Source organism: Mytilus californianus, unplaced genomic scaffold (genome assembly GCF_021869535.1).
Source record: "Mytilus californianus isolate M0D057914Y unplaced genomic scaffold, xbMytCali1.0.p SCAF_5, whole genome shotgun sequence".
NCBI classification, from domain to species: Eukaryota; Metazoa; Mollusca; class Bivalvia; order Mytilida; family Mytilidae; genus Mytilus; species Mytilus californianus.
The window spans coordinates 26,038,457-26,110,545 of NW_026262701.1; the positions used below are offsets into that span (position 1 = coordinate 26,038,457).

The window sequence follows — 72,089 nt, forward strand, 5'->3', positions numbered from 1 at the left end:
GGGTCACTAGTGGAGCAGGAACTGCGGATCATAAAGGTGCACATGAATTCACACCTAATTTTTTGGTGGGTCCGTGTTGGTCAATCTTTAGTGCTTGTGAAGTGCTTTGTGTCCATAGATAGCAACGCAAGTCTAAGATAGCAATTCATAATGTTCAGCATTTTTTCTCGCATGTTGGGTTACTTTTGTCGTTTTGTTTTTGGTAACAGGAACGCACGTTAGCGATATATATCACCATATCAAGTTCTATCCTGTCGCCTTTTTGTCTATCCAGTTACAAAAATAAAGATGTTTCAGTCAAATATTGTTGCTGTTACATTTACTGTAACCATAGTAACAGGACAGACAAGTTTCTTCATTTATGAATGCTGTTGTGAAAAAACTACTCCCTTTGATGTAGTGATAATGTTTTTTTCTGCTGTGATTTTGGTTTCCCGATTTTAATTGCACTTTTTACAAGTATAATATTGTTGTAATAATAAATTTGTTGGTAACATAATAGACAGGATAAAAGGGTACCCACTAATTTTTTTTCACAAAATGTCTTGAATTTTCTTTTCTTTACTCTTTTATGTAAGAAACGTGCAGTGTTAAATGTTTTAGAATGCTTGGGGCTTTTGGAATCATTACTGGATATTTCCATGTTCATAGGGAGAAACAATTTAATGGTTTACCTGGTATCAGTAACAGGATAGACATGCATTTCATTTTCTCCTATTGAATTTAGTTTGTAGAAAAAATGTAGCATATACTAATAAATAAAAAAGCTGTGATTTTTCGTTAGAGTTATCATTAACATTCTAAAATAGTTCCTTTTGCAGATATCAAGGTAACCAGAAAAAAGGGGAAAACAATCATTTGAAATGTGTTACCTTGACACTGTTCGCACATAAATTACACAACAATCGGACATAAACATATCTTAGTCTTATCGAAAAAGATATAAATCGTGTTTATTATTGATGTTCCGACTCATAAGTCCTACAAACTTTCATTTAAACACATACAACAGCATTTTCCGTTAAAATTTAAAAAAATTGCATAGATGTACATAAAGTTCGACATGTTTTTAAGTTGACCTGTATTTTCTCCCTCTTTTTACTCATTTGAAACAGAAATCAATATTCCGGGAACTAGCTTCATATTCAGGTCAGGGTACACAATAAAAAGAAACACAGTACTGAGAAAACCAATATGAATAAGAGTATAAAGTATGGTAAGGTAACTAATTGGCCCCTTGAATTCAAATAATGCATTTAAGATTTCCAGAAGACATTAGTCTGTCTGATAACATAATCTAAATTTTTGAATTGTGTTGAACATATTTTTGTTAAGACTTCAAACTTGGCAAAACTGAAATAAAACGCCAAAAATAGTATAATTTTGAGATTTTTCTGATGAACCAAGGCGTTTCCAAATATATTTATTGATGTTTGATGTCTTATACTAATACGTAAATGCGAGTAAAATATCTGTTTTTAGTAATCCCTTGGCTAATACCAACACGTTCTTTTATGAAAGAAATGTTTATATTGCAATTTTAGTTAATACATGTACCTCAGATCTTTACATATATTTGATGTCATAGTGACATCACAACAGACATTTCGGAACTATAAACTTCCCTAGTTTATGTCACCATATATGCAATATCAATAGAACGAACTCAACTTCGGAAACTGGTAGCTGCAACACCTTATTGTTGCAATGACAAAGTTGATGATATTCAATTTAGCTCCCCACACCCGCCCCGGCAGCACGATTAATGTGGTAAATATTTTCAAATCTGCTCCTTTACTTTTAGGCAGCCATGGTCATTATCCTTAATCATCCCCTATACTTTGTTGATACATTTATTATTGACCCTTTTCTATTTATATAGAAGCCGTAAAGTCACCCATCGAATATATATATATCACATTTAATCGAATTACAACCGTCATCTTTCAAAACTTCATTCCTTGTACAAGACTGTTTGGAAACATCTGTTACGCATGCCCATTCTAGTCAATACAAACTTACAGTTATCTTCTTTGATATTGCCCATCACTGACCTTTCAAACCGGTTGTCATTGGAAAAGATGTAACGGATAATTTCTATGAATTTCCTTCACCCAGCAAAGATATTGATGCCATCACTTTAGGCAATATTCTTCGTCATAGATCTGTCCAATCGAGAATAACTCCCTTCTTTAAAGACCAGTCTGTTCCAATCATCTTTTATGCATTCTTTTATGCCTATACCACACATATTGCGACTAAAATTTTCAACTACTAACTCGTTTTGCTGGAACTCAATATTGAAGACTTCAAAAGACTAAACCTCCTGATTTCACTTAATTGTTAAAGTTTCTAATTCATATACAACCCGACTAACCACGTTATAACTGGTGAGCAATACAAATCTACGAAATGTGTTTCCCAATTGCTCGAAATATCTTGAGCCTAAATCCATAAACTGAAAACACAACTTTAAAATACTAATAAATTCTGTCGAGGATTATGCCAGACAAGGGATAAAAAGTGAATAAACAAAGACGTTGATACTCTTTTTGAATGTGTTAAAGTTGTGACGTCATTGAAGAAAATAAGAATCAACAACATCGGTATACGAATATTCATGCAACTTGTAACTCCCTCAGGCAAAGTTGACCTTTTATGGATTTGGCTGGTTTTTTTTAGGTTCTTTTTGGTTGTATAGCTCTTCAACTGTTTCGGTTCTTATACATCCTTAGTTTTCAAATATTTGGCATTGAGCGTTCCTGATAAAGGTAAATCCAGAAAAGCAATTCGGACGCATAAAATTTATAACGTGTTGTTTTCATTTTTTAATGACCAAAATTGTGCTAGACAGTTGTCCTACCTCCATGATGAATATGTTGCTGTCCTCGCATACAAAGCCCAGAATAATATCATTTTTGCTTGTAATTCACACTTTAAATGCCAATCTGCCTAAGAATCAGGCAGTGGTGAAAACAAGACAAACAAAAACCCACTCAAGTTTACATTAATTTAAGTTCAAATTGTATAATGGTGCATGAATATAACATTCGTTTCCTTTGCCTGTTCTGGTAATTCAAGATATAATTTGGTTGAAATGCACTAGAAATTAAAAATTAAAGGGAGCTAACTCCGTAATTTGCTATCATTCTAACCAAAAGTTATCTAGAGATTTCTCGAAATACCAGACACGCAGAAATGAAAGACCTACCAGTTCTAACTCGGGATGAAGGTAACTTCAAGACAGGATGGTTTTGAAATTTTTCTAAATTGCCTGATTCTTACAAAGACTGGCACTTTAAAATAATTCTATATAAAGGTATTAACAATTCACTTGGAAACTCAACATATTCACTCACGACACTCACTAAGGAGGAAAAACTGGAATTTCATACCCAAATTACAAAACTGTTTACTCTTTTGAAATTGCTATGTGAATATGATGTTGATAACTTAAAAATCCAATGATCTGAGTACAATGTACATACAATCTACGTTTATAGACTTCTTGATTGACAACATATTTGTTACGTTTGTAGGACGTATTTTTAGCTCACCTGGCCGAATTTTACCATTTTTGCGTTTCTGATTAGTATCTTACAAAATCTTCTCCTCTGAAACTACTGGGCCGAATTTAACCAACCTTGGCCATAATCATGATAAGGGTATATAGTTTTTTAAAATATGTCCGATGACCCCGTCCGCAAAAAAACATGACCGATATGGTTAAAAATTGAACATAGGGGTAAAATGCAAGTTTTTTCTATTATCTTGAAAAAGTTAAATATAAAAAATACCGAACTCCAAGGAAAATTCAAAACGGAAACTGTTATGAAAATCTGACAGGGGTAGAAATGTTCAAAATATTAAGATCTATCTGCTGTCAGACGACTTCTTTTATGAGTTATTGCCATTAAATGTAAAATTTTACCATTTTTTTTTTCATTTTTGCTGATTATTTTGAAAACTATAATATATAGAAAGAATATTTAGAAAGAAATTGTGTTCAGCAAGAAAAGATTTACAAATAAGACAATATGGCTGAAATCGGCAGGCGACTCCTTATTGTAGTTATTGCTAAATAATCATTTTTTCAATTTATTTGCGTTTTTTGTGTAAGATCTGTAATACTGTGGATTCATTTATTTTCGTGTGTACCAGTTTTCATGGATTGAGGAAAACTTGCACTTTCGTGGATATTTGATTTCGTGGTTTTCCAAAAGTCTGCATATATTCATAAGGCAAATTTGTAATTCGTTGAATATTTCAATTCGTGGTTTCGCTGTACCCACGAAATCAACGAAAATTGGTATCCAACGAATAATAATGAATCCACAGCAAAAATTATCAACAGGACAAGATCTACAAAACGTCAATATGACAAAAATTGTCAGTTAACTCTTTATAAGAGTTATTTCCCTTTCATGATGATTTTTATCCAAAAAAATTGCCATTGTTGAAGATGGAGGTGAGCGATACAGACTCTTTAGAGACTATAGTTCAACAAACAAATGACATTCCTGACGGTGTTGCTCTTCTTGCCAACTTTTTACTTTATTCGTGCAAAAACTATTATCCTTAAACTTCAAGTTTCTGTATATAGATTTGATTTTGATTTCAAACGTATATTTTATTCATTAATATATCAAAAGGATTGAGCAACAGGCACAGCCTATAAAACATCTCTCCATATCACATGTACAAGGTATAAATCAAATATTATCAACTGTATTTGAAATAATATAACTATATGAGGAAATGCATGCTACTTATGAGCACACACAAACAAATACATATTTACAGTGTTAATTACTAAATGTATATTATATTTAAGTGTGTAGGTAATTGATCATAATCAATTCAAGTATTCACCTTATGTATTATGGACATGTATATATCATTTATAAGTCATTAGAAATATATATATATATATATATATATATATAAGATTTGGAAGAGACACTAAGCTTACTTAGTGGAATAAATGAAATAATGTGGGGGGTGGGGGATGGGAGGAAAGAAATTAAAAAATAATATTAATATCATACGAAGAAAAAATCTATAACTTTATGTATTTTCTAACCATGACAAGAATATTAAAATGGAATTGTGTTTGTAATGATGTTAATATTTGTATTATCTAACCATGTCGGTTTTTCTTATAAATCAAAACGGTGTATAAACAAAAAAATCCTGTGCATATAGTAGCTTTAAACTTAACATTATAAAAATGAAATAGCTGATTTATTATCTTAACTTTTACATACATATAGAAAATGAAAATAAAATAACAGTACAATAAGGCAAGATGATGTAAGACCAAACAGTAAACACACTTGAAAACAAATAACATAAAACAAAAACACTGTAGACGAACCACGTGTAACTCGACTATACTGACAAACAAGACATATGTGATATGTACCGAAAATACAGAATTTATACCACAAACGATAAGACATAACACAATATCTAACCAGACTTACAGAAAACATCATAACTAAATACATGAATGTTGGATGTATAAATACCAAGACCCGTCGTATATATAGCAATGCGAATTCACACTCGGCAAAACAGTCATATTCCGTAATAGGTCACGTTCGGTACTTAGCAGACCAGACGTAGATGGTTAACCACAATCTAAGACGTGTTAAAATGTCGTTAGTTAGTTTAGACACAGACACATCGTATAAATCAACCAATTCGTGATGGTGTCCATAAAATTTACGGAGTTTTATTTTTAATCTTTCCTCCTCATAACTCTGTCGGAGCACTTTTTGCGTAAGGAGCACACTCCTGTATATGAAGTCAGTAAAGTGTGAAAATGCACGAGCATAAATTATCAGTTGAGATATGTAAACACCATACGATGGAACAGAGGGTATGTTACTGCTGAGAAATGGGAAATTGATAATAGGGAAGTTGAAATCATCCCGTTTGTCATAGATTTTTGTGTAAAGTCGTCCATCTGTGTCAATATTGAGGAAAAGATCAAGGTATGAAGCAGTCCTTCTAGTATCAGTAGTATCCTTAATTTCAAATTCACTGGGATATATGAGATGCAAGTACTGACTGAAATATGGGTTATTCAGTGATAGGACATCATCGATATATCTGAAAGTAAAATTAAAGAATTTCGCAAGGTGCTTTTTCTTTTTATCAATGACTGATATTATATCTCCTTATGTCATAATTAAAAGGTTTGAATAGCTCATCAGTCCTATAAAAAAATTGTCGAGTCCACTTCTGAATAAACATTTGTGGCTGGACTAACTCCTATAAGTATGGAGGTGTCATCCCATTTAATATTTTATAAAACAGATTAGGCTTATATTTATTTCGTCTATTCTCCAGAGTTTCTAATCCTAATTCAATATAAAGTTTATGTCTTAAGGAATTACGTCACAGCCTAGTAATAATTCTTGCAGCTTCTATTTGAATATTTTCAAGAAGTTCGGACTCGTACTGAGAGCAGTTGCCCCAAACAACATCACCATACTTTTAATATAGGTCTAATAAAAGCATATTTAATACGTATAAGTGAATTCATGTATAATAAATGTTTAACTGTTCTATCAATACAATAAGAAACAAAGTTTGATGACTATGATGAACGCATCTATTATCCGAACTTGAAATAAATGATGCCACATATACAGCTAAGTCTGCTTCCTATCTTGACTTATTAGTAAATCATATACTTTGACAATGAGGGTCGATTGAGAACTTAAAACACGAAGTGTAAGACTTTAGTGTTTCTTTCTAGTTACTTCCCATTTCAAGTATAAATTATATACAAATCTTGTCTTGTACTGCATGTTACATGTAGATCTAACAAATTTTGATATCAATTTTTATAAATTATCTTAAAAGGTAACTTGTTGTTACTGACACTTTCTTACACACACAAACACCTGTACTATTTTAAATATAAATTTATCAATGATTAATCGCATCATTGATTATATGGGTAGGCTACTAAGTCATATACCTTTTAAATGAAAAACCTGTGACCTTACCTTTATATTGAACATTTGGATGATACATGTATCATCAACGGATTTTAATGATTAAACGTAAGTACAAAGTATATAAAGTGAACCACATATTTTATTCAAGTTAATGTATTATAGTTAAATTGCCATTTTACGCACTTATTTCAAACATTCCATTTATTCCAAATTAAACAGATAAACATGTTCCTGGTTCATAAAGTAAAGACAAACGGCAAATGATCGTATGCTTAAGTTCGTAGCAAAATTCAACTACACCAATAACGAAACAACACACAAAACACATGCTAACATATATAAGCAGTTTTGACTAATTTAAAAAAGTAGACATTTTAAAAGTTCAAATATTTTGCTGTTTGTTAACTTTGATCATACGTCATGAAATTCAAGCCAAAAAATCGCTTTGTCATACATACGTTTTTATCTATTTTCTTACCAAATTTTCGAAAAACTAGGTGAGATGGTGTTTTGACTCCTTCATGTCCTCAGTGCGTAGTGTACATTAATCAGTAGCGCTGCATGGTATGCACATGTTCCACACGTTGAGAATATGCACGGAATATTTGCCACTGAGCGTTAAGCAAACAACAAAAAATAGATCAATCATTTGTAGTAAAATTTATACTTTCCCCACTGAATACTCTAAAGAAGGGATAAAATGAATATCATGAATTAGTCAAAATATTTACTAAATATTTATCAATTAAACATTATATTTTTGTTATGAGATCAGTGCATTTTGTATTTTTATATAATTTAGTTTTGGATGTAACGCGTCCTCCGATTGGCTGACGTTGTTTTGTTTATCAGCTCATAGACATAATTTTGTCATGTGACCTTGACGTCATCAACGTTTTTTCATGATTTACTCAGGTTTAAAATGGAATTAGGATTGAATTATAAGAAATGACTGTAATATTTTTTTCTGTCTATTCGAAATAACATAAAAAATGTGGTGCACACTATAAATAACCAGTATAATATTCAGTGTGCACCACATTTTTGATGTTATTTCTTCATAGACAGAAAAAATATTACAGTCATTCCTTAAGAGGATGCCATTGAGGGAATTCGAACTTAGTTCAGACTTTTCTTTATCCGTCTTGTAGTTTCATTCATGTCTTTAGAAAAACAGAAAAGACCGAAGATGCACATAACGGATTTCTTATTACTAAATACCTTATTTGGTAGAATAAAGCATCTGCGAAAACGTATTATCAAATTTCATACCACGAAATTCACAAATGATCATCCCAAATTAATGAGAATTCGTTGTTACAGATTTAAGAAATCCGTGATAAATTTTTTTTATAATCGTTATAATGATTTTTACAACGATTTTTGAATTCGTTATGTCAAATTAAATTCGTAAAAGCAAATTGTAAAAACTGTATTTACGAATTCATTAAATCCATTCCAATATAGAATGACCAGTGTTATAAGAGACAGAAGATAACAATAAAAATCTTTAGTCGAAGAAAAACCGACAAAAAACGAAAAACAACGAAAGACAATCAACAGTCCGGAAGTGTAAGCAGATCTGATCTGCATATGGTATTCGTGGTGATGCTCGTCGTAATGCGCAAATCGTAATAACGAATAGGTCTAAAAAGGGCTCCGTTCCGCATGTTTCAATAATTTAAAAAAACGACCATTTAACCATATTGATAAACAATGCAAAAATGACAGCAGTGCATTTGACTAGATAAAAAACACCTTTTGGAGTTCATACGATTCTCTAGGCTTTTGTTTGTTACCTTGATTTGTCTCTACCAAATCGATTTACGAGATTTGACCATCGGTAAACTACTTTCGTCTTAATTTATTCAACTTTTACATGGAACTGAAACTCGGGTAAAATATATCATTGCGTATACAAATAGGATATAGATACCAGTATCTAGTAAACATTTACAAAATCAATGATAAATATGTAATCAAATGGTCGATGAAATTGACTTAATTCAATCCGTATTTTATACATACTCTAGTAAGATGCAGTTCAAGTATCATACTGAATATACAAATGTACCTAGTAAAAGATGCAATCCCAGAAGAGTCTAAATCAGAATGTAAACATTATATAGTGACATATGCATTTTTTGATTTTAGAGGACTGCAGTAAATAATGGCTGATAAGTACGAAGATGAGATGCCATATGCTGAAGTGGGATCACCGACTCGTCAACTTTATATTAATATTCCTGCACGACAAGAAAAACATTCTGTGGCACCACCCTTGCCACCCAGAAGACAAACCACCTTGCCAAAGTCATCAGAAGACATCAAATACAACAATACAACTAGCGTACTTAGAGACCGGCATGATTCCAGAGGTCATTTAACTGATTCTCAGCCGAATCTGCATAGCAACAATTTAAGCTTAAATCGCTCTTTCGGGTCAACGGCTTCCGTACACACCGTAAACGATATATCAACATTTCCAAGGAGAGGGTTTCAAAGCAATGGTGGATCCCCAGAAACCAACTGTAGCCGTATATATTATAGCATTAATTCTTCATCTGGGGGATTAAATCGCGTTCCTTCAGAATATCAACTGTTTTCAGATCTACCGATATCAAGGGGATTTCAAAATACCACAACCAACCATTTTGTGTCTACAAAAAGGTTAGAATCAGATGAAAATATTTCTGGGATATTCGTGAAAGACTCTTTGCACTTCCCATCCGGTAAGCATATCAAAAGGAAAAAAATAGTTGTATATATGTGTAATGTCCTGATTTTCAAGGTTGCTTTAGAAGAAACACTCAAGAGCTTTGCAGACTAAATATATGGAAGCTCTGTGGTATAAAGCTCACATAAGTTTTACAAAGTTGTGATGATTTTAATCACTTCTGTATAATTTTTACAGCGATTAACATGGGATGTTTAAAATACGCCAATGCCACCATATCCCAACGATACAAAGAAACAAAAAGTTATCTATGGGTCAACCGATAACAGTGGTTTTTATTTGAACTGGTACTGGATATGAAAAAATTGAACTGGTACTAAATATGAAAAATCTTAACTGGTGCTGAACATAAATTCTTTTATGTTTGTGGCTTGTTATCCTTTCCTTCTATATGAAGATATATTTCTAGTAGCACGTGCAATGAGCGGAGTGTGATTTGAATAAGTGATACCGAAAATAAGTTCAATTCGTTAGCCTATCTATTAAATGTTAAGAAAATGCGACAATCCCATTGGCATTTCGTTATACATGTCAATCATTACTTTTACAAGGTCACAACGAACTTAATTTTCCTCCTTTGCAACGGTTTTCTTTGATTTCTTCAAAAATATTCAAACAACTTGCATGTCTCACCTGAAAATATTGTTATTGTCAATTCTTATTCCATTCTGAAGCATACAAAAGGAAAACGTATAATGTTCACAATAGTCTTGGTTTCTGACATATTATACCCAACACCGTAGGCGGACGCTTGCGAAATCGAAAATATTTCACTATAGGACAAAGTATTTTTTATCGTAAGAGAATAAGGTTTGAAAATTAGTGAGCAATATATATCGATTGGTACCAACTTACGTCATATAATTTAATTCTGTTTTACTCGAAAAGGGCTCGTATATTATAGTGAAATTTTAAGGATGTTCGCTACTGTGTTTCAAAATAACAAGCTTTTTAAAAGACTGTTCTAAAATGATAGTATATAGATAAAGGAAATAAAAAGCAGAAAAAAGAAGGCTCCGTGTGCTTGTTTTCGAGATATATAAGCCATTCAAAATTTGGCGGGAAATGATTCTCTCTAGACTTTTCATACTTTTAACATTGACCGCTTTTTTGTTTCAAAAACTATGAACATTTTTATTAATGGTAATACTTGGATAAAACCATAGGACTTCGAAAATCTGGCAAAAATTAAAAAAAAACAAGAAGAGCAAACATCCTTAAAATAACTCGAGTTGATATCAAGCGATACCAAATCGCTCGTTATGAAATCTCCTTCTAAATATCTCGTATTACGATAATATAACAATGAAAATCCGTAGTGCACCTTTACACATTTATGCAAAACTGCATTGTTGTACAGTTTCGGTTAGAATATTAAGGATACTTTTGCAAACCAACATAAAATGTAAAAAGTACAAGTTACTCAAACATAAAAAGTAGATGGTAAACCATTTTTTGGAAGCTAGTTGATTATGTTCTGAATTGACACTTAGACAAATTAACAGTCTTTTATTTTAATAAATAGTGAGTTTGGGAAGTAGATGAACTTTGTTTCTGTAACGTGTTATTAAAACAATGAAAACTGAAGTGCTATACAAATTTGACCTGTGACATTTACCAAAAAAAAAGGAAATAACGAAAATACAAAACTCCAAGGAAAATTAAAAACAAAAAAAATCCCTTATCAAATGGCAAAATCAAAAGCTCAAACACATCAAACGAATGGAAACAACTGTCAAACAGTCTTCAACGTTCGCTGCTATGCTTAACCATACTGAGTGTATCTTCTAAATATATATGATTTTCCGATCAAAGGATAAACCAGTTAGTACCTTCGTGACCTAATAGATAAAAATTGAATTGCTATTTATTAATGCAGTTTTTATGTCTTAACTACCTACGTTCTTGTCAACCTGACCCCTTTTCAAAGACAATATATTGCAATTCTCGTGAATAACCTTGACCATGATTATATCTTTAGAATCTGCAATCTTTTGTGTAAAGCGTACACATGAAATATGCTTTCTCATTTCAGAAAACTGGTCACAAACAATTGACGAATTGATTGCCCTATACATAGAACTTGAAATGGAGGATTCCCGTAAACAGGACTTTAAGAGGCATATTGTAACTCGAGTATTGCCGCGACTGAGACGCACTGATATTGCAGGAATGACGAAGCTCTTGCACATAGGTAGTAAAAACATCACAGAAATTGTAGTTCCTGTATTAATTGAAGAAACGATAGAAATAGATTTACGATCTGTGAATGTAGTAACTTTGTATCAAGCATTTAATTCAGTGGTCGAAGTCTTCACCAATTCATCTCTCGATCTTCTTTTGGTTTTATTCAATTTAGCATCAATTATTCGAATGAAATATAATGAAAATCAAAAACCTCAGAGAAAAAATATTTGCAAAAAATGCCTGGACAGGTGTAAATCTCTTAGCTCGTTCAAAATGTGCAATTCGATGAATGCACTGAAGTTGTTTACTGAACAGTTTAAATCATCAACGAAATGGGAACTTCCTAGGAGCAATACAGAAGGAGGAAAAAGTTTACAGACGATGAATTTTGTAGACCTGTATTCATATTTGTATGGGCTCTTAAACAAGGTAAGACCTACACTTTTCTTGGTCCATTATGTTTAATCAACTTATAACAATTCTAAACTGTTGTACTTCATGGCGAGATAGATATTGTGTAAAATTCAAGTGTAAAATTCAATTAAAACTTCTGATAATATATTCATATAAAATCCGACTGGCCAAATAATACTGGTGAACTTTACATTGTTAACAAAACTTCTCTGCGAAATGTGTTATTAATAACCAAAGGGCATACATCCATAAATTGAACACACAACTTTGAAACTCAAAATATATATAAATAGAATCAGTTGAGGATGGAAGGTAATGGGATAAACGTAAAATAGAAGAAGTAGATTATCTTTTCAAATGAGTTATGGCTGTGCGGTCGTTGATAAAAATCAGAAGTAAAACTATTGATAATAAAGTATTGACAATTCACTTGGAAACTGAACATATTCTCACATGACACTTACCCATTTGTTATCCATTCGTTTGATGTGTTTGTTTTTTTTTATTTTGCCATTTGATTGGGGACTTTCCTTTTTGAATTTTCCTCGGAGTTCAGTATTTTTGTGATTTTACTTTTTACTAAGGAGGTAAACCTGAATATTTCATTAAAATTTCAACCAAAGACGAAGAATACCAAAATTACTATAAATGACCTTACACACAACGTTATATTGCTTGGTTTGCCAAATGCTCCACGAAATCTCTTTCCAAATGATTAATTATCAGCAACCAAATCCGGGTATTGTAAGAACGATGAGATTTGGGATGAGAACAAATCTTTACGACAAAAGAAAAAAAAAATGATTTAAGCTTTCTATTTCTATGTATTGTCACCTACACACATCTTTGCTCTATATTTAAAATAAAACTAAGTTTTTTCTAAATATTGTTAAATCATTAATCATGTTAATGGTTGGATTTTTTTAAACAAACCATGTTTGAAAGACTTAAGTATATATATTTGTTTACCTAGTCATAAATATTTCCTTTTTTTTTGTTTTGTTTTCGACTGATGTGAACCTGAAAAATATATTCTTTTACAATTCAGTATTGTTGAATATATTATAGCAAATTGCCGGACAAAAGATTAAACTGGTGTTATTATGACCAGGAAATGAAAACGCCTCACAATTTCATGTCAGCAAGGATTTGTATAGTAAATTTAGTAAATACAGGAGATTTTGTATAGAAGTATTATACAAATCTTTGATGTTATGTAACAGATATTGCTCGATATTTTATTTCATTACGTTTCGTATATTTCGAATCCCAAGGTAAACACTTTTTTTTTCTATTCTTTTGTGAATAATGTAACCAGTCATCTACAATATTTTTTTAGATATTCCTTTCTGTTAAGACTACAGATAATAAGTATGTGGATGAACTGAAGCGTACTACTGCACATCTTGTTGAAAAGAAGCACAAGCCTCAATCAGATAGTGGTACTATACAGGAAATAACATTAAGATTAATAACTACTGCTTGTTTTCTTCTTCTCAAAAATGGTAAGAAAGTGGTACTTTACAGGAGATAATTTTAAGATTAATAACTACCGCTTGTTTACTTCTTCTCAAAAATTATAAGATGGTTGTGTTTTAGGTTACAACCACTCATTATTATCACCTTGTCCTTTAGTAAATTTTTTCCATTCGTCTGTATGTCCATAACAAATATTTCGTTACATTGTCGCAGAAACTACTGAACAAAATGACTTCTTATATGGACAGAGTTTTGGCAATAATGAGTTGCAACGTGTGAGTTTCAAATAGGTCAGATACCAACTTCTGGTTCGTATTACATGTCAGTGTCATATTTATAGGCTTCATAACGAGTACGAATGGGATATAACTCGGAGTTATTTACTTTCAGTATGATAATAATTGAGCATTGTGCGAGTGTATCATTACTATTTAAATCTAATAACAAGAGTTGATATCAAGTGATAGCCAATTCTCATGAGTTGTTAAACTTATTTTTCTTATGGTGAACATTTTCATTGTAACTGTTAAATTAAGAATTCCGGAATCCTTGATCTTTAAATTTTAGCACTAGGTCATCAACACGTATTTTAAAATTGAGAATGGAAATGGGGAATGTGTCAAAGAGACAACAACCCGACCAAAGAGCAGAAAACAGGCGAAGGCAACCAATGGGTCTTCAACACAGCGCGAAAATCCCGCACCTGGAGGCGGGCTTCAGCTGGCCCCTTAACAAAATGTGTACTAGTTCAATGAAAATCGACGTCACACTAAACTTCAAAACATATAAACGAACTAAAACTAAAAAAAAACATACAAGACTAACAAAGGCCAAAGGCTCCTGACTTGGGACAGGCGCAAGAATGCGGCGGGGTTAAACATGTTTTGTGAGAGCTCAACCCTCCCCTTTACCTCTAGCCAATGTAGAATAAACAAACACACAGCAATACGCAAAGTAAAACCCAGTTTAAAGGAAGTCCAAGTCCGATGTCAGAATAGGTAACAAAAGAAACTAAGCAAAATGACAATGATACATAAATTAACAAGGGACTACAAGCAGTTACTGACATGCCAGCTCCAGATCTCAATTAAACTGATTGAAAGATTATGTCTTCATCATATGAAAATCAAGCAATATCCCTCCCGTTAGGGGATTAGTATTATATCATCATAAAATATATGAGAAGAACATAACCTGTATCATGCCAACAACTGGATTTAGAATAAATGTGTTTATTTCCGATGCAAAGACCATATGAGTGAATCAATATTAATACCAAAATATGCCATCTTTAATGATCTGACAACAGTGTCATAACTATATCCCTTCTGAATAAGTCTGTTGAAAGGTTTGGTTAGCTTTTGAGGTGAATGTCGACATTTTTGTGCTTTGTATAGAATATTACCATAAAAGTTTGGTTGTGAAATACCCGAACGTATAAGATGTCTGCATGTTGATTTACATTTACGAATGATGTCCATGTACCGATGATAAAATTTAGTAAATGTTTTGACTAGTTTGTGATATCGAAAACCCTGGTGTAATAATGTTTCAGTAATACAGAGGTTTCTTCCGTTAAAATCAAATACGTTGTTACATACACGAGCGAATCGAACAAGTTGAGATATATAAACACCATAAGATGGCGACAAGGGAACGTCACCATCTAAAAATGGATAATTAACTATAGGAAATGAAAAATCATCTCTTTTATCATACATTTTGGTTTTAATCTTCCCGTTAAAGATATAGTTATCAAAATCAAGGAAAGGGCAGTGTTCATTGTTAGTATTAGCTTTATTTAAAGTCAGTTCAGAAAGATAAATCTCTTTAGTGTACATACTGAAGTCGTCATTATTGAGAGCCAATATATCATCCAAATATCTAAAAGTGTTATTGAATTTTTGTATCAGATGTTGTTTCAAAGGGACTTTGCTGATTTTAGTCATAAATTGTAACTCATAACAATACAGAAACAGATCCGCAATAAGTAGTGCACAGTTAGTCCCCATTGGAATTCCGATAGCTTAACGATGTACAGAATCTCCATAGCGAACAAAAATGTTATCTAGTAAAAATTCAAGGGCAGTTTTCGTATCAAAGCAGGTTCAATTGACATAGTTCTAAACTTCATTGTACGCTTCAAACAGTAATACAAGTTAAAAAAAAGAAGGTATTCTGATAAAAAGTGTAAGTTTTTGTATATTTTTGACGAAATAACATATTTTCCTTGTCATGGGCGAAATTTACATCGTGTCAACCTTTGTAATAAATCCATGACCTAACAAAGAACCGATGGAAATGTAGCAATATCGTCTCTTGGTGTTGGATCACCAAATCAAATTGAACTAATGTTTCGGTATGGAGTGTGATACGAGAAATATATCTTCATGAGAGAAACAGACAACAGGCCTCAAACATTAGAGGAATACACATAACACTGTTACTTGCTATGCTTTAGGAAAATTGATGATGTTAAATCATTATGCATATATGCACAAATCTAAATTAAAGGTGATAAACAATTTATCATTTAATGTACATGACTAGATATCATTTTTTTTAGATAGATTTTACTGCAAACAAACATTGACTTATAGTCAAACAAATAGGATTACTTAGAATGACTATGTATAATGCAAGATAGTATCTTTACTACGCTCAAAAGTAGATCAAAATTTAATTGAAACAAACAGAGAAATATCATGTATCAGTATTTTTAGTAAAATCAGTAGTACAACGAGGGAAACATGTCTTGTTTTTATAGTTTCGTGCATGTAAAAAGTAAAATAACAAAAATACCAAACTCAAAGGAAAACTAAAATGGAAAGTCCATTAATAAATGGCAAAATCAAAAACTCAAACACTTCAAACGAATTGAAAAAAAACTGTCATATTCCTATATTATATATCATATTATATATCAGGCAAAATATTTGTTTAGAGTAATGCAATTAAATAAACCCTAAACTGACTAAATATATGTGTCCCCAGGTCGCAGCGCATTTCGAAAAAAAAGGGGGGGGCAGAAGAAGGAATACAATTATAGGACGTCCTGTTCGTGTGTCTGTCTGTCCGGTCTTACAAGCGTTTTCCGCGTACATGTCTTGCCAGATTTTTTTTTTATGAAATTAGAGTTTTATATCAGCAATGTCTCAGACAATCTCAGAAGTCATTGGTGATCAACTCTGTACTAAAGAGTTATGCCACTATGTGATCTGTGCGTCCGTCTTTTCGGGTTTGCACTTGGACAGATACAATATGAGCAGTGACGATGGAAATTTAAAAGCTATAATTATATTTACATATTTTTTATGAACGACACCAATTTCTGTACTTTATATATATATATACTAGATGTTTCATTCGTTCATATTAAGCTTACACCTGAAAATTAACCAACCCAGATAAATGAGATTTCTTTGCTCCATAAGAAAAAAATGAAATCTTTAATTTCAGCATGTAAAGCTTTATAATTAGACATCAAAACAAACTCTAAGGTTGATCTTACTCATGCTGAATTATAGTTTTCGTGTGATCGTTGGGGTACCAGTTTTATATTAATGAAAATAACACATTATAGTCGTGTTTTCGAAATGTTTTTCAGGATTTTCAGTAATTGTTAAAAAAGTGATAAAATTTTTGTACTTATACAACCAAGATATGTATGACTTAGAAAGTGTAACAATTTTGATGAACGGTGGTGAATAGCTTCGACTTTCATTTACCATTACCAATAAAGATATAGGCTAAATGTTTAAAAAAAATCAATGAAACGACAACATCTAAAGAATTCTTTTTAAATTCTTCGTAAAAGTAATTAAATACGTACACGTGCACCCTTTCCCTCTAATAAAAACCAAACAAATAAAAAATATATCTCCAAAACACAAAAACAAAGTAAAAAATACCTTAACAAATTATTTACAAATGTGTCAGTATTTTAAACTTCTATATTTTCAGATGCCTACCTGGAACTACAATCAGAAGAAACAACCGAAGGATTGTTTACTGTTTTAGATTTAATTTTGATGAATTCAAATGTTTTACAAGAAACAAGAATTTCATTGATGACAGTTTTAGAACCGTTGTTGTTAGTTGAAAACAAGAAAACTATTACACGAATCTTGCAATTATTTATTAAAAATCACCAAACATCAGTCCCTATATCCAGACTTGTGCAACAATACATTAGCAAGGAGCTTTTACATGCAGGAATTAAAATTTCAGATTATTCTTGTTTAAACGAAATAGTCCCAACATGGTTAACTACAAAAGGAGTACTGAGTTATAATGAAAAAGAAATACTTCTCCATTGTTTGATGCCAACACTATCATGCTTGTGTAATGGAAAAATTACTGAATACAAAACGGAAGCAGACCAACAGGAAAGAAATTTTCATCTTAACAATTTGCGGATACTTACATATCTGCAAGATGGGAAAACTCATAACTCTGTAATACAACTATTGGCATATCAGTTTCAACCACTACCATTATTTTACATCACAGAACGCATGTCCTCATTGACTCTTAACGAGTTTCTTTTACGAAAAAGGAAACAATCAAAATGGCAGCCTAACAAAATGTTAACGTCATTAGTGTTGGAAATTGTTGATGTGGTTATTTTCCTTAAAGACAGAGGTATCATTCACCGGGATCTTACAAGTCATGCATTTAGAATATGTGATGGTGGCCAAAGAATCGTTTTACATGATTTCTCAATAGCATTAATGCTTGAAGGAAAGGATTTCATACAAGGCAAGAACTTAATGCATTCATATGTTACAATCATTTTGAAAAAAGAAAGTGTTACTTAAAAAAAAGTTTTATCATTGTTTATGGTTTAAAAAAAAAAACAAAAAAAAACAAAGCCATTATTTTATTGGTCATTTTACCTTAATAATTGACAAAAATGAAATAAAGTATTCAAGTGGCCTTATTTCTGTTGAAAATGCCCCTGCAAAATTAAAACTGAAATTTTATTAATTTATTACTGGTTTTTTTAATTATTATTATTGTACAGCCGACGACAACCATTTAATTCCCACCTTATGGTCAGCTCCGGAGAGCATATTGGAAGACAAATACAATGTAAAGTCAGACGCATGGATGGTTGGCCATTTATTGTATGAAATTTTTACACATGGATGCCAGCCGTATACAGAGATGTACACATTCGGTATTGACAAGGTTCTTTCCTATGTGAGTAAGAGTAAAAAACGCCAAATAAATTCAGGTAAAAAGTAACATAACAAAAATACCGAACTTCAAAGAAAATTCAAATCGGAAAGTCGCTTGTCAAATGGCATAATCAAAAGCTCAAAAACATCAAACGAATGGAAAACAACCGTCATCTTCCTGACTTGATACAGGCGTTTCTTTATGTATGTAAAGCGCACACGAATTGTATGTTGATGTATGTCAGCTTTGATTGTACAAACAAAAACCTTTTAAAATGTTAACATGCACATCTAAATGATTTTGTGATGAAACTTAGCACTCATATATATATATAAAAATATATATACATATCGAAGTATCTGTCCACAATCAAATTCCTATTATATATATATCATATGTTTACCCTCACACTATTTAGAAAATGTATAGCATACAGTCGGTTTTTAAATTGAAGGCAAACATTCGAAATACACATTTTAATATACTTTTCATTACAAATTGTTACTAGTGTAAATTAGATAAAAAAAATAAACAACAAATATAAAAGGCTAGATTTATGTTTGTATTGATTATATACATTCCAGGTTGTTTTCCATAACCTTCAACCAAAGCAGTGGCAATGTATTCCTAAGTGCATCTTTGAATTAATCATCGCATTGTTACAACGGAACCCAGAAGACAGGTGCGATCTATCTGAGATACAAAATAAACTAAAAGAGACGATAGATATGTATAGCAGTCAAGGTAATAATTCAATTTTGGGGAAAAAAAGCATTGCTCTACATAAACATCTTGTTAGAATTAAATTTACAAAAATGAATAGCCACATTGACAAAATTGTTAAAACCACATCTCCTTTAATACATGTATCAATAACAAAACACACTACGCTAATAAAATATGGATATTTAGGGGACTCTAGGATTTACTGTGATGGATTGAAACTAAACGAACTATTTTCAATTTGGAGTGTCTTCTATAAGAAGAACAAAACAGATTGATATATATGTATATAATTGTAAGCATAAGTCTTATTCTTTTTAGCAGAAGTTTAAGTCATGAATACAACTGTCTAGAACAATGATGTAAGTCTTGCATGGCATGCCATCTTTTTAAGCCTATTTGTATGGTATGGTTTAGTGTTTGCATGTTTTGTTAGATTTAGTCATTTTCATTATTTTTTATTCAACTATTATGTGTGAAATGCTATCTAGAGTTTTGGCAACACATCTTGTTATTTGTTAAAAGCATCTAAACAAAATTCAAAAAAAATAAATTATAGTAAAAGGTTTGCTACAATATAACAAAACGTTAGTTTTTAAGCATACGTTTCCTGTACAATTGAAACGTTCTTCTTTAAAAAAATGATTTTTGTTTTTGCAAGATAAGCTTTTTTCACATTAGAAGCAAAACAAAAAAGTAAAAGTTGTCAGGCTACGATAATTTGATACTTTATATGCGGGTAGCAAGTGGATTTATTGCCATCGGTATACATTCCTTTTTACCTGTTGCTAGATAAGGGTTTCTTTTTTGTTCGGTCAAGCGAAAATCGTTTTTTTTTTATTTTTGTACTCTAGTATTTCCGGCATTTTCTTGGGCAGAATATTGATTGGCATCCTTTCATAGGTAAATTTCAGTTCTTACCAGGCCAGAATATTCATTTCCAAAATTGTCCCCAACAAGCAAAATACAATGGTCATCCCTAATGCACATAGGAGCACGGATCTATCGCGTCTTTTCAGTAATAGCAGATGTAAAGATAATAGGCATGATACATGTAAATGTAATAATATATCTTTTATATGGTTTTCTAGTCATGGACATTTCCAACGTTTCTTTCGAACCCCCTTCTTTATCGGCAATGGGTATATTTTCCCTTTGAACTTACTGCCTAATGTTTTCAAGGTCATGGACAGGACTTGATTCTCGAAAATATGCGGCATTGACGTCAAATATCAGTGCAGGAACGTCACATGTTCTTGTCCATCCGCATCAATTTATCAATGAAATGCACGCGACTTCATTCATACAACCAAACAATTATCACAATGTGTTTTACTAACTACTAGTATTTCATTTGAATTCATATTTTTAACCAAAATAAAACAAAAAAAACACACACACACTTTCGAAAAATTGCCGATAAAAATAATAATGGCATTTTTTTTATACTGACTGTATAAGCTCGGCATAGGGGGTTTGCTAAATATTCTTGCTAATAAAATTAGTATCAAAAATGAAAATGTCATTATTCTCATTATTCTATATATACATGTATCTATTTGTAACCATCTGCATGCAAATTGATATTTGTAATTACAATTAATAATCATAAGAATCCTTTTCTGATCACAATTCGCTACTTTTTATACTCCCGTTTACGACACGTATTATGGTATATCGCTGTCCGTCCGTCCGTCTGTCCGTCTGTCCGTCAGTCCTTCCGTCGTCCACATGTCGTACAATAACTCAAAAAACGCTTCAACCAATTTGCATGAAACTTTGGTGAATTGTTTATATCTGTTGACGTGAGCTCCCTTTCGTTTTTTATAAATTTTAAATTTTACGTTTCGGAGTTATGGGGTGTTAATCATTAGGGGATTTTCCACTTTTCAGACAATAACTCAAAAATGCTGTAAGCTATTTTCATAAAAATTTAATGAATTATTGATATCTATTGAAATGAGCTGCCTTTCGATTTATATAAAATTTAGATTTTATGTTTCCGAGTTGTGGGGTTTAATTCATTACAAAATGGGGGATTTTCCAGTTTTCAGACAATAACTCAAAAATGCTTTAAGCTGTTTTCATGAAACTTTGATGAATTATTTATATCTGTTGAAATGAGCTGCTTTTCGATTTATATAAATTTTAGATTTTACCTTTCCAAGTTATGGGGTTTTATTCATTGAAAAAGGGGGATTTTCCTGTTTTCAGACTATAACTCAAAAGTGCTTTGAGCAGTTTTCATGAAACTTGGGTGCATTGTTAATATCTATTGATGTTGTTCTTTGAAAAAGCGACGGGTGTATCATGCGCTCATGGCGCAGCTGTTTATTATATCTTGATTTAAGATTTACGCCGATCTGAACACCAAATAATATAAGCATGTAATAAAGGAATTCAAATCCGAACGAGTTTTTTTCTGATGCAAGTGTAGACTCCGTGCTATGTAATGTACTTGTCACAACTCCTTGGAATTCGGAATTGACAAGGGCATTCAAGGTCGTCCAGCTGCTCATGTTAGTACAAACCCGGATTCGGTAGGTCACTTTGAAGAGAAGGGGACGGGACTGTAGTTACGACAATTGGACAAACCTCTGTCAATGTGTAACGGATATTCCATAACGGTCAACCAACTCGTGATTGCGTCCGTAAAATTTACAATGGAATGATTTCAAATTCACCACTTGGAACTCTTGGTCTAATAGTATCCTTTTGAATAGCAACCCTCTATCAAGGAAATCATGAAAGGAAATACAAGCCCTGGAATATCGTATCCATTGGGAGATATATGCTCCGTATGCAGGCGCTACAGGAAAGTTCCTATAAAGAAATGGAAATTTCACAATTTGGAAACTGAAACCATCTCTTTTTGTCGAAAAGTATTGTTTTCCACCGACCCCCAATTTCTAGATGTAAGTAAAGATATGAGGCACACTTAACTGTATCAGTTGTTTCCTTTAACTCAATTTCGTTGGGATAGATGCCTTCAACATAGTCACCAAATTTTGAATTATTTAGTATAGAACATCATCTATATAGCAGAGAGTGTTGGGAATCACTTCGTCGTCTTCTATCGTCATCCATGTCATACTTGGTTTACCTCTAATTCATTGCAAACGGATTCAAAAACTTAAATCATACTTGCACATATTATTTTTCCAGAACACGAGGTTTTATACCTGCTGTCACATTTTTGTCCTTTTAATTTAGGGGATTTTCTATGCCGAAACATGTACGCAGTCATTTCTGCTAAATCAATTTCTCTGAAATACTTGAAAACGGCATGCCCCGATTCTTCTGAAGGACATGAAAATGTGGACAATCTACATTCGATGTTTTTATTTTTGTTTTTGGGGGTGGGTTTCCATACTAAAACATTGGCTGTAAAATGTCATTTGGAGAAGAAAGGCGACACCTGATTCCTTGATATGCGAATACGTATTCGAATACGCGAATATTTTATTAGTTTCTTATTGAAAATAACAAGATTGTTACCAAGATTTCACAATAGACGTTAGATAAACATAAACAAATAAGTACATAATTATCAACACTTATAGGTATCTATGTAGTATAGTTCCCATGTAAGATGAAGATAAAATAAAACTATTTTAACATCGATATATTTGTATCTGGCTTCATTCAAAGGAGGTAGTTCCACAATGTATTTATTACTCAACAAGTCTTGCTAAGTGTTGTACATATTGCAAATAAATTTTACAATAGTTCTGATGATATCATTCTTGCCACAAGTCTACATTAATCTATGCTTCATCAGTCATACTCATAAATTTAGGCAATAGCAATTAACCGATGTTCACATCTCATAAAAAAATAATAAAAGGTAACAAACAATCATAGGGGGCATCGGATGAACTCCAAAAAAGGAGCGAGACCGGGTGTGGTGGCTGGGTAGCATATTATGCTATATAGATATAAGAAGATGTGGTATGAGTGCCAATGAGACAACTCTCCATCCAAGTCAAAATTTATAAAAGTAAACCATTATAGGTCAAAGTACGGTCTTCAACACGGAGCCTTGGCTCACACCGAACAGTAAGCAATAAAGGGCCCCAAAAAATTACTAGTGTAAAACCATTCAAACGGGAAAACCAACGGTCTAATCTATATAAAAAACGAGAAACGAGAAACACTTATGAACCACATCAACAAACGACAACTACTGAACATCAGATTCCTGACTTAGGACATGTGCAAACAATTGCAGCGATTTTAAACGTTTTAATGGTACCAAACCTTCACCCTTATCTGAAACAATAGTGTAACATCACAACATAGAAAGACACACTATAAAATATCAATTGAAATGGCTTAACTCAATCAAAAGACATATTAACACCAGTGAACATTCACTGAACAAATAAATTTGATCTATGATACAATGTAAATACAAAATAAATAAACTAAGGGAGAATAATTAAAGTAATATGTTATACCGCTGTGAAATGTTAAACAATATAAGAAAAACAATATGCTATGCACGCATCACCTGTCGCATTGCGAAACATATTGCTATTGAATTGAAACACACCCATTCATCATTGGTCTTTAAAGACGGTGTTTGATTGTAGTCGGGAAAGTGAACACCAGTCATAAACCGTGAGAAAATATGTTAAATTTGATTAAAAAGATGGAAAGATCATAAACAGCTAATATGTTGAACCTGTTATTGTTTGTACAGAAACAGATATCAATATGCGACAGTAGATTTCTCCAGTGGGTTTAAATCCAAACATTAGAACACAATCGTAATTTATGAAAAAAAAGTATCAAAGATACCATTTCGTCTACATAAGACTCATCAGTGATTGTATCAATTAACATTTGGAAGGTCAGACAACTACTATGCTGTATACCTGAGGACGTGGGGAATTATTAGCTGAATATTATATGAATATGAATTAACATTAAAAAAAATTTGTTTCAACTTCGTTACTTTATACTTTTTAATTTTGCTTTGATTTCTTTTTACTACTATCATAATGCAATTCGTATTATTGTATTGTATTTTGTTTACAATAATTTTCAATCATTAAGTAGGATCGAAACGTAGGCATCATTCCCTCCGACATGAAGAGGATACATTATATCCAAGTATAGATCCAAAACAGGACATTCCAATGCGAGTAAGTAATATTTTGTAGTTTAGATAGACGAATTACAAGTTCATTGACAAATCTAATCATTAAGAAATACTTATTAAAAGCAGTGTCGTTATAACTGTATTGCAGCCCAAACCAACAAATCATGTTTGCGTACACCCGTATCTTTGAAAAGAATTATTTTCCATAATGGCACTAGAAGTTAACCGTGTAAATCAGTTATATTATAATGTAATCGTGCCTAAAGCAACCATAGAATACATTTATTTTCCTCACTACAAAAATACAAAGTAGATATAAAAGTATTAGTGCGGTCCTTTATGAAAAGTAACCAAATACCAAAAAAAGGTTTGTCCTCCGTTAAAAAAAAAGTAAAAAAGAAACATTTAGTTGCAAATGTGATATGCGTAAATAAATTGACCTTTCCGTATGTAGAACACGTACAGTAAGTAAGTAAATATTCTAAGATAATTTAGAAAGTCCTTAAATTCTGTGTTTTAGGGAATACCTCAACTTTTTCTGCAGATGAAAAAACAGACCATTACCAGATCCGGTAAATATATTTAGAGGATAAAATGTCAAGTGAGAATTTGATGAGATATAAATGAATTTTTTTTAATCAAATGGAACTGGATAGTATATTTTTTGCTATAACATTTGAAACAAATTTTATATATATAAAAAAGTTTTAACAAAGGTACCGACCTCCAAGTTAAATTAAAAAAAGGAGTAGATCATAAACCTGATAAAGTCACTGAAACCTATGTAAGTAGAACTGATCCTTAATCTAATTGGACGCAATGGAATAACTATGTCACAGATAATCAGGGGTGTGCACTTCTTTTCGGAGCAACAATACCGTCCTTTTTTCCTCGATCGTGACATCACCGAATGTTACTTATCTCGAAATTTATACATGCGTAGCACAACGGGTACCACCATTGAAGCATGTACTGCTTACTCTTCAGCTGAATTGAACCTCGATATACTGTGTGGTTGATTTTGCTCAATCTATAGATTTCTGCGAAGGGTTTTGTTGGCTGTTTAAGATAAAGACTTCTGGACAATCCGTCGATCGATTTAGATTTGTTCACCTATTTCGACTCTTTAATAATATGAAATTGATTTTAAAGGAGACTGACTTATCTGCACTCAAATGACAAGTTCAATTCATCCTATTCAGCTCTCAATACCATTAAAACAATGGCAAGAAGAATTCTTTGTTTTCATTGTCTATGTGTAGTGCCTGTTAACTTTAGCTGTTTGAATGTTTTTGCCATGGGGTAGCCTGTCCAACATTGATTACTATAATTGATTTAACCTTTAGTACCTTTCTATGTTTTTAAAACAACATTTTCACTTAAAACAAAGTCTTAAACGCTTGCCTCAATACATGAAAATGTGTTGTATTTTCCTATTGAAGATCACTTATACAACGCATACACGAACCTTAAAATTGAAGAAAGAAGAAGCCAAATAACAGAAATACAGATTCAGATCTCTGAGCTAACTGCACCAGACAGACCACGTGTGAACATTGAGGTAAGTTACTTTTACTGTTGGTTAAAGATATAAATTTTACGGTTGTTATTTTGAAAATAAGATTAAATGTCAGTTTGATTTATATTTTGATGAACTAAAATTATAAGGTCTTTCCACTTTTTCGTGTACCTTTTTTCTTGCGCTGTTTGTTTTTTTCCGCAATATGTCGCTAAGATATTTGATTTGTGATATCGAATAGTTTATACGTTTTTAAAACTGACACCGATTAAAGCAACACTTTTCTTTGTAAGATTTATCTCCCCGATCACTGTTTTTCTTATGTTTGCTACTCCCTCGCAATATAAGAAATATTTCACCAAATTGCTCTTTATATCCTCAGGATCTTCAGAATAATGTTGACCGAAGAGATTTGGAGATTCCATAGGATAGTTTTTTCCCTTTACATATTCGACGTAAGAGAAATGTTATAGTTACTCATAAACCATAAGTGATTGAGACCTAGGGTCTTTTAATTTGATGTCCATGGTCCACCAAAATGAAAACGAGTTCAAGGTCAAAGGTCAAGGTTATATTCTAAATTTGATTTGGACTTATTTTCGCTTCTTTTCAAAAAAGACATGGACAAAATATTTTACTATATTGTTAGTTTTGACATATTGTAACACATACATTTTGTTTGAAATGGTACGTGGACATAAAATGGGAGTTTTTCCCCCTTTTATATTCAAAATGTAAATTGATAGAACTCATTAACCATATAAAGTAGCGACCTAGAGTATTTTATTTTAGGTTCTTGCCTTATGACCTTGAAATTGAGGTCAAGCTCTCAGTTGTTTTTTTTTTGTGGGGGCGATATTTTTTCTCTCACTGTTTTTCTTGTGTTTGCTACTTCTTTTGTGACAGAATATAAGTTCCCTCATAATATTTGTTCCAAAGAACTTTTAGTATATAATATTTTATCCAATGCTATAAGAAAATTTCCTTCACAGAGGATAAAATATTACATAAGGAAAGTTCCCAATGGAACTTTTGTTATATGCTAAAAGTTCTTTTGAATAAATATTGTGGACAATGTTTTATATAATAAAAGTTTCAGGAATATTTGTTATATTATAAAAGTTTTGAGGAAAATTTGTTAATTCATAAAAAGTTCCAGGAATATTTGTTATAATATAAAAGTTCTAGGAATATTTGTTATATTATAAAAGTTCCAGGCATATTGGAATATTGGCTATATTATAAATGTTCTAGGAATAGTTATCATGGTTATTAGATAATTAAAGTTCTAGAATTATTTATTATATGATCAAAGTTCTAGGAATATATACTACAATATCCATAATTATTTTTAGCTACAAATGTAAGGAAGTAAAATTCCAATAATAAAGTACAGGCATTTTCATCTGAAATTTCTTTAAAGGAACAAATATTATGAAACCATATGACGTTTTAGTTCCAGGAAATTATCTTATGAAGGTGGAAATAATATTATGTAATATTTGTTCCCAAGAACTTATATTATCCATAGTTTTGTTCCAGGGGGAACATGTATTATGCGGAACAAATATATGTTCACACTTTGCAACCGTAAAAGATTTGGAAACCGTAAGTATTTACTTATCTCTTTATTTGCAGCAAAAGTATATGAAAGCCACATATTTTTGAAATCTGTGTAAATCGAGAGCTATTAATTGACACAAGAATTGACAGTTAAAACCGTCAGTGAACATTTTCCAATCGAAATATCTGCATTTGGAGTGGAAAGACCTTCAATCGTTCTCTTTAAGATTGCAAAAGAGTAGCAAACACAAGAAAACAGTGTTTTGGAAGATAGCTCTTACATAGTAAAGTGTTTGATGAAGCAGTGTCAGTTTTAAAAGCATATAAACTGTTCAAAATCATAAACCAACTATATAAGTGACATCTTGCGAAACAACCAAACAGTGAGACAAAAAAATTGTATTTTCTTTTCTTTATTTTTTTCAGTCATCATGTTTTGAATTTTAAATATCGGCAATATTTTAATTATATCGATTGAATAAGTTTCGATCGGAAAAGGGTCATATAGTCAAACATCATATGTCGAATCAAAAATGAAAACACCTTTTGTAAAAACAAAAAGGTTGAAAAGACAGACATCAGTCGACAAACACTGCATAGAAAACTAACAATTGAGAAAAACGAACCACATCAAAAACGAGGATGACATCAGGTGCTCTCGAATGATAAGCAGTTCCTTCTTTGTTAGGAGCACCTGTTTTGTAATCATAAGTTAAATTTTATCGTAATTCACATTATTATAATTTCTTATTTTTTATTTGATTAATTATTTTGATTTAGTTGCGTGACACGGTATATTATATCATACAGATAATATGCATCATTATGTATCTAAATTTTATAAACAGGATAACCATATTCATGTTCGAGAGCCTGTAACAACTAATCTTATAGACAAAATTAGATCACATTTGGAATCAGATACTTTTAACAACGTACTGAAAATGAAATATTGTCCAACATGGACAAAAACAGATGGACAGAGTGACACATACCTTCTTGTAAGTTTTGGCCAAAATGGTATTTTTCAATATAATAGCATATTTAAACTATGAATTTATACGTTTTTGTACCAACGAATTCACACGTTTAACTTTACTTATTCTGTGCTAGAAAATTGTCAAATACATTTTATTATTGATAAATATATCATTTAGCTAAAAAAAAAATGATTCAGCCATCATTTTGGGGACGCACGTTGCAAAAACCCGAGTGAAAAAACAACTTTCCGTTTTGGAATCGATTTTTTTTTTCTTTTGGTATAGAATTTATATATGAAATTTTGTGTTATTAAAAAGAACATGTATAAATCCAAATGAAACGTCTCGAAAAGCTATTATGAAGTCTATTTTTATTTGTTTATTTCGAGAGTGCATATCAATAATGACTTTGTGATAAAATTTCAATGAAGAATCAAAGTAAGATCTCGTTTGTATCGCGAAAACTATGCAGAAGAAACGAAATGACGTGAATGAATTCAACTATTGTTAATTCAGAAATTTTTCCGTGCATTTATCATTGCAATTTTGAAAAACGGAAAAAATCCGAGATAAATTCGAGATAAATTATTGCGATTTCAGGGTATGCAGCATACAAATAATGGTATACGAGTTTTTATATCTCTTCCGTCGCAAATTTTGCAACATACGCATTACATAAAACGTTTTATGCATGAAAAGTCTATTTTGAAATAATCCAGTGTAAACCATCCATCTTATTACCTAAATTTGTTGTGGCCTGAAAAATGTAGAAGTGTAAGATACGCTTTGGTACTAATTGTAAACGGATTATCCTGTGTACGAGAAAATTGAATCTTAAAAGTACTGATTTCATGTTTTATATTTGTCATGACGTCTAGGATTATAGTATGGACTGCAGAACAAGTGTTATGGAAATAGCAAACTCAAGACATTTCGGGGATCCATCTAATGATATTGTTAAAAAGAAAAACATTGAATTAATTCTTAAAATGGTGAAGTTCGTTATGGAAATGAACAGTTGTTCGTGGATTCTTGGATCAGTTCGATGTGCCGATATGTACCTGTCTAATGAAAATGATCAGGTGATTAGTCTACGATGGATAGTTTTGGAAGGCTAGCCTATATCTCTTTGAAAAAGCTAATATAGATATATCATATATGGGTATTCTAAAATGTTATATACTTTATTGCTACCTTAAATATTTTATGTCTCAATTTAAATGTTTCGCAATTCTACATTTCAAACTTACTTGAAAAATTGAATTTTCGTTTCATCTTTCGGCTAACATGCATCATTCTCTGTTGTCAATGTCTGATAGCAATCAATGAGACATTTTTTCACTTTTGTTTTATTTTTATTTTAATTTTGATTTGAATATTTCTAAACCAAAGGTTGCGCCTGAATGCACATAAACATCTCGTGAAATGTACCAGCTTAGTATTTATCAAAGGAACATTATCAAACATTTTTTTAAAAGAGGAAATGAATATATCTCTGGTGAAAGGGTAAAACCGTGTCAGTGACTCTTTAATGTCTTCATTTTGGATTTAGATTTCCTTAGATTGAATTAAAATCAAAATAAACAAAAAATTTGATAAAATGTATATGATTGTCAGGAAATTATTAAGGATTGAAACATAATTAAAAAATTGGATTACTTAACGGGGTCTAATTTTTTGGTATGATTTTTTCGTATTGCCCAATCATTAGTGTTTAGTGTACATTTATCATGGACTACTTCTTGAATTTTGCGATGCAATTGTAAACTGATTTGTTAACCCTCCTAAGCATTTTAAAATGCTTCATAATATTTATCCTTTTAATGAGTTTTTTGTTATGTTTTGATACGAGATGGATGGCACTATGTGCATGAGTACATTTTATTTTTAACTAAAGGTTGTTATGGCTAGATTAGGGAGAATGTTATGGTTTGACCGATCCGGATTAGAAGATGATTATGTGATTGCTAGTCAAGATTGTACAGATAATATGAGATGGTTTGTAAACTTCAACTTAAACGATTGATTTCAAAGTATTCCTGTACCAAGTCAGGAATATGACAGTTGTTATCCATTCGTATGATGTGTATGAGCTTTTGATTTTGCCATTTAATTAGGGACTTTCCGTTTTGTAATTTCCTCGGAGTTCGGTATTTTTGTTTTTTATTCAGAGTTCAAACCCTTTAACATTGAGTGTGCCTCATGAAGTTCATTCGAAAGGGACTACCTTTGAAAACCATCCAAGTATAGCGTAATATATCTTTTTATTTTCACACCAAAAAAAACCTATCTTTTCAGGCCTGATTGAATATTGTATGAATTTAACCGCTTTTGAAAAAGTCAGTTTTTCTATTCGATTTATTGACACCACTAAACTGAAGCAAGAAAAGGTGTTCAGTGTTTTTCTGTATAGCATTCTAGAAGGACAATATTTCATCCAAGGCTATTTGACATTTTAAACCAAAATATTACAAAAAATTTATTAATGCTGCATTAATAGAGGTATGTGGAGACAAAGAGGCAAAAATACTTATTTCAACAACAAAAGTACCAAACACATCTACGATCAACACAAACTATGATTTATTTGGACTTTTTATGACTTTCAATACTTATATTAAATAAGAAGATGTGTTATGATGTCAATCGTCTACCCATCCCCCATACTTTGGACAGTGGGGCACCGCAAGAACAAACGATAAAAAAAAGGTTTAACTCTTCAGAACAACAAAATGTCAAAATGTCAGAATGATGAACATTCACTTTGTTGTTCTTTAGTGTGTAATTCAACGTCTAGCCATTGCAATATAAGTTACATCATAATACATAAGTGTCAGGTAACTACAGTTTTGTTTAGGGTCCAGCTGAAGCACGCCTCCGGGTGAGAGATTTTCTCGCTGTTTTGAAGACCCATTGGAATAGCCTTCGGCTGTTTTCTGCTCTTTGGTCGGGTTGTTGTCTCTTTGAAGCATTCCTCATTTCCATTCTCATGTTTATTAGAATTCTTACCCAGATTTTAATATGTTTATATTACCCTGCAACTGTGATCGTCAATGCAAAGTTGTAGCGCAATTGACATAAATAAAAAATCCGCCAAAACAGGTGGTGCTAGAGGTTGCCTTAAACTTGAATTGAGATAAAAGTTACTTCGAGCCGAATAAAAACAATAATACAGTGTACATTGATTTTGGTATGTCCAAATACGCGTAGAGATTAATTTGTGTCGATGAGTTTTACACAATAGTCTTTCCTTTTCTTTTAACTTATTATTTTGATGTCCTCAAGAAATGATGAATCTTGTAAAAACAAAATATTTTAATAGAGTATTGAAAGGGAAGTAAAACATGTATATTTAAAATAAACAGGTGTCCAGTAGAAGTGCTGCAATTCAAACAGTACTCATTTGCATCAGACGTGTACTCACTAGCTATGACCATCTACGAGTTTTTCATGACTTTGTCTGTTAACCAAAGAGATCCAATGGCAGGAGAATTGGAATCAGCGCCTTTTCCATACGTGGCTTTGGAGGATGTAAGTTTATACCAAACTGAAAAGAGACTATATTATTTCCGTGCGTAGATTGTATATATGAAAGTATTTGAGAGAGATGCAATTTTAAATGCTCGACTACGTGTATCAGTGTCTTACTTCACAATTTCTTTATTTGAGTTATCGGTCCTTCTACATGAAAATAATCTTTTTCTGAATCTTAAAAAAATCAAGATGGTTTCTGTATTTAATTTAAAGGTTTTATGCGTAAGATAAAATAAAATACATTACTCCGTTGAAATAACAAGTACGATAAGTAAAATTCATTTTCTAATATACGTGAAATGGTAATCCAGATCAATTGCAATTCAAGATGGTGGAATTTTGCCATATTACTGTACAGATATCAATCGTGCCAACATATGTTATTACCTTATCAAGATATGCACTTTTGTTCGGTGAAGTAACAGTTTAGATTTAAAGACCCCTATTTTCAGTCGAGGATCACTATGGTTACTAAAACGATTGTAAATGCATATGAAAGGAAAATGTCGAATTAATTTGCAAGTCAATTGCATATTAATGGAATATAAAACACATTGACACCTGCTGTTGTTTTATAAGTTATTGGATTGAGCCTTGTCATAAGAAGATAAAAAAACTGATCTCTTTAATTTATTGTCTAACCATTTTTAAAGGCAGTGCCTTTAGTGGTATCGGGCAATAACCATTTTGTTTCTACGTCGGAGTTACCTCTACGTGAGGGGTAAATACGTCATCACAAATTACCCGAAAAGTTGAATTCTTTCTTCTTCTATTACCGATATTCTGTGTTTTTAATTGTGAGTTAGTGACATTGGGAAGTAAAGAATCAAACGGTGTTTTTTTGTAGGTTTTCAAACATTTGATAGAGTTGTATTTTGCATTATGAGTAGCCAACCGTTTCACAAACCGTAAGAACTTAAAAATCCGTGTGGAAGAGTTCGGGTTTATTTCGAGTGGTATTTTAATCCTAAGTTGTTTTTGATATCATTTCAGTCGTAGATGTAATTACGAAAAGTTGACCCGAATATGCCAAATCGCAAAATGTTAAAAATAACTCCTGAAATCTGATTCTTTTTCTCATCAGAACATTGGGTAGTCAAGGTCGTTAAATAGCCCCTCGTCATCGAAAAGTGCGGGAAAGAAAAATTTACATCTTCAGAACATTTGGTACGTCGAATTTCCGAAATCCGCCTAAACAAGTAATATCCATCTGTTTTCTTTCGAAAACCAGAGCTGTTGAAAATCGTATGACCTTCCAACATAGCTATCATGTCAGACCCTTTGTCAGGTAAACAATTTTGATCTATTAGATCCGACAAAGCTTTTAAATCCGAAACCAACAGTACGGTACCACCGACTGTGCCATGCCCTCATAGGTAATCGAGGTCGTTAAATACCCACTCGTCGTCGAAAAGTGCGGGAAACAGAGAACATTTAAATACACTCGGGGTTTTACCTATATGAATTGAAGATGTAAAAACCCTAGAGTATCTATCTTATCAGACTGACAGTACGAAACTTTCGTTGATTTATACCCTTGCTCAATGCTAATTAACAAGTGATAATAGTTTGATTGAACAAACAACAGGTGATCGAATATTATTCACTCTGTATGGCTTCTATTTATGGTACATGCCTTAAACGATTAAAGAAAAAAAAACAACATTGATAGAAATGTTGAATTTTGTTGTCAAAACATCGATCGGAAGATTTTGATGTCGAAAAATTGATTAATTTACAACTCAGCAAAGAAATGCTCACTATTTCCCACTCCAATGTGGACATTTAGGACCTTTAGCAAGACTCAAAGACAATTCACAGCCTCTTAGTGTTTAAACTGTTACAAGGATCAGGATTACGTTAGTACAGAAACTGAGTCAAATTTAGTATAGGACGCCAAGTTGGATTGTACTTCTTACATGAGCCATTGTTCCAAGACCAGTCCTTTTATTTTATTAAACAACATTCGTCAATGTCATATAGACAGTGCTCTTAAAGCTAATATATCAATGTATATATTAAAGCATTTTAGTAGTAAGTAAGTTACCCATATAATTTATTTACCCTATTCTCTTCCTTTGGAATCGCTGACATGCCTGACAATGTTCTTCATACACAAACACAGGCGTGTATACCTGTTCCCGACCGTATGAGTATTTGGACCATTTTGTTCTTACACTCAGTGTTCAAATTATATTTTCAGACATAAACTTTCTTCTAATCTTAACTTATTTTCTTCAATTATTGTGCTCCTTTTCATATTCATACGATTTTTCTGTTATTGTTAGATACACATTAAATAAATTAAAACAATTTGAAATGGTTAAGAAATTTTTATTCAATAAAAACACCAAAGTAAATTAAAAAAAAAAGAAAACAGTTTTCTGTGAGTTGAGCAATTGACTTCTTGATTAAGAGTTCCTTTAGAAATTTTTTAAAGTTATTTTTACAAGCCGACATGTTGAGTTTCGTTACTTTCGTACAAATGTTAAGACAAATCAATAATGACCATGTTAAAATGATTTTATTATAATTCTTATTTGTAAGTAAAATTCACTTTATTTCATTTGGTCATGACCATACATGTATGGTCCAAATACTTGTATAGTCTGCAACATACTCATCTCAGTCTTTAAAATATATTTCCTGTTTTCAATTGCCATCCAGGCATAATTTGGAATGCTCTTAATCATGATCTTTCAAATAATGTAAAATATTTTGGAAGACATGCTCAAGCTTTGTATATAATTTAACTGAAATTGTGAAATTTTATTTAATCCACTAATTACATGTCTATAATTTGGCTTAAACACAGTCAATCAAAAAAAAGCAAGTAAAAAGGGGGGACGTACGCCCTCTACGCACCACTCTGGATCCAAAAAGCAGTAGGTCAACTATATATTCATTTTCATGGTTCATTGGTCAATGTCAAGTTTTTGTGTTTTTTTGTGTTTTTTTAGGTACTACATGTATTAGCAGTAGGTCAACTATGTTTGATGTATGAAATTATTGTATGGTGTACATGTCGGTTTTGTGGGTGTCATCTGACCTTGACCTCATTTTCAAAGTTCATTTGTCAATGTCATTTTTTTCAGTTTTGGTTTTTTTTCCCTAATTACTCAGTAGTTCAGCAATAGGTCAACTAAATTTTGTGTATGGAATAACTGTAAGATGTACATGTTTAAACATGATTGTAATAAATCTGGAATGTACAATCACAAGACCTGTAGGTAACTGCCTTTACAGCGCATTCGCGCTTTGATTTTATCTGAACTACAGTACATTTTCATACCATTTTAGTTGCGTGACCACCTATTCAGAGATGGAAAGCCAGACCAGCCAGAGGCCTGCCCAGAGTGGTTGTATGTACAAATGTGTCGGTGTTGGAGTAAGGACAAGGACAAACGTCCTACCTGTGAACAACTCTTTAATATCATAGAAAAACATTTACGGTAAATATAACAAGTCTCTTCATTCCAGCAATGTTCTAAATTATTAGTTACATATGATTTTACACGATTGAACTGCAGACATTTTAGAGCACCTTCATTCAACTACAACTATTTAGCAAGGTGTGTGCTACTCAATGTTCCGTTTTCTATGTCGTTTTTTTTTGTGTAGCGTTTTCATTGATTTATCGTCGTTTGTCTTTTTACGGCCATGATGCCGTCTGCTAAAATTCAAAATTTGTGATGCCACATGTCATCCTCTCTCTTTTTTAATTGGTTTAATAGCAATATTACCTTATAACTGTTGACTAGAAAGTGAATCATGTTCCTTTTTTTCTGTGCTTTTTAGATCGGAAGAAAATGTCTCAGAACAAGATCAGTATGACATGATACCAGAACAGAAAGACAATAATGATCAATACGAAGACATTATAGAAAACGGCGCTACAAATATTGCGAATCTTGCTGTTAGTGAAATGGAAGGGGATAATATACATTACCAAAGTATTCCTTTTGATTGTGTTAATAGTGATAGTGATTCTGATGAAAATGAAATTGTACTACAAAAACAACAACAAAAGAAAACTAAAGCAATATATCCAAAGGCTGATGCAAACACAACAGATGGCATGGAATATGGTTTTGTTAGAAATACGGACAACGAGTCGGAATCTACTAGAGTTAATAGTGTGGTATTCTCATTGGACATATGAATCTCCGTTTTACTTTGTATCAGTTTAAATCTTACTACTGTTGAAGTCATATTAAAAAAAAGTGTGGCTCCTATTTAAATCAGAAAATTTTAGATTTAGATTTCTCCAGATTTAACTTCTTATTGAAAATTATTAGTTATCTAAATAAATATTATTTTGTCCTGATCTGAAATGATTTCTTTACTGTACTAATGGTTATATCTAACAGTTTTGATTTAGAAGTATTAAAACAGCTCATCTTTATGACACTAGAAGAGTTAACTCTTTAAAAGAAAAAACCAACACAGATTGGTATAACAAATTTAATAACATAAATGGTAAAAGAAATGTATATTTACTCTCAATAGAATAGAATGGTACGAATAATCTTCCCTCGAAAAAAAACTGTGAAATGGAACTCTTTAATGCATGGTACTTCTTTGCCAGGACTCTATTATGATTCTGGTTAGTAGTATTCATTGAAAACAGTTAACTTAAAAACAGAATAAGAATATGCTGTTATCGATTAAAATAGTAATCGACGCATCCACTTAACTGTAAGAGTTTTGTATAAAATCGGATTGACGTGTTGCTATAAGAATCAATTCAGCACGTATTAAATTTATATTTCTAATGTCTGTATTCGTACCTTTAACACTCCAACGTTCGAGTACACGCACATACGTATATATATATATTTTCTGGAAAAGATTGAGAATATCATATTGTGAACTTTTATTAGAAGAAAAGAAGAATTGTTATTAATGATTTGCGGGTGCCACGTGTGAGGCAGGAAATCCCTAAGTTAAGTTCTAAAGTTAACCTCGGTGCTAACTTTAGATGAATTTGGCCTTTCATTTTAGGTCAATTTTGGTCATATAGCTTTTATGGTAGCTACGTATTTTGCATCCCTAGCTTACGGTTGTTGCGTCCCCGATGAACGTAAATCCAGAAAAGCACATTGGATGCACGAAATTTATTAAGTGCTATTTTAATTTACTAGCACTGGTTTGATACCACTGTTAGTCCATCAGGATGTCATCAACTCAGAAGTTGATGCTCCGGGGCTGACATGATTTATATTATACATTATATCCCATCGAACTTAAAATAAAGGATACAACAGATACAGTGAAGTCTGCCTCATATCTTGACTTACATCCAGAAATTGACAATGAATATCGGTTGAGAGCGAAACTTTACAACAAAACAGATGATTTCAGCTTCCCAATTATGACCTTTCCATTTCTATGTAGCAACATTCCAGCAGCACCTGCAAATGTAATGTAAATTAATATGTTTTTCTGTATACCTTTGTTCAACTTAGGTGATACCAGAATAAAATGATATATAAAGTATATATCTCCCAATTGATACGATATTCCAGAGCTTGCACTTCCTATCATGATTTCCTTGATAGAGGGTTGCTGCTTACAAAGAAGCTATTAAACCAAGTGTTCCAAATGGTGAAGTTGAAATCATCTCTTCGTAAATTTTACGGACACCATCACGAGTTGGTTGACCGTTATGGAATATCTGTTTCAGAGTTGACGACGGATATGTTCCAATTGTCGTAACCACAATCCCGTCCTCTTTTCCTCGATGTGACCTACCGAATTAGACTTATCACCAGATTTGTACTTACATGAGCAACACGACATGTGCCACATGCGGAGCAGGGTCTGCTTACCCTTCCGGAGCACCTAAAATCATCCCGGTTTTTGGTGGGGTTCGTGTTGCTCAGTCTTTGGTTTTTGCCATGACATTTTCGGTTTGTTTTACACTTTTAAGTTTGAGTATCCCTTTGGTATCTTTTGCCTCTTTTATACAAATTTATCTGTTGATAATTAAGAAATTTTAGAAAATTATTAGAAAATTAGTTCAAATTCCCTTAGGCAACGTTTACTTTAGAAAAACTTGACTGCTAATTTTATGTCCCATTTGATCTTATTGCGCCTATCTTTGCTACGTATTATTACATCCCTGACTGTTAATGTTTAGGTTTGAGCGTTCCCGATGAAGATCAATTCTGGGCAGCGCTTCAAATGCACGAAATGTAATAAAATGAATATAAACATCTTTATAATTCTCATAAAAATAGTGTTACCAGATTTACATTAAGAGAACTATAAAATTAGCAACGACTAGAGTCAGATAGAATATATGCAATGCTAAATTTTGATTCTTATGGGCTCTGTAACAAAACATTTGCCAAATGGGTAAATATTGTAAAACATGTTAATGTTATCATTTCAAACAGACTGTTATTCCTGTTCTCTTGAAATCAGATGTATTTATTGTCAGCCCTTTTGTTTTACCATTTAGTTATAATTAGTAACATAATTTATTTCTTCACATCATCCATCAAAAGACAAAGTAAGTAAAGTCAACATATTAATATGATGATGTTTGGAAGAGTATTTGGCAGACTGTTTGGCTGAAGTAAAAGCTGTGATCGGTAAAATGTTGATTTTCTGTTGTTGTTTTGTCCTTATTGTTAATTCAGGAATGTCTCACCACTCAAGTACTGGTAACTCATTTCCGTTTACGGTCTATAAACAGCACGCAAGACAAACACATTTAATATTATGTTAAAGAAAGCATGAGATGTATCAATTTCTCACACTGAATCACTTCACGTACATGATTAATCCAAAAATAAAGTAACCACACTTTTATTTCTCAAAGTCACACTAAAGGCTTCAACATTTAGTAAAAACGCTCACTTCACTGCAAGTTCAAGAGAGCCCGTTTCACAGGTATGAGCAAAATTATTTGGAATATCGTTCACCTTAAGTATGTGCATTCACGAAAACAACTTCGATATAATATAAGCAAATCATAAATTGTATTTGTCTTACGAAAACACTCATAAATTGAATTATGTGCGTATGTTATATGAAACATAATTTACTTCATATTTTCTGGTAAAACACAAAGCAAGTAAATAAGTCGGGGAAACATCATTTGTTTATAACTAACTGCGAAAAATCTTTGTTCTCCATCAAAACAAAGTTTTATTAACATATTTACATATATGAAATAGATACATTAAGTACCCATTCTCCCGGCCTCGTACACATTAGTATTCGGCATATGATATGGTTAATTGTGTTTGTATACAAATTTACATTTATTCGGATATAATTTATGTCTTTACGTTAATAATTTTGTCTTCATGAAATGTATTGATTACAAAAACGTGTAGTGCTATGGAATATCTGATTACATAGATTAAACATGGAATTTTCATAAATATTTGTTATGCAGAAATTCCGATATATTATCATTTGATTATGTGGTCATTGTTTGTGTCAAATTCATATATGTTTTACCAATATATAATTTATCTAGAATACAATAAAATAGAGTGATGTATCTACCAGATCATGCAATTACTAAGTGTTCTTGTCATGTTAGATACCTTATAGCCTAAAAATCATTGTATAAATAAAGGAAAAGTTGAAAAAGGCTAAATAGTGAGAATAAAAAGACAATTGCAGACGACAACAGTCAAAGCTCTATACATTATACCTTTGTGTTTTAATAATGAATATGTTGATGAATTATACAGTTATACATCATCTTCATCACTGAGTCATAAAAGATCACAACTCAATCTTTTATTAAAAAAAGAACTGTAAATCTACATTGTATCTGTATTTGAAAGTAAATATATTTTTACCAATATAGCAATTTTGTCTTTTTGTGTTAATCAAGTTTACACAACTGTCCTTATATATTTTGTAAACTAGTCAATTACAGCTTACTTTCCTTAAGATAATTTACTAATCTTGTATCCTAAAAACGTTCTCGTCTTAATATAGTTTTTGCTTTCATGTCTAAATATCTTGAGAGACAGCACAGTTTTTATTTTCTGGTCTGACCTATAGCATACTTAAGTTCATAATACTCTTTGACATATACTTTACATCCAAAAAACAAAAGTTTTCAGATTTATATCTTCTGATTGAAAATTGCGAAAAATCTCAAATCGGTACTAATGTCGATCTAATGTGTAAAGTCTATTTAAACTGATTTTTATAGATTGCTCTTTTACTGTACTGTTACACCATTCTACTATGTGAGGGGAGGGTTGAGTGCGCACTCACATGTAAACTCCGCCACATTATGTATGTTCATGTCCAAAGTGAGGAGTTTGTAATTAAGTGGGTGTCGTTGGTCGCTGTTTAGGTTGCACTTCTGTAAATATAGACAATGCAATTCCCCATAGGAACTCTTTTTACGACTTAAAGTGTGCCAATTTTACTATGAAGTTTCGTAAAAAAATATATCCTAGAATGGAAAGTTCTTTTGCACTGCAATTTTTTTCAAAGGTCAACACATAGGGCTGTGCGGCAGATTTTGAACATTTATATGCCTCGAAACTTCGAAGAGTTTAAATTTACACTAAAATTTTGTACTACCCCTCCCTTCACTTAAGGTCTTCCTCGGAATTCAATTTGGCCGCTATCCATGTGTATTTATGGTAGTAATACTCCAAAGTCGTGTCTCTATGAGATGAAACATAGAGATCATACAATAAATCTGGGAACCAGTAGGTAAACAAAACAAAATATCTATGAATTTTACATATCTCCCAAAAAGAGGTGTGGTTTGTGAAACAGCTATATTTACAAAGTGAAACCTTTATCATATTTGGTCTTCGTTTAATTTTTGTACGTAAATCAGGCTTGGTTTTCTCGTTTGAATTTTTCTACTGTTGCCTTTATTTGTCTGAGGGAGTTGAAACATTAGTTTCTAAATAATTTTTAAATAAAAAAAAAGTATTTTCCAGTAAACATCATATGTTAAAAAGATGACTTTATAATAGTAATATGATTTTGTAGATTTCAGAGTCGCTTGATATTCAAAAAGGAATTACAGCAGAGCTAGCCTACTATATAACCGTTCCATTTGGTTGTCTATCATACAATGATAGAATACGTCCATGCTTCATAGAACTGAATATGTTGTCACCCGGTTATACAGATGAGAATAAATGCTATGGCGATATAGTTTACCTACAACACTGTCGAATAAAAATATGGAGAGATGCATTTTAATTTACGGGCCAGCCGAGGACCATCTCCGGGTGCGGGATTTTCCCGATGCATTGAAGACCCATTGGTGGCCTTCGGCTGTTGTCTGCTCTTTGGTCGGATTGTTGTCTCTTTGACATATTCCCCATTTCCATTCTCAATTTTATGGAACATTTCGTGAAAATTGTCTATTAAACACAGGAGTAGACACATGTATGGGATATTTCCTGAAAATCTTTCGATGAACTAAAAACCTCAAGTGCAGATCATCCTGTTTGGGATACTTTATTGATTCCAGTGATTTAAGAGAGTGTACAAAAAAGTGCCGAGTCAACAAATCAATGAAAGTGAGTTCAAAATAGATTGACAACAGTATCCCATATATTCCAAAACGACAACTCTAGGTGTGTCAGGGATTTAGTTCCATTTCGATAATATTTCTTTTTAAAAAGCTAACTAAAACATGATTTTTGTCTCTCTAAATGTGTCGTATATACTGTAAATTTATAAACATACTATTTTAGATACACAGATATAAGAAGATGTGGTATGAGTGCCAATGAGTCAGCTCTCCATCCAAGTCACAATTTGTACAAGTAAACCATTATAGGTCAAAGTACGGCCTTCAACACGGAGCCTTGGCTCACACCGAACAGCAAGCTATAAAGGGCCCCAAAAATGACTAGTGTAAAACCATTCAAACAGGAAATCAACGGTCTAATCTATATAAAAAAAAAAAAACGAGAAACACTTATGAACCACATCAACAAACGACAACCACTGAACATCAGGTTCCTGACTTAGGACAGGTGCAAACAAATGCAGCGGGTTTAAACGTTTTAATAGGCGCCAACCTTCACCCTACATGAAACAATAGTGTAGCATCACAACATAGAAAGACACACTATAAAATATCAATTGAAATGGCTTACCTCAATCAAAAGACATATTAACAAAAACAAGTGAACATGTTAAGTATATTAGCAGTTTCCTTTAATAAATTATCTTGTTTTACTTATAAAATTCTGTTATTTATGTCACCGTGTAAATCATTAACTGTTTTTGGAAATTTTTTCTCTTTATGATTGTAAACAAAATTACAACAAAAGGAAAAATTGCAATGAACATATAGACTCGATTCTCATATTAATCTAATGTTAACATATTGTTTAATTGAATAAAAGTGTTTTAAGGTATACACATTATATGTGGTATGTGTATAGGTGTAGGTAAAACTAACACTTTGTGATGACAACAGAGGTATACATGGTATGTGTGGTGTTGGTGTGAGGGCTGGAGCTGACGTTTATGTATTTAATTTTTGTTTTGGGAATAGCATCATTGAGTATGTGGCCTACCAATAACAACTGCTAGACGTGACTGCAAAGACTAAAGACAATAAAAGATATAAGGTAAAGAAACATTAAACGTGTGTATTATAGCTATAGCTTTTTTCTTCGTGTACAACTTTTTAATGTAATTTTGAAAATTTGTATTCCACAAGAAGTGCTATATTTTTTATAAAATTTACTTGTGTATCACAAGTGTAATACAAATATGCTGATTGAACATCTCAATACAACGTTTAAAGCAGCAATATGACAGAAATTGTTTGAAAGGTTAAATGCAACATTGAAACATGAAAGTTGATTTTACATCTTTTTTGTTTCTGCAAGTGAAATGTTCGATTGTCGAACTCAAATACAGTTTCGCCTACGCTATCAAAACCTCAATACAACAATGGTGTGTGCACTTGTTTATGAAATAAATACGTAATCTGGTGATAGATAGATGGGAGCGGTGCTAATCACCAATTTCGTAGGAGGATCACAAAAAAGAGATTGCTGTTATTAATATTAGTGGTTTACATCATTTACATCTGTTTATTTGTGCATTTAATGCACACGGATGTTTGAATCTGTTTTTTATGGAATCAAATTGTACAATGAAGTAAAAATATATTTCCTGCTTAGTAACTCCAATGACCTGATGAGATGAAAATTCAGTAATATGTTTGTTTATTTGAGTCATCATTAAGAGTCTCAGAAAAAAAAGGTAAAGGTATATAAAGATATTCCATTATGCATGATATGCGAGCTATAGAAATCAAAAGAACTCTTCAGCATATCGCTGTGATGTTGGAATTCCAGATGAAATATAAGTAAAGATGTTAACCTCACCACATTCTTTATTTGCCTGTCCCAATTCAGGAGCCTGTAATTCAGTGGTTGACGTTTGCTGCTGTAAATCATATTTGTTTTTCGTTCATTTTTTTTTTTTTTACATAAATCAGGGCGTTAGTTTTCTCGTTTGAACTGCTTTACACTTGTCATGTCAGACACTTTTATAGCTTGCTATGCGTTATGGTTTTTTTCATTGTTGAAGGCTGTGTGTTGATCTATAGCTGCTAAATTCTGGTTCATTGTGTCTATGGTGGAAAGTGGTCTCATTAGCAATCATACCACATCTAAATATGTTTATACTTCCATCACAAATTACTTGAGTACAACAGTTTTTATTCAGACAGTAACATATCGAATAAATGTTGTTTCTTTTTTAGATTACTTTTACTACTGGAACGGAGGTATCCATTAATTTTAAGTACATTGACATGAAAACATTTATGGATATAGAAACAGGGCACCAGATGATGATTTTAATAATACAGCGGGTCTGTTTGGAAGTCTGAACGACCAATGTGATGATGATTTTACTACTGCAGATGGGATGTCTGTCCCAGTAACTTGTCCTACTATTCTAATTACTCAATCAGAAACATTTTCGGATTCTTGGAGGTTTGTAAATTTTCTTAGATGATATTACAGATGACAAGTATCAATCATAACACGATACAAAGCTTTTAAGTCAACATAAAACCTATTACAGTTGTCGACAAACTTAATGTCTGAGTTTTCTGACAAAGCGTCTGTAAACAAAGTTTCAACTATTACACACAACTGTCTTTATCTGACGACGTCATGAAATTTACTCGGAAGTATAAAGCTGTTGAGTCAGAAGGCATTTTCTATATCAGTAGATAACATACTTTGACCTAACTTTTTGTAACATCGACTGCTAAATATCTTGATTTAACATAAAATTAACTGAAGCGCAAACAAGGAACTTGCGGTTAAATAGAAATGGATTTTAATTTTTCAAATAGAGATTTCCAATAAAATGACATACGTACGTAACTCGAGGTACGGACTTAATGGGACTGGTTATTGCCAACCATTGAATTTGATTAAATACGTCGCTAAGTATTCCAAGACTTTTAAAATCCTATACTGGTATTTTCGTCTATATAAAATAATTTTATCATGACGAAAAATGATAGAAATCTTGCATTTTTATTTACCACTTGGTTTTCGGGATTCCCACCTTTATTTTCACTGACATAAGATCACGTATAAACACACGTATCCCATACTTATCATACATACGATTTGAGTTATCTTTCATGGTTTTGGTTTTTTTTCAATATACTTTGCAGATGAACGCCCCATTATACATTTTTTTCTGTCTTTGTTTATAGTTTATCTATCTTTTTATTATATTTGTTGCGGGGAAATATTTAGAAGGATATTTTTCTGACAATTTCAGAAATATCGAAACCAGAGTTTGTCAGAATCTGTCTCTTTATAAAAGTTAAAAATTGAAATAAAACTCGCTTCCATATAATTTCTAAACAAAAGTATTTTTCATTTATTATAAAATGTATTGATAAAAAAATCCCTATATATGTTGTTTTTTAGAATTAAGGTGTGTTCGATTATTGATTGTTCTGTATTAATTTGATTAATGGGAATGCTGTCAGAGTCCAAATACAAAAGACATTTTCAGGCAATTTTTTTAATATCCCTTGAAGTAAATTATCTTATAGTATTTTATCCATTTTATTGATAAACAATTAAAAGGGGGCCACCGAATTAATTTTACTGAATAAATCGTTAACGGAAATGTGTAAGGTAAGTAACAACGTATTATAATAAGATTTCGTTGGCAGATGCGGATCCAGGATTTTGAAAAGGGGGGGGGGGGTATAGGCAACATTAGAAGAGGAACAAAAAATAGAAGTATTAATAGGATGTAGGACCATATATATAAGTGTTCGTTATATATGTATTTTACATATGGATGTTTAGGACAAGAAGATGAATATGAACCAGACTTTTTATTATACCGCAGGAAGACATGTCATCCTACCAGGACACATGATTTTGACCCCAGACCGACCAATCTTTGCTCTTACTCCTAAATATAGTGTGCTTGGAAGAGAGGCAGCCAATCTTCGAGTCGAAACGGACAAGGATCAAACCCAAGACTTCCCGCACTCGAGCAATGGTGTAGCTTTTATTGACGCAATGAGGCAACCGCCTGACCAAATGTTTGACCATTACAAAAGAGAGATAATGCGAATTATATACCATGTACGTCATAGTATAGAGTATACTGAGTGACGACGGTTCAAAACGTTGACTGCTTTACTCTTTAATCACTCATTCCTCATTATTAACGTCTTGAAAACTTTCTTTCACAAAATGAACAAGGTATATGCATATATCTGTTTTAAGTAACAGACAAAGTATAGCTCGCAGAAAAACTGATTCAAACAAGAGGTCATAACATAGGCTGTAAACGGATTTTTCTTTTACAACGAACTTGTTACTTTTGGTAAACACAAGTATTCCCCATTCCAAACTAAAAGACAAATTGAAAGAGTTGGTATTACTTTGTTTCATTAAAAAGAATGGCGAACGTAGAAACAAGTATCTTGTCTAAGGGAGAGATAAATCGTACTTTGTAAAGAATCACTCTGATTCAAACAAAGAATTCTCTGAAACTGACATTATCAAGATGCTTGATTTCTTGATTGACAACATATTTGTTACGTTTGGAGGACGTTTTTTTCAACAGACTGTCGGAATTCCAATGGGAACCAATTGTGCCCCTCTTCTTGTCGACTTGTTTCTTTATTATTATGAGTCTGACTTCATACAGGAACTTCTTAGGAAGAAAGATAAGAAGTTAGCAATATCCTTTAACTCTACGTTCCGCTATATAGACGATGTTCTCTCACTAAATAATACAAAATTTGGTGACTATATTGAACGAATCTATCCCATCGAACTAGAGATGAAGGATACTACAGATACAGTTAAATCTGCCTCATATCTTGACTTTCATCTTGAAATTGAGAATGAGGGTCGGTTGAAAACAAAACTTACGACAAAAGAGATGATTTCAGCTTCCCAATTGTGAACTTTCCATTTCTATGTAGCAACATTCCAGTAGTGCCTGCATACGGAGTATATATCTCCCAATTGATACGATATTCCCGGGCTTGTGTTTCCTCTCATGATTTCCTTGATAGAGGATTGCTGCTCACAAGGAAGCTATTAAACCAAGAGTTCCAAATGGTGAAGTTGAAATCATCCCTTCGTAAATTTTACGGACGCCATCACGAGTTGGTTGACCGTTATGGAATAACCGTTTCACAGATGATATCGGATATGTTCCTTATGTCGTAACTACTACACCCTTCCCTTTTCACGAATGTGACTTACCGAATTAGACTATTTACCGGATTTGTAATAACATAAGCAACACGACGGGTGCCACATGTGGAGCAGGATATGCTTACCCTTCCGGAACACCTGAGATCACCCCCAGTTTTTGGTGGGGTTCGTGTTGCTTAGTCTTTAGTTTTCTATGTTGTGTCATCTGTACTATTATTTGTCTGTTTGTCTTTTTATTTTTGGCCATGGCGTTGTCAGTTTGTTTTCGATCTATGAGTTCGACTGTCCCTCTGGTATCTTTCGTCCCTCTTTTTCAACAGACACTTGGCATTCCTACATTTTATGTAGTACTTTTCTACCTTGTTTATATAAGCAAGACTTCATAGTTCACCCAGTTATTATCATCCATACATTTTGACAAAAGCTATATGTATAAAGTTTAAAAGACATAGTGGATATTAACTTAATATCCCCAAATCCGTACAAAAGCATTTTAGAGGAGGTCATACATATAATTCTGTCAATTATTTTTGTTTTGATCAGGACCTGTCTGTAACTGAATACTGAGGATTAAACCTTTAACCAGCAGTTTCATTGAAATATATTGAATTAATGCGCACTAGAAATATTATTTCATGATAAAATTCCACAAATCTGGTTTTTTCATAGACAGGATCTTTGTCAGTGTGTGACCTATCAAAAGTATGATCACCTACACCTATTTTGCGATTCATATTTCCAATTATCCGTCCACTCTCTATTGGCATTGACGTCTTCTTACCAAGGTGAGGCGTTTACTGCCAAGATTCAAATCATTTGCTTCACAAGAAATACAAATTCAAGTTATGCTACTGTCGATTGATTGATAGTTGGTTGCTTAACGTTCAGTGGCAAATATTTCATGCATGATTAACGTGTAGAGAGCGTGGTATTCTCTCTACAAGAGGCATCGGATTTAATGTCACCACTCTGACTAGACGGGACTGCGTACTTGTACATCCCGCACAACCAAACGGACTCCCTACTTTGGCAATATGGTTTAACTGTCGATCGGAACAAGACCAATAATGACCATATTTCTATTCTCCCGATCACTTTTGAGGGGTTACTGCCGAGGCGAGAGCGCGACCAAAGAGACAGTTATGAATATGGAAGATACATATACATATGTATGTTTTTTTAATTTTAGTTCATTTAAAAGTTTTGGAGTTTAGTATGTCGTCCGTTTTCACTGAACTAGTACACATTTTTATTTAGGGGCCAGCTGAGGCCCACCTCCGGGTGCGGGATTTTCTCGCTCTATTGAAGACCCATTGGTGGCCTTCGGTTTTTATCTACTCTTTGGTCGGGTTGTTGTCTCTTTGACATATTCCCTATTTCCATTCTCAGTTTTATGTACGTGAATAAATAAAAACATTTGCAACAAGAATGTGTGGCCTTATAACAACGTGCCCCATTCACATGATCATATTTCCCTGTTCAGTGTACCACTTAATACTGGTCAAACTCTAATTTGGTATATAATTGTAAACGTTTTATAATTTGAACAGAACTTAAGAACGGACGGATGCACAGACCAGTAAATATAATATCCCCTTGCTATCATAAGTTAGTCATAAAACTAAAATGATCATCCTACTTAACAAAACTTCAATCAAATATTCCGTACATATAAATAAGAAGATGTGGTATGAGTGCCAATGAGACAACTATCCATTCAAATAAAAATGTATAAAAAGTAAACAATTATAGGTCAAAGTACGGCCTTCAACGCGGAGCCTTTTTTCGTCTGTTTTTCATACGTATTTGTATAAGTTAAACGCCAAACATTTTAGAAAAACAATTTAAGAGCAATGACATAAATTACGCATACGTTTGTACGGGCTCTTCCTAGAATCCATGCATCATTATAATTAAAAGATATAAAACAATTAACTGATTCAGTAAATGTAATTATTTTTTTTTGAAGATGCGTCCTCATAAATTTTATTTGATACAATTCTACGGAAAGGTGACAAAGTACTACCAGAAAGATGCATCAGTGATCTGATTTTTTTACCTTTGACAAAAGTATCTTGAAATAAATTAAAGAGGTATGCTAAAAAAAAGAAGAAGCAAGTCGTGTATACCTTTTACATTCCGGCGTGTTTGAAACTCTCGTTTTAATCTTATAACTTTTTAAATCAAGAATATTATCTCGCTTCAGGTTCCATTATTTTTATTTTTTTCAAAATCAATTTTGATTTAGTAGCTGCTTTAAAAATTCATCGTTTGAAAGATAAATATATGGGTCAAGTGAAATGACGAAGTAATGATCGGTGAATTTGATTACCGGAAACTGAATTAATTTTTCCCTTTAAAGGATGTTGTCAATGAAATCATCCCAAATTTAATAACAAAATATGTCAAAAATTAAAATAGTAGTTTGTGCTAATTTTTGAATAGCATCTATTCCAACAAAGTATGTGTATTCAACTAGCCAAAAATGCATGCAGTCTTTGCTCCCCTCCGTCATCCTTCAATGCAATAGACCGAGGTACGGTCAGATAGGTGGTTATGTCGAGTAATGTCATTTTATTGGAAATCTCTATTGGGAACTTTGCATACTTACTTTAAATAAAGCTAATACTAACAATGACCACTGCCCTTTCCTCGATCTTGATATCTATATTATTAACGGAAAGCTTAATACTAAAATATATGATAAAAGAGATGATTTTTCATTTCCTATCGTTAATTATCCATTTTTAGATGGTGACGTTCCCTTGTCACCATCTTACGGTGTTTATATATCTCAACTTGTACGATTCGCTCGTGTATGTAACAATGTTTTAGATTTTAACGAGAGAAATTTATGTATTACTGAAAAATTATTACACCAGGGTTTTCGATATCACAAACTAGTCAAAACATTTACTAAATTTTATCATCGGTATAAGGACATCATTCGTAAATATAGCTCAACATGCAGACTTCTTATACGTTCAGGTATTTCACATCCAATTTTTTATGGAAATATTCTTTATAAAGCACAAAAATGTCAGTATTCACCTCTGAAACTAACAAAACCTTTAAATAGACTTATTAAGAAGGGATATAGTTACGATACTGTTGTCAGGTCATTAAAGATTGCATATTTTGGCGTTAGTATTGATTCACTTATAGGGTCTTTGCTTCGGCACTAAACACATTTATTTAAAAACCAGTTGTTGGCATGACACGGGTTATGTTCTTCACATATATGTTATGATGGTATGATACTAAACCCCTAACGGGAAGGATTGTGCCTGATATTCATATGATGAAGACATAATCTTTCAATCAGTTTAATTGAAGTCTGGAGCTGGCATGTCAGTTAACTGCTAGTAGTCTGTTGTTATTTATGTATTATTGTCATTTTGTTTATTTTCTTTGGTTACATCTTCTGACATCAGACTCGGACTTCTCTTGAACTGAATTTTAATGTGCGTATTGTTATGCGTTTACTTTTCTACATTGGCTAGAGGTATAGGGGGAGGGTTGAGATCTCATAAACATGTTTAACCCCGCCGCATTTTTGCGCCTGTCCCAAGTCAGGAGCCTCTAGCCTTTGTTAGTCTTGTATTATTTTTAATTTTAGTTTCTTGTGTACAATTTGGAGTTTAGTATGGCGTTCATTATCACTGAACTAGTATATATATTTGTTTAGGGGCCAGCTGAAGGACGCCTCCGGGTGCGGGAATTTCTCGCTGCATTGAAGACCTGTTGGTGGCCTTCTGCTGTTGTCTGTCCTGTGGTCGGGTTGTTGTCTCTTTGACACATTCCCCATTTCCATTCTCAATTTTATTGTTTGGCAACATTCCAACACCATATGAAAATTTGAAAATATCTCCATGTTTATGCAATACAACTCTCACCATAAACCGGGGGATTAATTCATGATTTGATCGAGCTTTATGGAATACCTTTTTCAAATTATCCAATTAATCTTATTATTGATTATAATTCATTATAGAATCTTAACTTATCACCAAAACGGATGAAGTTAGTGGATTGCTTACCCGACAAGATCATTTGACTTATCCCTATTTGTTTTGAGTAGTATCTTGAAGCTTAATCTTTATTTTATCGTTAGAGATTTTTTACTTTTGTTTTCAATGTGTGTCATTGTCTAGTCGACTGATACCTTATATCCTCATTTTCGTGGACGCTTTTAAAATCACAAATTATTCTTAGATTAAACAAGCAAAGTAAGTATATCTTAGCTAGTTTGTCACATTTTTTTTGTAGCGTATCTGAAAATATAACTGACTTATTCAATCTCAGAAACGGCCACCAGATTATTTATGGACCGACAATGATGAATATTGCAGTTGTCCTTCTTCAGAGATCTCCGATGAATTTGAATGTTCAGCAAGATCAACTATACCGTGTAACAGTAAAAACGATTATAAAACGACAGGACGGTCTACATGCAAGATTAATACTTTGCAAGACTTTACTATACCAAATAAGACACGAAGTCAACACAATCAGAACCCTTTAGTAAGTATCTCTTTTCTTTTTTTTACATACTCAGTCAGAATTCATCGTAACGCTTTAGTCAAATAGATATCAACGTTTGTATGATATACAGTATGAAGATTAGATATTTTATTTTCATACAACCATGCAAAAACAAAGGTAACAAAGAAGTTAAAATAAAAATAAACATACATAAAAAAACCATGCATACATTTTAGAGTTATTAAAAAGTACTTAGAAATAAAAACAGACGAAAAAAGAGGCACACACATATAAATAAATACTAATGTTCACACATTCAACACAGACCATGTAACGTTTATATAAATAAACTTTTTTGTTTGTTGGCGGGTTATTGTTGTGCACATTAAGTAAAAAGATATGATAGTAGTGGAAAATATAAAGAATTATTTTGATGCATTGAAGAGACAACCTAATTTTATGTACAGAACACGTTTCATCCAATAGTTAAGAAACAATAATATTTCTACTCCAATATAATGTTACTGTTATGTTATGTCTTATAGAATACTGCACTCCATAATTTGTCGTTATCTGAGGCACAGTCTCTTTGTCGCGAAGTCATTGAAAATAACACAGCATTCAAAGCCTGTCCAGTCGTACCAAACATGCCAAGTGACTATTTTATACAGATTTGTGCTATTCAAGTTGTGGTATGATGTAAATATGATATGCTTAGTTTGCTCTGTAATATGAGTTTCCATGTTCAATTTAATCATTTTATTCATTCGAATATTGTATAGAATGAACGTTTTTATTCACGAGTGGACAACTTTTGATATTAAAGTAAATATAACCAAATACCTTATTTTGTAATGCGTATAAAAAAGAACATCACACATTTTAAAGAAAATGAAATCAATGCTCTATGAATTGCATGTGTCTGAAACGCTTTTCTGGATTTACCTGCATCAGAAACGCTCAAAGTGGAATATTTGAAAGCCAAGGATGTATAAGAACCGAAACAGGTGGAGATATATATGACAAAAAAAAACTTTAAATATAATAGCCAATTCCATCGGAGATCAACTTTGCCTGAGGGAGTCAAAACCTTAGTTTCGTAATACTTTCTTACTATAATTTCCCTTGTTTACAATGTGCAAGTCTATATATTGTAGCTATGTAATATGTATCAATGAATGTGAGCAAATTATTTTGTGAATTACAGAAATCTAAATCGTCTGTATGGATCAGACACACGGTTGATTCAATGAAAAGTCGCTGTTTGTCAGAGGTTCAGAAAGACGGAACGTTAAGTTCCCCGGCTGAATGAGGATATACCGTCAATAACTGACTCAGTGATAATGGTTATTTGTCCAGGTCTTCCTGAATGTAGTGCAAATGGGAAATATGATCATGGTATGTTTATTCTTCTATTTACATATTGCAGTTGTATTGATTGAATATTAATCTGTACCTTGAAATATGATTTTTACAGTAGCATTTTGCTAGTAACAACCTCCCGTGCCTTATTGTTTACATTTTTGTATAGTGTACATTGTACGTTATGTATATTGAAAACAAGACTTATGTCAATCATCGAATCGATGACATAGAACACTTATGCATTTCCTGTCGTGACACAAATCTTTTAAGAATTGCGACGACTTGTTTGTCCTGCCTTGTTCTTTTAATTGGGAAAAATATTGGGGTTTTTTTCGGTTTCATGTAAGTTCAAAATGTTTAGCTCTGCTTCAATGACCTGCTTATCTCGTCGAATTTTTCTGTTCGTAAATTATTTGGCATTTACTTCATTTTTCGCCCTGCTTACCCTACATTTTATGTATCTCTTAACTCGATTAATTACACCGAAAATATTGAAATGACTTGGTACATGTTTAAATACATCAAATATATAATTGTTTCATCAAATGAAATTTGGTCATCCTTTAACTCTTTCTTTTTCCATTTCCATTAGCAATTTTCATTGTAGGTGTATGTGTTTGCATTGAAGGATTTATGTCATATGATTGTTCTTTGAAAAAGGCATTGCCACCAGAAATATACGGAGTTAGAGGAAATGGAATATATGACGAAAATGAAATTAATTGTGATACAGCATTTGTTTTTGAAATAGAATAGAGGAAAGTGACGAACTTTCTTGTAAATTATCTAAATATATTGTTAGTATTCATACCGTAATCAAGCTATATGTAGCATACCTCAACAAAAGATGAGTAGCCAAGTTTTATGAGACACTACAACAAATGAAACACACAAACAAGCTATGTCTACCATATATTGCACCCGGAATCACCCGTGGTAGGATAACTAAATGATACTTTGAGAGTTCTGCCATCAACATATTTCTTATAAGACTGGCATATTAAGAAACGATTAAAGACTTCCACTTACGAGTGTATTGGGTTTTGACAGGTATTTAAACACATGGCGGGGTTTAGCTAATTTGTTTAGTCATAGAATTATCTATTTTCATCTTGTGCAGTGAAATGAAAAAAAAGTCCATAACGAACCTACAATACAAACAAGAAACTCATACGAAACATGTTATACCAATCGAGACCAAATAGTATAAAAACAATGCCTGCTGTTTCTGTAGCAAGCCAGACGTATGGAATCTGCTGATATAAAAATCATGCATGTCGATACTTAAATATCGATCACTATGTTTCAAATAAGATTTTAAATAACAAAGCTATTAATCATGCATGAAACTGACACCGATGAAATGATCAAAGTAAATAAGTGCATAAAATTCAAGTATAGAAAAAAAAAGAAGATATTTAAGTTTTGTTGAAAATGTACCAAAACATTTTGATATGTTTTTAAAAAATCCACAATTGTCAATAATTGTATAGCTACAAAAAGGTTAATAACGTTTAGCAGAAAGTCAGTTAGGCCTAACAAACAGAAAAAAATTATTCACTCTCATTACGTAACAATGTTCACTTAATCAACAATTAACACCAAATTACAAAACATTTAACAAATCCAAGTTGCTAGACTGATACTCACTTAATAGGGTCTATTTTATTTATAAGTTTGATATTGTTTAATGAAATGAAAATTTGCTGTTATTAGATTTTGGAAATTATTTAAAATCAAGGAATATATTTCTCTCATACAAAGCTCTGATTCCTTGTTCGGTCTTTGCTATACTTTATGTCCATTTTGATTGATTTGCTCTCAAAGATTTTAGTTTTATGGTTTTCAAATATATTCTCCTCGATTCATCACCGAAGAGACACATATTGTTGAAATGCGCATCTGGTGCAATTAAAATAGTACCGTTTATGTTATTAGTAATAAGATTATTATGTTCACTTAAAAACACAAATATGGGTTGAGATTAACACAAGACAACCACACAAACAGTATTTCATCTTGCTTGTGTTGATTCTGTTCCAAATGTTTGAGAGCAAGATTTCGGCAAATAATCAATCCGGCGAACATAATTTAAAATAAGGCATATTGTTATCAATATGATAACAACATTGTTTACATTCTACCAAATACTCGTCGTTTTTTCATTTTGATTTTTTTTTTAAATTAAGTTCTATCATTACTTACTACACATTAATTTCAACGAAAGTAAAGGGAGAAAGCTAAATTATAAATGTTGATATGTTGAGAATGATTCATATCTTGTATATCAGATTAACCAAGATGGTAGTCAAACATTTAAGGGTACACCTATAGTTAGTGGAACTGTAGAGATACTGATCGAAGTGCACTGTCCTTTGAAAACGCCAAAACACAAAAGAAACATCAGAAATAACATACCTTTCGTTGAAATCTTTGATGTCAGTGTTGGTTACGATATAAAAACATTCAGTGAACCGGAACGAGTGATTGTGATGAATTCGAAATGTCAAAAAAAATAATGGTTCAATTGCTGAGCCTGCATTTGTACTTAAGGCAATGTATTGGTATTTTATTACTTTAACAAGGGACGAACGTTTCATGGACCTCCGTGTAACTATATTAATTAGATATTCAAATCAAGGTAATATCATTAATATGAATTAAAGTTCTAATGTATATACGTGTATAGTTTGTTACAAGTTATTTTTTTTTGTAAATATAAAGCTATCTTATTAGGTTAGACTCTAGTTTTTAAATCCAAATCCATGTCATATGTAGCTGGTAATGTTTTGTTTGAACTTGTAATGAATAAGGACGCACGTGTTCGTATTTTTAATATTTTTCAACTTCACGTCAATCAGTTGCTTGTAGAATTTAGAATAACAGTTGTGTGATATCTAATTTACCCACCAGCCTCCCCGTCACCTGCAAATACTTGTAAAGATGGCCCTTTTTGGATCACGTTACGTTAATATGATAATGATTTAGACCAAAATATTATTTTATCTGAGTAATTAGGGTGTCATCATACCTTAACCAGAATAGCTCTCATCTTGATTGCTCAGCAGCTCAATTTCACGTCGGTCTATGCCCACCTAGATCTTCTCTAATGCGGTACCACGTGGATTATCAGGTTAGGTTACACCGCTCGGGAACTGCCTGCTAAAGTACTCTGGTACAAGTAGGTATGGTAGTAGTACACATATTCACACACCCCTATGGTGAGGTATTTCTGTCCAAGATATGCAGCTAGCCCATGCACATTATTTTAGCGGCGAATTATGCTTAATTATCTGAAAACACACTATCATGTTATGTACCATAACTTGTACATGCTGCGTTTGTTTCGTGTCATCTGCGGGTGGCATAGGATTTGTTTTGTTCTTTATTTCAAATTGGAATGAACTCAATGAATTATATGCAACGCGAAAAAAATATCCTCATACATTCACACGTGCTGTGGTCTATGCGCACTGCTTGGATTATTTTAAGTATGATTATGGCGTCATTTCGTACTGATTAGATGACAGCTTTTCATTCAATGACGCCAGTGAGTTTCTGTAACATAACGTGTTGCTCTTATGCCATAATATTTTTGAAATAAATTATTTTACATCAAGTTTTATTCCAATACTGCTACGACTATTAGTCTTAACTATCTGTGAAATATTTACAACTGGATATTATCAACAATCGTTCAATGACTTTTAATTGGTATAGTGCCTATAATTCTAGTTTATTAATGTATGTGATCTAGGATTATTATCAAATGATCTGCGGTCAAGGCTTGAACTGTTATGCGACATTGGTGTCTAATGTGTTAAATCACACAAGAGAAATTATTAATTAGTTAAGGTCAGCATACTGAAGTCAGAGTATTTGATATTAGTTTCGATCTGCAATGATGTTTTTCACTTATTTCCACCTATTTATTGCCGGGACGCTCGATTTCATTTTATCATTTACGTATGAAACATGTTATATAAAATAAACTTTAAATTTTAATTTAAACGTTGAATTTCTACATTATTTGTCATGTGTTGCAGGAGGATACATGCTTTATCGATAATCACATCTTCGCTAGCCAAGGATTACGATCCACTTCCCTCCTCTCAACCCTTGGCGGATTGAGATAGAATTTCGGAGACACAAGGTAATGATTTTCATTGGTTGCAGTCGAAACTTACTGCATCCAATCAAAAAGCGCCTGTAACATGATCACGTGTAAATGTAGAAAGTGTACGTAAACAATTGCCATGTGCTTATTGTGTAACAAGTCTTTACATCCCTAAACATACGACTTTATTTAGTGATAATTTGAATGTTTTTAATCAACTAATAGAAGTTCCTGTGTATGTTTCTTGCACAAATGCATTAATGTCAACGTATATTTTCGTTTCCTGCTTTACCAAGTGTGTAGAATCTAGACGCTACCGTGTTTTTACCTCCAAATTGAAGAGTTCAAGTGCTACCATTGGTCAAGAATAATGTATTAGGAATGGGCGTGACATTTATCTACCGATAGATGGCGCAACATTGTTATCACAAATGTTGGCTTAATCTGACAAGGGTGAAGAGGAGGGAAGTGGATCGTAACCCTTGGCTAGCGAAGATGCGATAATCAGTGCCTTTTGAATAAGGAAACACATCAACAAAATAGAAATCTGTATAGTAATGCTCAAATTTCTCCATTTGAATGGACGTTTGATGATGACGAGAATTGCATCGTAAAAGAACGTTATTTTAGAAGAAACGATATAGTTTTTGGCAAAGAACGTTTGTTTTGTGATCCCGATATAACGTCGAACAATTGGACACTTTCAGAGGTATACATATTTCAAACATATACCGGAGTATCTTACTTTTGCTTACTTCAGACATGTATCGTTCGCATTATCGAATATCCCGATATGACACCAATGAAATGAACCATTCCAATTTACAGACTTTGAAGGCTACAATCGGTTTTGCATGTGTATCTAAATATCATTTTCAATGACAATTTGATTGAGATTTTCAAAATACAAATACTTGAACATTTTTTTAATTTTTCTGAAGTAAACAAGACACACGTCATGTATGCACAAGACTCAACAGGGACGTCCGAATAAGATTAGTTGGAAGAGCAAATTAATTGCTTAGCTGTAGACAATCAAAAACATTGGGTAGAGCTTTTATAATTAAAGAAAATAAATAAATAAAGGTCGAGAGGCGAACTCGCGTTATATATTTTCATAGATTGTAATATCATATTTCACAAGCAATCCCGTGCAATATTATATACTGCACTGGACAATTTTTCTCAGTATTATTGCAGTATCCCTAGACTGTAGTAGTATATTTTACAGTGTGCACACCAAAAGTATCCAGACCATCTGATGCTGAGGAATCGTCCAGTAACTTGGTTTGATACTTATTGGATCGATTGGAAGTGTATTTGTTCTTCTAATTGTTTGTTTTATTGTTAACGCTTACGTGAAATACAAGAGCAAGTGTTAACTCGTACCCTTTGCAGTTAATAAATAAGCCATACTGTAGTAAAAAGAGAGAGAAGATTCGAAAATAATAATCAAATGAAAACAGAATAAAATTGCCAAAACAAAAACTACGAAAGGACAAACAACAATAACCAACATTACTGAGCAACACGAACCTCACCAAATAACCCGCAGTGAACTCTGGTGCTCCGAAAGGGTGAGCTGTTCCTGTTCCACATGTGGCACCACCATAAGACTGTATTATGCTTGATTGATATGACTTATGTATCTCATTTTATCTGTGTAATATTTTGTTATTGTTGGTTTTCCTTTCGTCGTTTTAATTATTTTTTTTTACATTGTGTTGTCTCTTTTTTTCTCGGTTGCGGTAACTGTCTTTATTTTTACCCAAACGTTAATAACTCAGCTCGGACATTTCATATATTGATGCTTTTCATTGTTAAGACGATACTGCATAATCATATTCTCTGTTTACTTGGGAATACTATAATTGTTCGTTGAAGGACTTAAATTACAATAATATGCATGATCAGAACAAGACCGTTTCTGTGCAATAAAATTGAAATAAAAACAGTTGTATGAAATGACAAAAACATTCAAATTAGATAAGTACTTTCAATTCCCATATACGCTGCTCTCCAAATATGCACTTTGTAACATTTTGTATTTGCTATATTGCGCAGCTTTGTAGGCCGTAATAATTCTTATATGTATAATTCATAGTTCAGTCTCAATGAGAAACTTTATTATCAGATGAGCATCTTTACGACACGAGAAGGTTACCACGGTCGATTGTAGAGAACTGAAAGTGACAAATGAATGTGACATTTGTGATAATATACATTTTTGTAAAGTCTAACTAAATTGAGATGTAAAATTAGAGGATATGTTGTAATGAATTAAAACATTTATATAGGTTGTTTATTACTTTAACTCAATTATGAATGGAGTTTCAAAAAGGAGGTCGCTGGAAGAGGCAGTTCATTCTGGGTTTTTGCTGCCCGCAAACATAAAGCTCTCATAGTTGACAGGATTGACATTTCGTTGAACATATTTTACCGTTATTTCGATATGACCATTTTATGGGAGTTGTGGGACTTCGAATCTTATTTAATCTATGTTATCACAATAACATTTTGCAACTCCTCCAACACAATTTAACAGAAACCTATCGTAGGACTATTCGCCGTAATATGTTGTTGACCATAGTATACTGTCATTTTTCCGGGAGTTATTTGACTTTGTCAATATTTTGACTATCGTACCATAAAGACAAACCTTTTTGTTTACCATTTTCAAATCGACGAAGCACATTTCGCGAACTACGCCGTAGCAATCTTGTAAATATTGTTCCCATCGTCTACTGTCCTGAAGTAATGCCCATAGAAGCGTATCATAAGTGTCGCACTGATGGTTTCTAGATGACAGCACTTATTTACAATGAAATAAGACATTTAAGAATTATGATATTTATATTTCTGCCAGTATTTCATCCCTATAAGCATATGTTGTTCCAACGTTTTGATTTTATGTAAATATGATTATCAATAAAATGTAATTAATAATAGAAACAAGTATTGGTATACAAATGATATAATATAAGTAAAAATGAAATACAGACTCAAAGAATTAATGAAATGTTGGTTATGACGTAGTCCTAGTTCATAATGCAAAAATAGGGATAACAGAAATTGCCAAAAATACTGCACAGTATAACCGACCAAATAATCCTTCAACAACTGACTCCGCGGATAAATTGACTTATAACAAAGATAACAACAACCAAACATACATGTTAACAATATTAGGATTTCATAAACAAGGGTGTGTGTGTGCTCTAATACAACAAATAACACTACCAATATTAGAAAACACAAAATTTGAATCAGCATCACAGAGTTGGTGTGTTTAACGACAAAATAACCCTTTGATAATAAAATAACAGAATGAATCGCCAAGAATAATACATCCTTGGCTTTCAAAGTTTTAGGTTTCAGCGGTACTGATGATGTTTTATCTACAAAAAAGCTTTGGATGCAGCAAAATAGTAAAATGTTATTTTCATTTCAAGCACATGTACAGGGTCGATATCGCTTGTGGTAAAATGATAGTCCTCCAAGTTACCACATGTACAAATTCGATATCGCTGGTGGAAGAATGCTAGTCCTCCAAGTTACCACATGTACAGGGTCGATATCGTGGGTGGTAGAATGGTAGTCCCTTAAGTTACCATATGTTTAGTTGTTGAGCTTCGTTACTGTCACGACTGTTAGATTCCCTCAAACAAAGATGACTTTACATAGACATGTCTATCCTTGTTATGTCACTTTTAGTCGTAGGTTTCTCGCTTATTTAAGTAGTTATGCATCCCTGGCTTTCTGTTTGGGGTTTGAGCATTTATGGTAATAAACATTCTGAAAATCGAATCGGACGCAGCAATATTATAAACTGAAATTTATAAGGTTAAAAAAATGGAATTTTTCAATGTATTTTTTTCTGGGCTATTCTTCAGTTTCTGATAATATAGTCTACACATAATATTTTTATACATTATTCACTGTTTTCGTTTTCTTTCCAAAGCTCGCAATAAGAACCAATCAGTCTAAGACATCAATTTGTATTAATGAAAAGACAGGAAAATGTATCTTATGCTAATTAGGTTACCGAAACAACACCGTTCAAGAAGGACAGTATTAATGCAATTTGAATAAGATAAACGGTGTCCAAGAGCTCTATAGGGGAGAATGGGGTAAGTGGACACATTCAGCGTATACACATGTTTCAGCTCAATGGGGTATATATAATATTTTCCACCTGCGTTCCAATAAATTCAGTATAGACCTTTCTTCATATTTGAAGGCATTTTTTTCATTTCCTATCACGCGCTTGTTAGAGATCAAGGACCAGATCAAACAGCGAAAAATGACCACTTACCCCATGTATTGGGGTAACTGGTCATATATGAGTAGGTGTAAAAGAAGTGTTCTAAGTCCACTTTTTGGGGTTAATCGCCTCGACTCCACCTTTTATTCCTACCTCCGATCTCTGTCAGATTGATTGATCATAAAAAAAATTATTTGCGCCCAACTTCCGATTGCCAACTGCATGATGCTAATATTGACCAAAATCTTAGCTTTCAATACAGCATATTACTTCTCATGCATTCAGTGTCTATCTTTCCGTTTCAGAAAGGGTCTGCAAATTTAGCAAATGGGAGCCAATTATGCCATGTAAACCACTGACGTAAACTGTAAATTAAGTCCGCGCATGACGCTGAGAATCATCATAATTATTTTACTTTCATATTTTTGTCATTGTCGATTTTTTTGGAAGGGTATGTGTGGGGGATTTTCGAATATTGTAAATTTTGATTGGTGTTGGAACTTTTTTTTGGGGGGTTTTGGATGGAAATTTAAGTCAAGGTTATTTATGTTTTTTATAACTTCTTAAAATATCCCGATGGGAACATTGATTCTAGTCATGATTGCTGCCATCTTAAATCGACCCAAACTCTTCTCTATGTTTAATGGTATGCCATTCTGTTTTGTTGAACTTGTTCTTGTCCTTATTATGCATGACACCTTTGTAACTAGATGTCAATGAATCAATCAATTGACCAATCAATCAATCATGCAAATACATGTATGTATAGTTACAAGGGGGAATTCAAAGCCTATTGTTAGGTTTGGGGTATGACCTGGATGCTTACCCTTCTGGAGCACCTGAAGTCGCCTAAGTTTTTTCGGGTCCGTGTTTCTCAGTTGTTTTTAGTTTTCGATGTTATATGTTGTTGTTTGTCCTTGTGTGTCTTGTCTTATTTGTTCACGGGTTTGTCTGTTGTCCATGGATTGCCCTTTTTTTGGATAGCGCAATGATATTGGCAGAGTCGTCATCCATGTAGTTCCCGTTACAATAAATACAGCAGGAGTCAGACTGATCTTTAGCCAATGACCTGTCATTCTCTTTTTTTTTTGGCCAAACGCTTCTGTGTGTTCTTCTTTGCCTTACTGCTCTTCTTCAATGTTTGTTCAAGTTCTTTCGTCTTCTTCTTTTTCTCCCTCTCCCTTTTCCTTTGATCGTTTCCCTCTTGAACTCTGTTTTTCTCTTCTTCTTTTCGTTTCAGTTCATCTAAAAATTCTCTTTCTGTCAGACATCTAGCCTCAGTTACTCGTCTGGTCTTTTCTCCGTTCTTTCTTTGACGACTTTAGGGATTCTTAGAATTTCTCTCAAATAGTTTCCTTCAGATGATGTTGATGGAACTTGCGGTGACACGGCAGTGACAGATTGTTCTTCAGTAGCGGTTGCAGTTACTCGCGACTGGTTCTGCTCATTGCGATCCTCATTGCCATTCTCTGTTGATGCTTCAACCTCGACTTCGACCACAGACGTCTTTGATGGTCCATATGCCTCTATTGGGATAGCATTCGGTTTAAATGGAAATATCCCAGTAACTCTGAAGCCACTGAATATATTGACTAGATTCATTTTTTCATTAACGGCTTGCTTGAATAAGCCACAAAAATCGTAGCACGTGACTATTCTTCCTGGATTCTGCCTCAGAAATGCCTCACAGCATAGATTGTACGACTTTTTCAGCGGTCCAAAAACGCTTCTATCGAGTGGCTGTGTCCAGTGCGTAGTATGGGAAGGAAGACAGAACATTTCTATCTGATTAGATACGGCTGTTTCCAACAGATCCACTGTTATGTGTAAAGAATGTCCATCCAGTATGAGCAGAACAGGTCTCTGAGGAGGAAGATTAGGTATAAACAGCTTTTGAAACCAATTACTGAATAAATCTGAATCAATAAATGAACTCTTACTGCATGCAAATAATGTGTTTGCTGGTGCATTGCCCATTAATGCTTGGCTTACTCTTTGTCCCTTAAAGATGAGCATTGGTGGTAGAACTCTTGCCTCTGCGTTCACACAGCATACCGCGGTTACATTTTCGCCTCGTTCTCCGCTTGTTTTGGAGTGAACACTCTTTTTGCCTCTTTTACCGACAACCTTTGATGGATCATGTACGGTACTCACGCCAGTCTCATCCGTATTAAAAATTTGCTGGGGCTTATCATTAATGTTCAGTTTATCCATGAAACTTCCAAGCTTTTGAAAGTAAGCTGAGATGACATTTGGATTCAGCATTGAACTGCGGGCTGCGCTAAGACCCTCTGGTATGCGTACAGATAAACATGGATGTCGATCTCTAAACCCTTGCCACCAATCATATCCGGCACTTTTCTTATCAATGTTAAAACAATGCTTTCTCCCCGACCTCACGGCTATCTCATAGGCTAGCTTTCGGACATCTGTGATGGTTAAACCAAACCCTCTTTCCTCCATTCTTAGTATATGCCTGACCAGAGCTTCTTCGTCCTTTATAGCAAGTACTGTGGGTTTTGTTGCTGGTGAATCCAGGTCCATAGTTTTCAGTCTCCGAAGTAGTGTTGTTCTTGGTATATTATATATCTCTGATGCTTTTTATTTAGACATGCTCCCACTCTTTACTTGGCGAACCGCTTCTATCAGACCCTCTTTTGACCACTTTCCTTACTTTGGAGTCCATCCTTTTTTCTTTCTAGCCATTTTGCTGAAATAAAAAAAAGATGTAGGTTGTATTGCTTTATATGAGTATTTTATACGCTATATATTTAAGACCTGAGACTGGCGTCGATATACAGACTTAAAACCAAGAAGATTGCGGGAAACAAATATTGTTCTACAGAAATTGGCTAGTATTAGTAACTTTTTATCAGATTCTCGAGCTCTTTGGGATGTATCCAATACAACATGTTATTGACCGCGAGTCCGCACCCCCCCCCCCCCCCCCCCTTTTCATTTGGATTTGTTCATATAAATGTACATAAAAATCCTCTGGAAAACCTTTTATAATCTTTTTGTTAGTTTTCATAAATTTTGATGCACAATACAAAACAATAGAAAAGCAAAGACACATACCAAGTATGTTTATTTTTTTAACAATACGAGTTGTCCACTTTCCCCATGGTAATGGGGTAAATGGACACCTCAGTTGTTATCGTCTTTTTCAAAAACGAAAACAAATTTATTCCTTGTAGACCATTTAATGTGATACATTTTATAATGATGCATTTGTTGTGGCTATTGAATTATAACTAAGCTTAAATGGGGTTTGTGTGCATTGTTCTGCTTTAAGATATGTTTTATGCAAAATTATGTTTTTTTAATGAATGCTATGACGTCATATTGCAAGCTACTTGCAAAGCGGCACCGCTTCTTCTATTTCATTCAAAGCAGCAATTTTCCGCACAGATAAATAAGTCTTTGGGTTTGAATCGTAATCCTTGATATCCAAGTTAGATCAAGTCAAGTTATTTTCAACGGAATCCCACAAACATTTATTGTAAAAGACAATTTTGAGAAACGTACATATTTGACGGGTATACGACATGTACGCCGCCATATTCCAGAAGCAGGATGTTTTCATTCAGCTAGTTGTGTATTTTTATGCCATTGTACTATCAAAAGCATCATTGAAAGTCTCATTTAAGGCATATTTGACGTTTTGAGAATCTCAAGTATGCATTCACGAACGTTTGTCGCTAAACGGGACACCTTTCTGTGTGTTATGTCATTAAAACAAACGTATGATTCATTAGAAATACTAATTATCTCTCACTTTCATTATCGCAACCAGCAAAAAAATTATATGCATGAATATCAACTGCTACGGTGCATTGACCTTCAATTTACCTGTCAACTTTTCTTTGTCTTTGTCCGTTATTTTGATCATCTACGTGTCCGACGGGAGACAACTCGCAATAAGACAGCCACCGGAAATAACTAACGCGGTGACCACTTACCCCACATGTCCACTTACCCCACTCTCCCCTATAACAACAGCGCCTTATCTCCGAAATTTCTTATCTTTTCTTATTAAAAGGCAGTACATTAAACTAGGCGACAGTTTTGGCGACTTAGCAATTGCTTTAATATTGAACAATTTAATTTAGATTTATAAAATAATATAAAGTCAACCAGTCGTTTATGTATTTTTTTTTTTTTAATTTACAGCTTTATCTGCTGTTGCCATCTGTACAAAAAATGATATTTTTTTCATGGCGGCTCCAATTAAGGGTTGATTGGCGTATTAACAAATTAAATCAACACTTTGTAACTTGCATGCGTCCGAATCGCTTTTTTTTGGATTGACCTTCATCAGTAACGCTCAAAGCTGAACATTTTAAAGCCAAGGATGTATAAGAACCGAAACAGTTGAAGAGCTATATGACCGAAAAAGTCCTAAACATCATTGACAAATCCGTCTAGGGTCAAATTTGTCTGAAGAAGTTGAAATCTTAGTTTCTTTTAAAATATAAACACTTGAAGCCGTCCAAGAGTAAGGCCATTTGTAAGGTAGAATGTTTCCTTTAACGAAAAAAAAAAAATCCAACGTACAATTACACTCGATCTGTAAAAGGTTAGTAAATAAACTCATCATAGATACCAGGATATAGAATTTGCACGCCAGTCGCGCGTTACGTCTACGAAAAAGCTCCTCAATGAAGGTCGAACCAAAACATTGTTTGATCTATTCGAACATACGTTCTTTTTTTAAGTTGTAGTATAAATATCGTGCACTTCATCTAGGATAACCTACTTTGCAGAAAATATCATTTGAGCAATAAGTATTGTGGCTTTCTTTACATGCATCAAATATACGTCACATAACTAAAAAAATCAGCATTTTATTCTAAATATAAAAAAAGGTTTCGTAGATGCATGCTTGAAATAAATCTGTCATGGTACTTATATCTAAGCCGATATCAATCTTTGTAATAGATAACACTATTGCAACACGAAACATTTGTTTTTCAAATCACGAAAGACAACATATTCCAAAACATTGATTATCCAAAGTTCATAGCAATAAATGATCATTTAAGATGACAAAATCAAGAACAGAATATATAATATACAATTTAAGAACTCCATCTATTATTTGTTGATTTGTTTCTATAATGATATCTTTATTATTGTTTCAAAACGTTAAAAAAATCAACAGCGCGTTTCAATGTGCCTGTCCAATGCCAGAAGGGTTTTTCGTTGTTTTACAATTTGACAAGCCTTTATCGATGTTGACATATGGTACCAAACTTTGTTATTGCTATGAACGGTTTGATCATCTATAATTGTGTGATCTGATACAGTGTTAACGACGTACACTCGCGATGTTTTTTTTTTTATATTTTGGAAATATTTTTCTACGAAAATAAACAACTGTAAAAACTATATTGTCCATCAACATTATGGATTGATACAAAGTTGATGCTTCTAAGCCTAGAATGCAGAGGTGTATCAATGTCATAGAGTAATGACTTTAATTTTGACTAAGCATGGAGCATACACATTGAAATAAAATCTGCCAAGAAAAAGAATTCATTGGGGTATAATAATAATAGTCAATCATTTTTTTTAAAATTGAAGAAGAAAGATTTTTTTAGATGTTTTCTGTAAGGAGCACTTATATCACATATCGTTTCAATATGCTGCTTTAATCTAATTGAATATTGCTTTCCAAATATTATAAAAAAAAAAAAAAATAACACGAAAATCCAATGCACCTGTAATTGAAAACAAATTAGGCTTCACTGTAACTTTGAAATGAAGAACAGCAATAAAAGCGTTGTTCCTTTGCTTTTTGTGTGTTTTTTTTGCTGTGCATGTACAGATCAATTTTGTGACATGAATGAATACCCCATATCCTTCTTTTCTATCTGTTTATTTGTAAACGTAGGCAACAGAGTTTACTGATCTTCAAATCACATAAATCGATTAAAATGATAAAAACTAAGTCAACAAAAAAAAAAAAAAAAAAAAAAAACTCCAATAGTAGCGAGACCGGGTGAATCGACATTGTAAATGTAAGCATGCACCACCCCTTATGCAAATCCACATTCTCGAAAATTGCCAATTTAAATAACTTAATCTAACTAAAAACCAAAACATAAAACAAAACAACCATCCATGCAAACGAAAGATAAAAATCCAAATATATAACAACCAAACGAAGAAAGAAAAACTAAAGAAATACTTGGTTTATCATACTGTTAGGAATAACTAAAATTTACATTAATTATAGGGAGAGTTGATTGAAGTGAGGAACATGTATTATGCACTTTCCTGTAGAAATGCCGTCCTATCTTATTTTGTTTGGTTTTGTCATGGTGCATTTATTCTAGATAATGACTTCTCTTATGTGCACACCTTAACTTTTCCTCTATCGGTATGTTTGTTTATCCTACTTTGTATGTAGTCAACTTGAACTATTTGTATTATTCATATTATTTCCTGCACAGTTATATAATATCGAGTATGTTGTTATGACCATTAGTTGTTTAAACTAATAATCCTAGTAGATTTCTCTAATGGTTATAGTCTGTTGTTATTACCTAGTAACTGTGTTCTTTCATTTACTGATATAGCGTTAGCGACATGTAGCTAAGAACAGATACAAAGGGCCAGTTTGAACTTGCAGTGAGGAGTGAGATTTTGCTCTGTGTTGAAGCACTCACGGTTGAGGAACAGCATTTAAATCGCTGTTAATTTTCTTTAAGTAATGTAATTTGCGTGTAATGAATTTGTTTGTATCATGAATAAAGACACCATATCAATTCCTTTACACGAAAATATTTACTTGTTTAGTGTTATGGTATAATAAAGTAGTTTTCTTTCGTATTAAGTATTGACCATTCTCCACCAATTAGTGTTCTAGATTTTATTCTGAATATTCAGCTGTCTTTGATTCTATTTTTGTCGTTAATTCCCGTTTGTTGTATGTCACCAATGGTCAACGTTAAGGAGGATATGCATAGTGCATCGAATACGCTTCAATATGTCATAATGTGTTCTGGAGATCCTAGTCTCTGACGTTCATAGTGGTAATTCGAACGAGAAGTGGAACCTAAGATACCTGGTAATATTATGCGAAATAAATGTTATCTTAAAATTATATCTGTTGGTATTTGACCTTGATATAAGAGATTGATAACTTAAATCTTGACATAAATATCTTTCTCTCGATTCAAGCATCTCTAAAAAGATAAGATTGATAACTCAAATCTTAACACAAATCTCTCTCTCTCGATTCAAGCATTTATTTGAAAGATAATGCATAAAAGGTGTAGCATCGTTTTATTTTGTGCATTTTGGACTTTTTTATTCATTTTGACCAAAGATGTAGAAGGTAATATTTCGGACTTTAATAATTGCCCGAATATTTATTGATATTATTCTTTATTTTAAAAGATTGCCATATTCATGTTAGAAAAAAAAAGTGATATCAAAATGCAATACAATATTCAAAAATACACAAATACACCAGATCTTCAAATACAGCTGCTATATTATCTTTTGCAGTATCTGTCCTTCATTTTATTTTAACGAAGTCGATACATGCAGCAATGTATCTACTATACATGCAGAGGATCTATTCATAAATTCAATCGCTGCTCTCTTAAATAGTATTGTGTAGTCAAAAAGTCGTTTTTGTAATTTTAAAAACAAATCAGTTTTGACTAGAAGTGAAATATATGAAATAAGTTTTTATTTTCATCCAACATATTTATACGATTTTGAAAACTAGACTTTCTTGAAAACCTCTGTGTAATACAGTGTTTGTAATGAACATAATTAATAATTGACAATTATATTTTTAGACGAAAACTATAAACATTCAATACAATATAAAAGCTGTCCTTTTCACTGGCCAATGCAGACCGGAAGTCTATAAAGATCTAGTTTATCCAGTATTTGATAAACCTGAAGTAATTGAGTTGTTGCTTACCTCTCATTTGAAAATAAAAATACATATAAATATGTATGTACCGTTATAATATAACGTTCTTCTTTCGCTTTTGAAACAAAGCCTTGTGTTCTTACTCTAATAAAGCATGGGGTGCATTTAATTGGCGTCACTATTTAAATTTTGAATGTTATCCAAATATAATTCCTTGTAGAAAAAAGGTTTTTTTTAATAAGAAAAGGATTTTTCATTAACAGAAATGTCAGTTAGTAATGATTTAATATTTGCGTATTGTTTACAGCTTGCGAAAACTGCAGTCAATTCTAGATTTTGATAAAAAATAGTAATAACGGTTCATGCAAGCGTTAAAAATACCTTTTGATGAAACAGATATGTATGGTCAATAAAAAAGGAGAAGAGAAACAAAGTGGGCAATTAAAAGCCAGACATTGGTGATAAACCAAGTCTTAGATACATATTAATCTTATTAGTTGTTATTGGCTTTGAAATAGCTGTCAGTAACTGCGTGTACTCTCAGATATGTACTTTGTGTCTTTTTTTTTTTTTCTTTTTTTTGTTTTGTTTTTTATTTTGATTAAGATGTATAAACACTCTGCCACGTCTGGTCTATGTTTTTGTTATATATTTTTGTGCTTTCGTTATAATTTAGGCCTTAGTTTTCTCAATGGAATTGTTTTATATTTTTCATGTTGACTGTTGTTTTCCATTCGTTTGATGCGTTTGAGCTTTTGATTTTGCAATTTTATAAGGAACTTTCCGATTTGAATTTTCCTTGGAGTTCGGTATTTTTGTTATTTTACTTTTTAATGTATTTTGTATAACTTAAAGATATTACCGATTTCTTAAATTTTTGGTCGCTGTAATATCTCAAAACCTAAAACTTGATAGAATGTGATCATAGTTTAAATTAAAACAAATTCAGTCAAGTTTCATATAATTGTGATGTTTAGGGGTCATTCATCAGTCCGCGTTATCCACCTTACCCTCATCTTCCGTTGGCAGTGCAAATTTCCTGGTCGGCCTACCTTGAAAAACCTACTATTGTATTAACTTTTATTTATTCTGGTCCTGAACATGTCTAAATAATTACCTTGATTAATTAACGTTAAGCAAGCATTCAAACAATCAATCAAAGTATATAAAATAATAATTAATTGACGTTAAGCAAGCATTCAAACAATCAATCAATCTATATAAAATAAGAAGATGTGGTATGATTGCCAATAAGACAACTCTCCACAAGAGACCAAATGACACAAAAATTAACAACTTTAGGTCACCGTACGGCAATGAGTAAAAACCCATACCATATAGTCAGATATAAAAGGCCCCTAAATGACAAATGTAAAACAATTCAAATGAGAAAACTAACGGCCTGATTCTAAGTACAAAATAATGAACGAAAAACAAATATTATATACAGCAACAAACGACAACCACTGTATTACAGGCTCCTGACTTGGGACAGGCACATACAGAATGTGGCGGGGTTAAACTAGTTTACACTATGTTTGTATAATGCATCAGGGAGTAAACTGTATTCGCTCTTACAATGTATTACATATATGATATAACCACCACCACCACCCTTTTTTAGTCTATTTTATTCTAGTCGAATGTAATGTATTGTCCGAATACTCTGTATGATATAATTATTTTGTTTTTCATATATAGGATATACACATGTATATTGAAATATATTTAAAATACCTAATAAAACACAAAAAATAGTAAAAGACTTAGTCATTTGTAGCATTTGCATACGTAACTTTAAACGAAATAAACTCACTTATAAATGATAAAATGAATATCTTCCTTCTTTTCTTATCATAATGTTGTTTCGTCTAATCGGGAAAACAAATATCTAACCGAATGATCTTAGTTTGAAGGACAATGTATGATATGACTATTGATTAAAAAGGGAAATATAACAGTGTTGTCTACATCTATATTAGCTAGTTCACCAAGTGTTGTCTACATCTATATTAGCTAGTTCACCAAGTGAAAGTATTGTTAGTGTTCAAATCTTGCTACCAGTTCTTTCCGTTGATAGAAACAAAATACTTTTCAAAACCTTTTTCTAGTTCTATACGATGAAGTAGCCAATATTTAATGTATTGCCAAGATGTCTACACGTGTATAACGAAACGCGCGTCTGGCTTACTAAATTATAAGCCTGGTTTCTTTGATGAAATGAGTCTACTTAATGCAAACATTGGAGACAAACTATATAAAGCAATACTATTTAAATAATGACGCAATTGGATTGACGGTTGCTTGCTGATAATAACCAACAGTAACACGTAATATTACGTGTAAAGTTCAGCCTACACAAACTGTAATTGCAATATTAAAAGGCATGATCATTTATCTACATGTTATTTTTTCTGAGGTAGATTAATCGTCATTATATCTTTTGTTACTGATATTCACGATTGGTATTTTAAATGTTAAATTTACAATGTATGTGACGACAATCAACATCCATATACTATTTCTTGGACTACTATTTAATGGTGCCGTATTGGAAACATCATTAGGTAACGATATTTATATAATTAGTCATACCATTAGAAGTTTCCAGACAGTATTTGTCTTTTTTAAGTATAAAACATTTAGACTAAATTCGACCATTGAAAATCATCTAGTATCTAATAATCGAATGATATCAGTTGATATACATACATGTATGCCAGTATAAGGTCATGTTTTATAAAATAACTCATCAACGTTTCAAAGCTTATCATTTTGTACGTCAAACGCACGTTTCGTCTACAACAGACTAAGACTGTTTATGACGCCTTTTTGCTAAATCCATTAGATGTGTACTG

The 72,089-nt window shown here is 32.6% G+C and overlaps 1 protein-coding gene across 3 annotated transcripts; it reads left to right on the forward strand.

Moving 5' to 3' along the window:
• Nucleotides 1-6,954: 6,954 nt before the first annotated feature.
• LOC127701994 (uncharacterized) lies at nt 6,955-36,728 on the forward strand. Of its 3 annotated transcripts, none has more exons than XM_052205965.1 (16): nt 6,955-7,079; nt 9,129-9,706; nt 11,747-12,327; nt 13,652-13,817; nt 17,755-18,552; nt 18,818-18,996; nt 19,560-19,719; nt 24,760-24,848; nt 25,326-25,377; nt 26,248-26,366; nt 28,736-28,888; nt 29,746-29,949; nt 30,765-30,865; nt 32,233-32,398; nt 35,702-35,853; nt 36,200-36,728. In XM_052205965.1, exons 2-16 carry the CDS (start codon nt 9,145-9,147, stop codon nt 36,561-36,563), a joined length of 3,846 nt encoding a protein of 1,281 aa, XP_052061925.1. In that variant the 5' UTR covers nt 6,955-7,079; nt 9,129-9,144; the 3' UTR covers nt 36,564-36,728. The 3 variants fall into 3 exon arrangements, with proteins under 3 accessions (XP_052061925.1, XP_052061926.1, XP_052061927.1); XM_052205966.1 differs by having other exon boundaries at nt 24,763-24,848; XM_052205967.1 differs by lacking the exons at nt 6,955-7,079; nt 9,129-9,706; nt 11,747-12,327; ... (5 more) ...; nt 25,326-25,377; nt 26,248-26,366 and adding an exon at nt 27,660-27,932.
• The last annotated feature ends 35,361 nt before the right edge of the window (nt 36,729-72,089 follow it).

Bases quoted from the DNA above. Each gene is read 5' to 3' on its own strand.
- LOC127701994 (XM_052205965.1), top strand. From the start codon at position 9,145: ATGGCTGATAAGTACGAAGATGAGATGCCATATGCTGAAGTGGGATCA. The intron at 13,818-17,754 runs GTAAGAAAGTGG...CTATATTTTCAG, and splicing joins TTTTCTTCTTCTCAAAAATG to ATGCCTACCTGGAACTACAA. The intron at 24,849-25,325 runs GTAAGTAATATT...TCTGTGTTTTAG, and splicing joins AACAGGACATTCCAATGCGA to GGAATACCTCAACTTTTTCT.